At 34.6% G+C, this 60669-nt stretch overlaps 3 protein-coding genes across 7 annotated transcripts; all 3 read right to left on the reverse strand.

The window, feature by feature from the left end:
• Nucleotides 1-8715: 8715 nt before the first annotated feature.
• On the reverse strand, nt 8716-19172 carry LOC114257374 (BTB/POZ domain-containing protein At5g41330). Of its 4 annotated transcripts, XR_014344954.1 has the most exons (3): nt 19099-19172; nt 18719-18978; nt 14048-14835 (listed from the first exon to the last, which is right to left on the reverse strand). XR_014344954.1 is itself a non-coding variant. In XM_082896125.1 (2 exons), the coding sequence occupies exon 2, from the start codon at nt 10380-10382 to the stop codon at nt 8967-8969; it is 1416 nt and encodes a 471-aa protein (XP_082752251.1). In that variant the 5' UTR covers nt 10383-13269; nt 18719-19016; the 3' UTR covers nt 8716-8966. The 4 variants fall into 4 exon arrangements, 2 of the variants coding, with proteins under 2 accessions (XP_082752251.1, XP_082752252.1); XM_082896125.1 differs by lacking the exons at nt 14048-14835; nt 19099-19172 and adding an exon at nt 8716-13269 and having other exon boundaries at nt 18719-19016; XM_082896126.1 differs by lacking the exon at nt 19099-19172 and having other exon boundaries at nt 8716-15265; nt 18719-19016.
• Nucleotides 19173-22784: 3612 nt separating this feature from the next.
• On the reverse strand, nt 22785-27836 carry LOC114257375 (uncharacterized). Of its 2 annotated transcripts, XM_028197138.2 has the most exons (3): nt 27303-27674; nt 26623-26712; nt 22785-24474 (listed from the first exon to the last, which is right to left on the reverse strand). In XM_028197138.2, the coding sequence occupies exons 1-3, from the start codon at nt 27396-27398 to the stop codon at nt 23215-23217; spliced, it is 1446 nt and encodes a 481-aa protein (XP_028052939.2). In that variant the 5' UTR covers nt 27399-27674; the 3' UTR covers nt 22785-23214. The 2 variants fall into 2 exon arrangements, with proteins under 2 accessions (XP_028052939.2, XP_028052940.2); XM_028197139.2 differs by lacking the exon at nt 26623-26712 and having other exon boundaries at nt 27303-27836.
• Nucleotides 27837-36162: 8326 nt separating this feature from the next.
• LOC114257376 (puromycin-sensitive aminopeptidase) lies at nt 36163-47650 on the reverse strand. Its single transcript, XM_082896127.1, has 29 exons — nt 47563-47650; nt 47379-47454; nt 47062-47138; nt 46596-46709; nt 46437-46511; nt 46235-46342; nt 45930-46142; nt 45761-45822; nt 45608-45635; nt 42269-42355; nt 42143-42168; nt 41954-42017; nt 41774-41854; nt 41511-41558; nt 41374-41392; nt 41176-41180; nt 40885-40941; nt 40671-40780; nt 40502-40582; nt 40225-40408; nt 39569-39717; nt 39352-39490; nt 39110-39256; nt 38695-38776; nt 38396-38571; nt 37378-37488; nt 37178-37294; nt 37022-37093; nt 36163-36422 (listed from the first exon to the last, which is right to left on the reverse strand). The coding sequence occupies exons 1-29, from the start codon at nt 47623-47625 to the stop codon at nt 36342-36344; spliced, it is 2652 nt and encodes an 883-aa protein (XP_082752253.1). The 5' UTR covers nt 47626-47650; the 3' UTR covers nt 36163-36341.
• Between the last annotated feature and the right edge of the window lie 13019 nt (nt 47651-60669).

Here is a 60669-nt window from a genome sequence, read left to right on the forward strand (position 1 = left end):
GAAGCGGGACCCGTGATGGGCCTCATAAGCCCAAACAGCACCATCCAGTTCAAAATCTGGACTGAGGGGAACCCTCTGCCAAAAATTTATAAACCAAATCCACTGTGATCATATATGTATGTATTGGGAATTGGTTGATACATTTGTGAATTCATTCTAAATAATATAGGAGATGTATTGGTATTGAAAAAACAAAAACCCTTCCATTACATTGAAGCATAATATACTTGTGGCCGGACTAGAAACATCAGTGAATTTACAAATAAATAACTGCGGAAATTACTGGGTCTTTTGTATCGGCAAAATTAATGATTAGTTGTTATTTAAGCTACACACGACATGAGAGGCCAACTTACATTCTGAAGGAAACTTCGGAAGTAAAGATCAAATAATCATCTGGAATAATCAAAAAACTTCATATTCAACCCAAGAACTATTAATAAGTCTGAACTACAAGAGAATAGAGGTGCAGAAGATTCAGATTTCAATGACATTTTGCTGTTAAAAGGGCTAGAGATATATTCATGTTCACGATGATGACAATACATGCAAAAAAAAAGCCAAAAGGGCAGAGTCAACTATTAAGAAGCACAATTTCTCAAAAAAAAAAAAACAAAGAACCTATTAAGAAGCACAAACACGGATAAGATATACAAAATATCAAACACCAAGGAAATTTTCAAAAATATTAGGGGACACATGAAAATAACAACACCACACTGCCCTCTCTTTCTTCCCAGTCCGCCCCTTCAACTTGCCTCCCCTGCATCTCTGGGAATTCTCCCAGAGAGAGAGAGAGAGCTAATATGGGCAATGTGAGACTTTCTTGCTAATCGAACAAACCTTAAAAAGTAGATAAACGCTTAAGTAAAAGGTCTTAACATACTATATGCTAATCACAAGTTCAGGTTTTGCATTCTTTAATTGATTTGGGAGTAAACTTTCCAGGTGAGAAGAAAAAATTCCGATTTTCGTAACAAGTGTGGTGAACTCCTAACAATGTCGTCTTTTGCATAATCATACACCATCAAGATTATAGATTCAGACACAGTGCAGATACTCTGGAGGTTTGCCCGGTCGTTAACTTCAGGGCCCTCAGGATTAGTCCCATGTTTCGGCTGTGGGGATACCTGAATTATCAAAAAAAAAAAAAAGTTCTAATCACAATTGATGCTGATGAAAGCAGCAATCACCCAGATGGATCCTACTTTAGTTTGACAATTATGCCAATATGTTCGGAATTTGAAAGTACAATAAGGATGCTGCAAGATATCATAATTATTGAACAATTTAATGAGAACTTTACAATTTTAGGTAAATATTCTCAAAACATCCAGGTGTCATCTCTCAAAAGTAAACCTCGCATTTTCAGGCGAGTTTTCCAGCTGAATCTGTTGAAAATCCCAACAGAAAACAACCACGTGCTGTTGGGTATACCTCCTTATTGGAGTATGGGACTCAATTAATTTTGGAAAAAGAGTTTAATTTGGTTTAGTATTAATTATAATATATTTTATATATTATATTTGAGCAGACCCAATCCAATTTGAAAATAATTAGGGTTTGATTACAAAACCCTAGATTCACAATATAATTTTCTTGTTGGTGTATTGTTTTTCCCCAAGAGAAAAGTGCGGCTGCTATAACGTTTTTGGGGTTCGTGCCAATTAATCCATCTTTGGTGATTTTTTTGGTTCGAAGTCACAGTGCTTGAGTTCAAGTTAGTGGATTGGTTTCGGCAGCCATTGTGCGTTTGATTTGGGTCGTTATTTTGGGTCTGTTACAACTCTAGTCTGAAGATTTTGGTTCATCTATTTGGTGAGGTCTTTCTTCTTGTTTACTTGTGATTATTTGGAATTCACCTAATGGTGGTTTTGTGAGACCATTAGTGTCTCGTTTGTAATCGTTTGGAACTTATTTGGTTGATAGTGGAATCGGATTTCGATCCCGTGGACGTACCTCACATTAAGGGAACTACGTAAAAATTCTTGTGTTACCTTTGATTTAATTTTTCCGCATTAGTTTTTATTTCCATTGATTGATTTACTTGTGAGAAATCACCATATTTTCCCTAACAACTGGTATCAGAGCTTACGGTTTATTTGGGTTTATTTATTTGTGTAAATCAATGGAGGGGAATGTGGGTCGTATATCTAGCTTCAATAGAAGCAATTGGGTAACTTGGAAAACTAAAACGGAAGACCTATTATTTTGCAAAGATTTGAATGGACCAATTGAGGGTGATTTTAGCAAACCCGAGGGTATGAAAGATGATGAATGGAATAGGCTTAATCGAAAAGCCGTTGGTGTTATCCGTCAATGGATTGATGATAGTGTGTTTCATCATGTTGCTACTGAAACTTCAGCACATGATTTATAGAAAAAATTAGAGAGTCTTTATGAAAGAAAATCAGCCACAAATAAAGCTTTTCTGTTTCGTAAGTTGGTTAATTTAAAATATAAAGAGGACAGCCATATTCCAGAACATCTGAATGAAATAAAGAGTATTGTTAACCAACTTGCTTCTATGAAAATTGTTTTTGATGATGAGTTGCAGGCTTTGATGCTACTTAGTTCTGTGCCCAAAAGTTGGGAGACTTTGGTTGTGACCGTCAGTAATTCAGCGCCCGATGGAGTTGTCACAATGAGCCAAGTCACTAGTAGCCTGTTGAATGAAGAAACTAGAAGAAAATCAGCAGGTTCCTCTCATTCAGAGGCATTTGTTGTGAGAGGCCAAAGCAAAACAAGGGGGAGGAGTAAGGCTCCTCGTGGTCGTGATCAAAGCCGTGACAAATCAAAAGATGATTTTTTTTTCAAAGAAAAACATTGAGTGCCATTATTGCCATGAGAAAGGGCACATGAAGCGAGAATGCCGAAAGCTCAAGAACGAGGAGAAAAGGCGTGACAAAAGTGTGGATAAGAAGTAAGAAGACACAACGACAATTACTACCGATGATCTCATGGTCGTTTGTGAAGATGATTATATCAATTTTGTGGGCCAAGAAAGCAATTGGGTGATTGATTCCGGTTCTTCTTTTCATGTGACTTCTCGAGTTGATTTCTTCACTACCTACATCAAAGGAATTTTGTGGGCCAAGAAAGCAATTGGGTGATTGATTCCGGTACTTCTTTTCATGTGACTTCTCGAGTTGATTTCTTCACTACCTACATCAAAGGAGATTATGGTTCTGTTCGAATGGGTAATGAAGGTTTGTCCAAGATTATTGGCATAGGTGATGTTTGCTTGGAAACAAATTTGCGCTGCAAGTTGTTGCTTAAAGGTGTGAGGCATGTTCCCGACATGCGCCTCAATTTGATCTCTACTGGGAAGCTAGATGATGAAGGCTACAACAACAAATTTGGTGATGGAATATGGAAGCTCACAAAGGGTTCTTTGGTGGTGGCTAAGTGCAAGAAGACTCATACACTTTATTCGATGCAAGGAAAAATTTGTAAAGGTGTTGTCAATGCACTTCAAGATGATACTTCTACCGAATTGTGGCACAAGCGGCTTGGCCATATGAGTGAAAAGGGGCTGCAAGTTTTGTTCAAGAAAGACCTTCTACCCGGTTTGAAAGGTACACATCTCAAAACTTGTGTTCATTGTTTGGCGGGTAAACAACATAGAGTTTCTTTTCATAAAAATGTTGCTTCTAGAAAAGAAAATATTTTGGAGTTGACTCATTCGGATGTTTATGGTCCTTTGAAAGTTAGAACACATAGTGGTGCACTTTATTTTGTTACTTTCATTGATGATTATTCAAGGAAAGTTTGGGCTTTTCTACTAAAAACTAAAGGTCAAGTTCTAGAAGTATTTAAGTATTTTCAGGCCATGGTTGAAAGAGAAACAAGGCAGAAATTGAAGTGCATCCGATTAGACAATGGTAGTGAATACATTGGGCCATTTGATGAGTATTGTCGCAGCCCAGGTATTCGGCATCAAAAGACAGTTAAGAAGACTCCTCAACAAAATGGAGTTGCCGAGAGGATGAACCGCACCATTGTGGAAAGAACAAGGTGTTTGCTTTCACAAGCTAAATTGCCAAGATCCTTTTGGGGTGAGGCATTGAAGACAGCGGTTGACGTGATCAATTTGTCACCTTCCTATCCTTTGAATGGTGATGTTCCAGAAAGAGTTTGGACCGGTAAAGATGTGATTTATGAGCACTTGAGAGTGTTTGGTTGCCGAGCTTTTGTTCACATTCCAAAAGATGAGAGGTCCAAGCTTGATAGTAAGTCAAAACAATATATTTTTCTTGGTTATGGGCGTGATGAATTTGGGTATAGATTGTGGGATCCGGTCGACAAGAAAGTCATTCGAAACCGTGATGTTGTGTTTCTTGAAGACCAAACAATTGAAGACTTTGGCAAAGGTGATCAACCGGAACCAAAAACTAGTGATCTCATTGACATGGATCCATCTCCTTCATCTTCGGTGGATGATGAAAATGGGGAAGATGTGCAGCCACCTATTGAAGAAGTGGAGGATGATGTTAATCCTGATGAAGTTGAGCCAGAAATTAAGGAAGAGCATCCAACTCAAGAACCGCCACCACAACTTGAGTTAAGAAAATCTACAAGGGACCGACAACCTTCAAGAAAGTATCCTCCTAATGAATTTGTGTTGATTTCTGATCAAGGGGAGCCGGAGAGCTACCAAGAAGTAATTGAGCATGCAAAGAAAGATGATTGGAAAAAGGCAATGGAAGAGGAATTGAATTCCTTGCATGAAAATCACACTTATGATTTAGTGAAGTTGCCTAAGGGGAGGAAATTTTGAAAAATAAGTGGGTTTTCAAATTAAAGAATGATGGCAAGAATCTGAGGTATAAAGCACGTCTTGTTGTGAAAGACTTTGGGCAAAAGAAAGGCATTGACTTTGATGAGATTTTCTCACCGGTTGTGAAGATGTCTTCTATTCGGGTTGTACTTGGCATGGCTGCAAGTATGAACCTTGAAGTTGAGCAACTTGATGTGAAAACCGCATTTCTTCATGGTGATCTTGAAGAAGAAATTTATATGGAGCAACCGGAAGGTTTTGTAGAAAAAGGGAAAGAGAAATTTGTTTGCAGATTGAAGAAAAGTTTGTATGGCCTCAAGCAAGCCCCGCGACAATGGTACAAAAAAATTGACTCTTTCATGATGAATAATGGTTTTTCTAAAATCACTTCAGACCATTGTGTGTTTGTGAAAAAATTTCCGGATGGTAAATTTATTATTCTTTTTCTCTATATTGATGACATGTTAATTGTGGGTCAAGATTCTACCATGATTAACAAGTTGAAGTTAGAATTAAGTAAATCTTTTGCTATGAAAGATTTGGGGCCAGCAAAGCAAATTCTTGGTATGAAAATTGTTCGTGATCGCAAAGAGGGACTGATTTGGTTGTCTCAATAAAGCTATATTGAGAAAGTTCTTGAGAGGTTCAATATGGATAAAGTAAAGTCGGTTGGTTGTCCACTTGCGGGTCACTTCAAGCTTAGTTCGAATCAATGTCCTATAAGTGAGAAAGACAAAGAAGAGATGTTGAAAGTGCCTTATGCTTCAGCAGTTGGTTCTTTGATATACGCCATGGTTTGTACAAGGCCGGATATTGCTCACGTTGTTGGTGTGGTGAGTCGTTTTCTCTCTAATCCGGGTAAAGAACATTGGGCAGCGGTAAAATGGATTCTAAGGTATCTTCGAGGGACTTCGAAGGTGTGTTTGTGTTTTGGGGATGGTAAACCGATGCTTGATAGGTTCACAGATTCTGACATGGTTGGTGATGTTGATTCTAGGAAATCTACTTCGGGGTATTTGATGACTTTTGCAGGGGGAGCTGTGGCATGACAATCTAAATTACAAAAATGTGTTGCTCTCTCAACTACCGAAGCTGAATTTATTGTTATTACGGAAGCTTGCAAAGAAGAGTTATAGTTGAAGAAATTTTTGCAAGAGTTGTGTTTGAAGTAAGAAAAGTATGTACTTTTTTGTGATAGTCAAAGTGCTATTCACTTGAGCAAAAATTTTACTTTTCATTCGAGATCGAAACACATTGATGTGAGATACCATTGGATTCGTGATGTGTTAGATTCGAAATTGTTGCAACTCGAAAAGGTTCACACGGATGATAATATTTCGGATATGTTGACAAAGACTTTGTCGAGGGACAAACATTTGAAGTGTCGAACTTTGGCGGGTATGGTTGATATCTCCACCTAAGTCGGTAGGGGGAGAATTGTTGGGTATACCTCCTTATTGGAGTATGGGACCCAATTGATTTTGGAAAAAGAGTTTAATTTGGTTTAGTATTAATTATAATATATTTTTATATATTATATTTGAGGAGACCCAATCCAATTTGGAAACAATTAGGGTTTGATTACAAAACCCTAGATTCACAACATAATTTTCTTGTTGGTGTATTGTTTTTCCCCAAGAGAAAAGTGCGGCTGCTATAACGTTTTTGGGGTTCGTGCCAATTAATCCATCTTTGGTGATTTTTTTGGTTCGGAGCCACAGTGCTTGAGTTCAAGTCAGTGGATTGGTTTCGGCAGCCATTGTGCGTTTGATTTGGGTCGTTATTTTGGGTCTTCTACAACTCTAGTCTGAAGATTTTGGTTCATCTATTTGGTGAGGTCTTTCCTCTTGTTTATTTGTGATTATTTAGAATTCACCTAAAGATGGTTTTGTGAGACCATTAGTGTCTCGTTTGTAATCGTTTGGAACATATTTGGTTGATAGTGGAATCGGATTTCGATCCCGTGGACGTACCTCACATTGAGGGAACCACGTAAAAATTCTTGTGTTACCTTTGATTTAATTTTTCCGCATTAGTTTTTATTCCCATTGATTGATTTACTTGTGAAAAATCACCATATTTTCCCTAACACTTGCACCCTAGTTGAGCTTTTTAGGAGGGCAATTTATTCATTTTTCCTCGTTCCTTCTCTCAGATTATCTCAATTTCTCCTCCTAGAATCACTTGGAAGAGAGAGCCTCTCCCAGTCACCACTCAACTGTCTCTCTTCCCCTCCCATTCTCTCATATATTTATGCTTTGTATATGCATACATAAATACATATCAACTCTCCAGTATCAAATTTAAGCTGATATGATAAACCATTATGAACACAGTAATGAGAGACTATCTGTAAAGAACCTACACACGTAACACTGGGATTACATATCTAATATTTTTTTTGAGGAATGTTGAACTTCATTCAACATATCACCAAAAACAACTAGTTCAAGCCAGACCTCACAGAGAAGAATCTAAATTTCAAGTGATGTGGTAGCAAGGAAGGAAAAGAAAAGAACGACGAATTTAAAGTTTGATTGTGTTACCTTTCTTCTTTCTTCCCCCTCAATTAAATCTACTATTGCTCAAGAATTGGATGAATAATGTGGAAACTTGGTAAATCTAAATAAATAAGTAAAACAATTGAAAACTTCATGCGGTCCAAAGTTAGCAACAAACTACGTAATTCAAGGAAAGTTGAATCGACAGTTTATAAAAGACAAAGAAAGTTGAAGCTGGAAAAATACATGTATAGTGTCAACTGACGAATCATAAACCATGAGAAGAAGTCTGAATGCAATAGAGTCCATGAACTACAAAATTGGTATGCTTAATGAAAGCAGCAATGTTTCAGACAGGTAATTGGGAGTAGTGTACACACATCTGGAACACTTCCTCCGCTACTGCTCTACATAATTGCCAGTCAGAATGCTTATTGGAATACATATTCATATATGTTCCATTTTCAATGAGTTAAAATTTCAATATATTGTAAAATTTCACTGCCAAAAAGAGTTGGGTATAGCATTTCCTGCTGCTGTGTAAAGGCCCCAAATGGCTGCTTCTTTTGACTATTTGCTCTGCTCTGCCTTTTTTTTTTTTGGGTCGGCAACAAAAGAAATATCATTGATGAAAAGAGGACGTTAAAAAAAGTGGAGTACAAGGAGTCTGCTTTGTCTTTTCTTCTTCAACAACTCTAACTCGAGAGAGAGAGAGAGAGAATGGTAATGGCAATCATGATCTCATAGAAGTTGGTATCTCTATTTTTACTGTTTTGACAAAGAATTGTATTGGGTACAAAGGTTTTGAATTTTTCTTCAATTGGAGTTTGGAATTTGGCCAATGTAGCTCCTGCAATGCATGCTTTGGAAAAGCACAAGATTGGAGGAAAATGCCATTTCTTTTTTTTGCTTTCTCTATTCTGAAATATATATATATATATATATATATAACATATCTATGGTGGATTGATGGAGCTTCACTGCTTTGAGCAAAGCTCTTCAGTGGGTCTGGCTAAATGAGGTAGCCGGTTGGCTAAAGTTGAGGGGGTGGTGGTTTATGGTGGCCGGCAGTGGGTAGCTTTACTTTAGAGAGAAAAATGATGAAGAGCGAAAGTGTGCCAAAGAGAGAAAATGAGAATGAAAGGGAAAAAAGATGATGGCTACGGCATTGAATGAGAACCAGAGGAAGAGAGGAGGAGAAGCCGATGGATTATCAGATGAGTCTGTGGTCTCTTTTTGAAATAGGGTAAAATGATAACATTGCGCCCTAAACGCACATGATTGTTTTCTGCTAAAAGATAACAGGTCCAACCAGAAGGACCACATTGAAACTCGTTTAAAGAGTAAGGTTCAATTCGTTGATATATTGAAAGTTGAAACAATGAACTATGGGACAAAGTGAGAGTTTGCTCAAACTAAGGATTCCAAGTGTAATTTATCCACAGAAAAAGAGAACGAACATCGTTTCCATAATAATAATTTCATCTCCATACCTTACATTAAGCAACAAATCTGTAGATTCTTGAGAAAACACAAAGCATACGCAATTAAAAATAATAAAAACAACAACAATAGTATCTACAGTTGAATCACATTGAGAACTAATCTACAAAACAGAAAATTTACTAGTCTATAAAAATATAAATAAGATCATATTTACCAATCCCAACTACAAAGAATTGAGATCAAAATCCTCTTACTGAACTCTGCCAAACCTCGACAGATTGCTGATCCTTCCTCGTCACAAACATTTTGTTCCCTCCAAATCCCAAGCTGGTTATCCTACTTCCTCCCAAATCCTTCACTCTCCCCATTAAGTTCTTTCTGAACACCCTCTCCTCCAACCCATCTCTTCCTTTCCTCGAAGAACCAATCAGAACCTCTGACCACAGCTCCAAATCTCCTCCTCTGCTGCAAAATACTTGATTACCGCGACTTTCGATCTTACACCCAACGCCCTCCTTCTTCCCATTGATCACCTTTCTTGCATCACCAAGACAAACCCAAGAATTCGCATTCCCAATATTCCTCAAATCGGTGAAGAACACCTCCCCTGAATTCACACCAACCTTGAATATTGCTGAAAGATTATCAGAAACCGTGACATCCGCAAAGCAATCAACTTTCTCCTTCAATTCCCAGACTACAGTTCCAGACCTAATATCCCAAAACTTGATGTTTCCCAATACTCCAGAGGGTCCACTGTGAGACCCAGAAGCCATTAACAGATTATGACTTGAAACCCAACTCAATTTTGTTGCTGGAATTGCTGAATCAAGATTTGCACCAAAGATTTCAGAGTGACCAATCTCCGTGACGGGTCGAAAACTATCTTGAAGATCATAAACCATAATCGAATTCGAATTCCTTCGACCCGATTCGAAACTAGTGAAAAGGTATTGTGGGGATGACCCAATTGCCTGAACTGTTGAACTAGACCTAGTAACATTTTCCCAATTCAATGTCTCTCTAACAAAACCCTTATCAAGATCAATCACCTGTAACCCAGAATAGTCCGTGGCACCAGCGGCTGCGATTTTCGACGACAAAGCCAATAGGGAATCAACGGCCGTGAATTGAGTCAAAATTGTTGATTTTTTTCTCAGAGACCAATCAAAAGATGTGATTTTGCTTCCATGAGCTACGTGCAGTGACCCGAATTGTGTGGTGGAGATCGCCGATGGTGAATCACGACCGTTCAGAGGCAAAACCAACGATTTCTCGAGATTGAAAGCTTCGAATTGAGATGGGTTTGAGTGGGAATTGAGAAGGAGGTTTTCGATTCCGTAGAATTGGGCTTCGGAGATTAGGTCTTCGAGATCGAAAGCTTTGGCTTTTGATGGAAGATGACCAGTTCGGAGAAGAGAGAGAAGGATTGAGAAGAATTCAGGGTCTCTGTCAATGAAAGGTATAGCATATTGATGATCAGAAGAATGGGAAATTTTGGAGAAGAGGGATTTGGGGCCAGCTAGGGTTAGCGTTTGTTTGGTGGTTTGAAAGAGCTGACCACCAACATCAATGGAGACAATATTGGAACTTGGGTCTGGCTTGTTTTGATGTAATTCATTCAATGGAGGCCTTGAATCTGCAAAAGGTGGCATTTTTTATGACCCTAACACACAAAACTTCCCCAAATGAGAGGGAGGTGTATACAAGAAAGAAAATCAAGAACCCTTCAATTGGGTACCCAAAAAAGTGAAATTGCCAGAATAAAACAAGACCCAATCAAGCAAGGAAAGCAAGAAAGAATGAGAGACAATACCCTAGAGTTGAAATGAGCATAGGAGGAGGGTGGTGTAGGTGAAGTTGAGAGGAGACAGGAGGAGGTATAGGAAGAAGAGAGGGAGGAGGTGTTGGTTTTGATGGGGAAGGGGGAGAGGTTAGGTGGCAGTTCTAGAAGGTCAAACAGGTGTGTGGTCAAGAAAAGTTGGAGGGTATTTTTTTATTTTTCTCAATTTGAATATTGGGTAGTTTTTTAGCATAGGAAATGTCATTCAAGCAGTCCAACATGGACCAGAAATTTGGTGCATGGTGGGCTGTATTTGTTCTGCCTCATGGGACATCACTTCTGTTACTCGAACATGTTTTTAAAAAATTGAAAATAAAAAACTAATCTCTGTTGCCGTTTTTTTTTGTTTTGTTTTTTTCTTTTGTGGCGTTGAATGAGCATATCCTTTCATGTTTCATCCGTTTGTTTGTTTGTTTATTTATTTATTCTATTTTATTTTTTTTTAGGCTGAGATCCTTCTTTTTATTCAGAGTTAATGTGGATAAGAAATAAAAAGTTATTTGAGAATCATATTAGAGTGATGATAGAAAACATTTACTGTGTTTGGTTTGAGTTTTCTGGATTAAGTTTTTTGAAAATTGACTTTTTTGGTTTTTGTGTTTTTTTATTTTTAGTAAATATTTTTTAAATTTTAAACATTTTTTTTTTACTTTTTTAGATGCACCTTACTTAGATGTATCTAAAAAGTAAAAAATTTATGAAAAAATATTTTAAGAAATTAATAAATACATAAAAATACAAAAAATGTACTGAATTCTTGTATTTTTTTTTATATTTTTGGTATTTAATGAATTTTTAAAAGATTTTTTTACAATTTTTTTACTTTTTAGATGTATTTATGTTAAGTGTGTTTAAAAAGTAAAAAAATTACTTAAAATATTAAAAAAAATCAGTAAAAATAAAAAAATACGAAAAATAAGAGAGTATAATTTTCTGAAAAGTATTTTAAAAAACTAGAAACCAAGCAAGGTATTAGAATTGAAGTTCTAATATCAATCTTAATGATGTGACAATACATAAAAAATAAATAAATAAAATAAAATAAAAATAATGCAACATTACAAGCCAAATTATCAAATTATAAGGTGAGACTCACCTTTAGAGTTTCATCTAAAACTCCTCATCCAGAGGTCGCAAACATTTTTGATCATATTAATCAAACATTTACGAGTTGGTTTTGCTTTTGATAATACATTAATTTGATTCTAAATCTAAAAATAATAAACTCAGTTAGATTGATCTATGCTTAATTAGGAATTCCAAACTTGAATTTTTATATATTTTACGTAAAATCTTATTCTTATTGAGACAACTTCATATGATTGATAAAAAAACAAGTGGATATAAATACCATGACAATGCATTCTTTACGAACAAATAAAAAAAAAGAAAAAGATGAAGAAGAAGAAGAAAAAGAAGAGAGCTTAAAATACTTGCTTTGTATCTAAATTTAAGTTTCTATGGGCTCTATTATGCATATCTTATTCCTTGAACTTAAATAAATTTGTTTTTATTTATGTCCTATTACAATGTTTAAAATTTGTTTATTGTATTCATTTATTGTTGACTTATTTATTTGTTTTTCCTTATCTAAGATTGAAGGTGGGGGTTGTGATTTATAAAAGAATGACTAAAGTCTTCGTTTGATTTTTTTGTTGGGACTTTTTTAACTCAATTTTTTTAGCCTCGTTTGATTTGACTTTTTTAATTTTTGTAAGAAAAAAAAGTGTAGTAATTATAATTTAAATGTGATATTTATCTTATTAACTTATGTAGTCAATTTTATTTTTTTGTACTTTTTTAACCAAAAATTTAAAACCAAATGAAGCTTAACTCATGTTAGTCTGGTGAAATCACAGTTGTTATCTAAACTGACTTGAGTTATATTCGTTTGGAAAGTGGATTGATTTTTTGGCTTTTTTGACTATTTTAGCCTGGGCTAAAAAGTTTAGTTTGGGAAGGGCTTTTTGACCTTTTTAGCTTTTTTTTTAAGAGAAAAGTGTAATGATTATGGAATGGATGTAATGTTTTGTTTTTTGTGATTAAAATAGCCTATGTCATTTTTTGTGGCTAAAATAACTAAAAAAGCTCCAAATCCATCTTTCTAAACGGAGTCTGAGTCGGGTTAGTTTGATTTCAGTGAAAGATTAGTTTAGTCTTAATATTTATTTGAATATTTTATTCATTTATTACCTTTCAATGCATTAAAAAGGGAAAATTAGTCTAGGGTCCCTCTCTCACTTTTCATAAGGGAAGAGATCCATAAAATTATTTTTTAATGTCTAAGGTCCCTAAACATATATCAGAGAAATTTGACTTTTTGTCTCTACTCTACTCTCTCTCTCTCTCTCTCTCTCTCTCTTCTCCTCTCATCCATTGTCTTCCAGATCCAAGGCAACAAGCTCTGCTCCTCCACCCTCCTCTACGACTTCTTCCTCAACACCTTCTCCTCCAACCCCTCCCTCCGCTCTGCCACCGTCGCAGACCTCCGCGCCGCCCGGATCCGCGACTCGGCGAGTCCGATTCCAGCGATCCGAGAGCCACAGCTCTGTTTATGGTATCCTGTTTGGTTGCAGCTGTGGTGCTTTGGTTCACTCCCATCCAAGGGCTATGTGTTCTTTTGGTATTATATGTTTTGAGGCATCCAAGGTTTCGTGATAAGGTCCATTCATCGCCTTTTAACTTCTTCAGAAGGTTGCCTACAAAAGCAAATAACTTGTTGTGAGGTTCTGAGATGTTTTGGTAAAGTAGATTTATATGTTAATGATGAACCTGTTCTTTAGTCTCTTTCTTTTTCTTTCTTTGTTTTTTTTTTTTGTGTCAGTTTTTTTTTTTTTTTTTTTGCGATGATCCTAATGCTAAAATGCTCTTCACATTACTGAAATCCATGGCAATAGTGGCTTTTTTGAGGTGAAGTTTTAGACTTTTGACTGCAAACTTAAGACTCCTACGAATGCTCTATTCAGTGGAAAAAAATTTCGTAGAAAATATTTTTGATATTAAAACTAATGTGATAATGGTAAAAAGCCAGTCATCACAATTTGACATTGCTTCCTCTCCTCAGGGAAATGTGAAAATTTCTCTGATCTGTAACTCTTCTCAGCAATCTGGTTTTCGTATTCTAAGTTTAGATGCAGTTTTGAAATTGGTGGAGGAGAAATATATTATAACATATAGAATTACTGAACCTGGTTTCTCTGTGGTGAAGCTGATGAAAGATGTCTGTGAATCCTTCTTGGCAGAAGGCACCAATTGTACTGATGATGGACAAGTAAGATCCACAAATTTAACATCATCTCTTGCTATATCTAAGAAATTAAATCCAGAGAAAATTGGTCCAGAGAAATTCTAGAAATTTCTCTGGAATTCGGAATTTCTCTCCAGAGAAATTCTGGATTTATCTCCAGAGAAATTTTGAATTTCTCTGACTTCGGAATTTCTCTGACTTTGGAATGTGTTTTAACCAAATTCTCTGACTTCGGAATGAACTGATGTGGGTTTTATAGTTTTTTTTGCATAATGGACCTTACATAGATGGTTTTGTTTCTGTGTAGGAAATTGAGAATGAGAAACTAATGTTAGAACATGTTCATATTTTAGAGAAGAACAGTGGTTTACATATACAGAATAAAAAATTGTCTTAAGAAGCTTCTTATGCAAAAGAATTGGTCTCTGCTACTGCCGTTGAGTTGAAGAATTTGGCTAGTGAAGTCACAAAGCTCTCTCTATAGAATGCAAAACTAGAGAAAGAACTATTGGCTGCTTGAGAATTGACACATTCTTGAGGTGCTGGTTTACAGAAGCAGAAGACACTCCAACCCATCCAGAAAGTGAAGAACAAAATAGAAGCTGAAGAACAAAGCTGAATAACAAAACAGAACTTGCAGAAACTCCTACCCTTTCATCACCAATTCACCGAACTGCAGAAGGTAGATTTGTGGACGCCCAGCACACAGTCCCTCAGATCAGACCATGAAGCAAGCGAGTGAAAAGCATAAATTCGAGAGAGGGCATATCTGAATCAATTTTCTAATTTTCCCTTCCTTTCTCAAATCAAAATTTCTCTGGAAAGTCCAGAGAAATTCAGAATTTCTCTGAATCAAATTTCTCTGTGATGTGAATTTTCTCTGGACTAATTTTCTTTGGACCAATTTTCTCTGGACTAATTTTCTCTGGACCAATTTTCTCTGGATCAACTTGAGGGACCTTAGACATTATGAAAATATTTGATGTCCTTTATGCTATAAAATGTTAATACCAAGGACCTTAAAAAAAAAACCCCCATTAAAAATAACAAACATATCAAATTAATAAATAACCTTAAATTCTAAAAATATAATATCTAATATCCTTAATATATGACATTATTGTCATAAATTTATATTAAACTATGAAACTCTCCTTAGATTTTGTGTATTTTAATAATACTAGTGAGGGGCTGCATGCAAAGCACGCGAGCTGATGTCCATTAAAATGCCCATTAATGAAAGGAGATAATAATATAATTTTGTTAATAAATTTGGTTTTTTGAATGAATGGATGAACCATAGACGGAAAATATGAAATGGAATCAAATGAAAAACATTATGGACTATTAAATGTGACAACCAATGAGGGGCATCTTGCATTCATGTTGTTTATTTGCATATATCTGCAGATATGAAAGCTTGAGAAGGACTTAGCATGTTTTGAGGTCTGCACAAAATGAACATGTGGAAAGTTCAATAGCTTTTGAGATACAAGAAGAACTTTAACTTTGTGATCTATAAAAAAAAATGAGCACACATGCTATTTTTTTTTATTTTGACAATAATAATATTGGATAATTTACTTCCAAAAACAGTAAGATATGTTACGAAAGTAATATTGAGTTGTGTCTAGCACATTGTAGTTCCGAACAGGCAACAACAAAAATATTTTACAAACAAAACTACTTGAGCCACACCTAACCAAAAATATGTCACATTGTAGTAATTTGTTACAAAAATATTATAGTGTAGTGTTCTTTCTAGAGAGATTTTGTAGAGGGTACACTTGTTTCAGCAGAAATATCAAAAGCAGAAGTTGTACCAAAACTTTATTGGATGAGTTTGCGAAGCAAGTTTACCAACTGTTATATATCTAAATAAGCTGTTGATCCAAAAACAAAAAACAAAAAAAAAAATCTCTATATGAGTTAATGCTTTTAAAGTTTTACTTTTAATTGTGCTTGGACATTTTATAGATGAGGTTATTTGCACTTAGTATTCTGAGCAGGGAATGGTTTGAGGGCTTCGTTCAACTTATGTAGTCAGACTACATTTCCACAAAATTTGAATTTTTTTTTTCTTTCTTTTGTGCAAGTCTTTGTTGATAATGTTGATTTTCTCAAGGAATTAGAGTAACTAAATCATCATTATAGCTGTCACACTTTTTAACTAAATTTGTGGAGAGATTCATAACAATTTTGTCTATTGAAATCTCACCTTCTGTCAATGTGTTTCTAATTTAGTGTGAATTTAGTGTTTCATTGATCTAGAGGTTGTAGTTATACAAATGTTAGTATATAAACAAATTACAAGCTAAAAATAGTGAAATGAAATGAATCCTTCCCTGAACAGCTCTGCTCATGGGATTTATACAAGTCCCATGCAACAACTATCCTAGAGTTGTCAAAATTCAATTTAACCATAGTAAATTCTCATAATGGACAAAACCAAAAAAAAAAAACAAATCATCTATTATTCAAATATCTCCCTTGTATGCAAACTTAAAACCACTAATTCTGAGCTTCGTGAGTATTTTTATGATCTCAGCTCTCACACATATTCTCACAAGTCAAGAGTATTCACTTTTTATTTTCAATATTTTTATTTATTTATTTTTTACTGTCATTTGTTTTTCATGTAAATTATTAAATTCAAGAAATCTTATTATTTATTTCAAGATTTTAAGCTAAGCACCTTCCTATCTTTTACTTTTCCGAGGCTCAAAACCTACTTATCTTCCTATCTTTTACTCTCAATCTTTTTTCTCAATAAACTTTATTGGATGAGTTTGCAAAGCAAGTTTACCAACTGTTATATCTCTATATAAGTTGTTGATCCACACAAAAAAATAATAATAATAATAATAATCTCTATATGAGTTAATGCTTCTAAGGTTTAACTTTTAATTGTGCTTGGACATTTTATAGATTAGTATTCTGAGCAGGGAATGGTTTGAGGGCTTTGTTCAGCTTATGTAGTCAGACTACATTTCCACATAATTTGAAAAAAAAATTCTTTCTTTTGTGCAGCAGGTCTTTGTTGATAATGTTGATTTTCTCAAGGAATTAGAGTAACTAAAGCATCATTATAGCTGTCACACTTTTTGACTGAATTCGTGGAGAAATTCATAACAATTTTGTCTATTGAAATCTCATCTTCTGTCAATGATGTTTTCTAATTTAGTGTGAATTTAGTGTTTCATTGATCCAAAAGTTGTAGTTATACTAATGTTAGTATATAAACAAATTATAAGTTAAAAATAGTGAAATGAAATGAATCCTTCCCTGAACAGCTCTGCTCATGGGATTTATACAAGTCCCATGCAACAATTATAGCTGTCACACTTTTTGACTAAATTTGTGGAGAGATTCATAACAATTTTGTTTATTGAAATCTCACCTTCTGTCAATGATGTTTCTAATTTAGTGTGGATTTAGTGTTTCATTGATCCAAAGGTTGTAGTTATACTATGTTAGTATATAAACAAATTATAAGCTAAAAATAGTGAAATGAAATGAATCCTTTCCTAAACAGCTCTGCTCATGGGATTTATACAAGTCCCATGCAACAACTATCCTAGAATTGTCAAAATCCAATTTAACTATAGTAAATGCTCGTAATTGACAAAACCAAAAAAAAAAAAAAAACAAATCGTCTATTATTCAAATATCTTCCTTGTATGCAAACTTAAAAAGGAATGGAATAATCTTACCCAAAATTAAAATTATGATTTTTTGTAAGAAAAAAAAATCAATGAAACCCTCTTTCACCCAAAATCAATACCCACAAAATCAAACAAAGTGGCACAAAATATACACACAGGAAACAATAATAAAAAGAACAAAACCCTAAGAAATTAACAGAATCTGGGCCTTTGCCAGGCATCAACACCAAGATTACAGCCTGCTTGGACCCTGATGGTTGGAAATCGGTAAGGTTCTAAACCACTAATTTTGAGCTTCATGAGTATTATTATGATCTTAGCTCTCACACACATTCTCACAAGTCAAGAGTATTCACTTTTTATTTTCAATATTTTTATTTATTTATTTTTTACTGTCATTTGTTTTCCATGTAAATTATTAAATTCGAGAAATCTTATGATTTATTTCAAGATTTTAAGCTAAGCATCGTCCTATCTTTTACTTTTCTGAGGTTAGAAACCTACTTATGTTCCTATCTTCCTATCTTTTACTCTCAATCTTTTTTCTCAATAAACTTTATTGGATGAGTTTGCAAAGCAAGTTTACCAACTGTTATATCTTCTCTATATAAGTTGTCGATCAAAAAAAAAAAAAAATTCTCTATATGAGTTAATGCTTCTAAGGTTTAACTTTTAATTGTGCTTGGACATTTTATAGATTAGTATTCTGAGTAGGGAAAGGTTTGAGGGCTTTGTTCAGCTTATGTAGTCTGACTACATTTCCACATAATTTGAATTTTTTCTTTCTTTCTTTTCTGCAGGTCTTTGTTGATAATGTTGATTTTCTCAACGAGTTAGAGTAACTAAAGCATCATTATAGCTGTCACACTTTTTGACTGAATTCGTGGAGAGATTCATAACAATTTTGTCTATTGAAATCTTGCCTTTTGTCAATGATGTTTCTAATTTAGTGTGAATTTAGTGTTTCATTGATCCAGAGGTTGTAGTTATACCAATGTTAGTATATAAACAAATTATAAGCTAAACATAGTGAAATGAAATAAATCCTTCCCTGAACCCTCTTTTACCCAAAATCAAACAAAGCGGCACAAAATATACGCACAGGAAACAATAATAAAAGAACAAAACCCAAAGAAATTAACAGAACCGAAGAAAATTAAAACACTTTACAAACCCTAACTGCATCAAAAGGAACCCAAAATCGAAATACATAACATTCTTCATCTATGTCTTTACCTTAATAGAAGCTTCTGTCGTATTCTTCCATCCTTGGGCTCAATTTCCGTTTGATTCGCTGGTGAACACTATGAATACCCACAAAATCAAACAAATCGCCACCATAGAGGAGATGTCATCGGCGGTCGCCAAAGAAGAGAGGAGGGAGGGGATCGGTGAGAGGAGAGAGGAGGAAGGAGATCGGTGAGAGGAGAGAGGAGGTGGTCGAATATTGTGGTCAACGGAGGGAGATCACCGTTGGAAAAAGAAGGGAGGAACCGCTGTAAGCAAACAAATTTTGAAGTCAGTTTTTCATCAATACCCTCGCATCTAAAGGAGCAAAGCTATACAAAACAAGGGCAAAATCGACTATTCAACCATTCAAAAAACACTGTTCATACTTGACTGAAAATACTGTTCACTTTGCATCCATGCCTTATATATATTGCATAGAAATGTAACATACTGGATGAGATTGTCAACATTTGACTTCAAAATGTGAAGGTTTTGTGTTCAAAAGTTGGGTGATTATTCAGTACTGTCGGAGTATGGACACGTGATGCTCCATAAGGTTTTGATTGGTGGAGAGACACAAGGGCCCACGATTTATGTTGGAGATAGGGGGACAATATGGAGCAAACTAATTAGTGATTGGTTTGGAGTATGGACACGTGATACTCCGGAAGTATTGAATAATTTCCCTCAAAAGCCTATAGTTTCTTATGAATCGAAAAAAAAAAAAAAAAAAAAGTCTATAATTTCTAGAATTTAGTTTTATAATTATTAGGAGTAAAGCCTAAATGTCTAGCTAGAGTATGAATGCAAGGTGAAAATTGAGGCTTCATTTGAAATGTAGATTGACTTTTTAAAAGTCATTTTTCAATTTTTTTAATTTATTTTGAGTTAAATTATTTTTTTATATTTTGTACACGTTTTTTTTTTAAAGAAAGTTTAAAAAATTAAAAAGATAAAATGATTCGTTTGATTTTTATGAAAAATAAAATAAAATAATTATAATTTGAATGTGACGTTTTATTTTATTAATTTTTTAAGTATATTTTATCTTTTTGTAACTATTTTAGCTTGCTAGCTCCAAACCCAAAAACTTTTTTTAATGTTGTGTGAGTCTACATATATAATAAATTTAAGGGTTTGGTTTGGAATCTTAATTTGAGAGAATATTTGGGTTTGATAAGTTTCTTTTAGAACTAATTTCGATGATTCGAACCATTTACATTTAAGGACTCATTAAGTAAAATATTTCTATAAAAAATCATAATGATTGGATATTGGTAGTTATATGTTTGAATCATATATTTAAAAAATGGATGACAAATATAATTTTAAGAATAGTCATCTATTTTTTATAATACAAATTTAATTCAAGGGTAAATTACACTAATGGTTTCTATAGTTTGGGGCTTGTGTCATTTTGGTCATTGAATTTTCAATTGTGACACATTTAATTCTGAATTTTGAATCTTGTTCCAAATAAAGACAATTGAAGATATCATTGAATTTTTCAAGGACAAAATCGTCAATTTCATAAAATATAAACTAATTTCACAAAAATAAATGTCAAAAAAATATTTTTGAATTTTTAAAAATTATTTCTACCCACTAAAGATAACATTATGTAAAATTGATAAATCTTTTAGGCATTTATTTATTTATTTTTACCAAATTATTTTTTATTATATGTTTGAACGATAATCATGTAATAAGTGATTGTTTTTGTTTTCATTAAATCTATTTTTTCAAAAGTCAAATATGGTGACAACTTTAATATCATTATGAAACCAATCTATTAAATAAAAAAAAATCTAAAACTAAAAACATTTAATATATTAATTATATCAATTACACATTAAAAATTTAACAACTATCCATTACATGATCATCATCCAAACATAAAATAAAAATTAATTTGATAAAATAAATAAATAAATAAATAAATGTCTAAAAGATTTATCAATTTTATATAATTTTATCTTTGATAGATAGAAATAATTTTTAAAAATGTAAAAATATTTTTTTTGACATTTTTTTTGGTCAAATTAATTTATATTTTATCAGATTGATGATTTTGCCCTTGAAATTAAATAATAGTATCTTTAATTGTCTTTATTTGGAACAAGATTCAAAATTCAGGATCAAATATGTCACAATTGAAAAGTTAAAGACCAACGTGACACGAGACCCAAACTATAAGGACTGTTAGTGTAATTCACTCTTAATTCAAACGTACATATGTTTGAATCATATTTATTTTAAAAAATAAACGATAAATATAATTTTAATAATTATTTTGATTTTTTAAATAAATATTCTCCTCAATAAGTCTTTAAATATAAATAGTTTGGATTGTCGAAATCAATCATAAAATAATCATACTAAACCCAAATATTCTCCTAAATTAAAAAGTCAAGCCCTAAATTTAAACCATCAATTAATAATGAGTAAAAAATCTTACTAGCCTTCGTTTGGCATGTCGAATTTTTTAATTTTTTGACTATTTTAATCATAAAAAGATAAAATAAACTTTTTAATCTAATAAAATAAAATATCACATCAAAATCATAACTATTTTATTTTTTCTCTCATAAAAGTCAAAAAAATCAAAAAATTTACCTCAAACAAGACTTTTTAAACACAAACTAAAATAACTAAAAAATTAAAAAACTAACTCACATCACAAACAAACTCAGTGTGTCCCGAAAGGGAGATCTATGCTCTCTCCCATTTGTTATTGTAAAATAGAAAATGGACTTCATATTGATTAAGCTTTGTAATTTTTTCTTATAATTATTATTTTTTTTCTACTTTAACCTTTTATCATTTTTGTAATTTTTTTTTTTGATTTTACTATCATAACTAACTTCCGTTTAAATTTTGAAAAAATGCCATGTAAATAGCTATGCCTCCCAAAATTTTAATATAATGTAATTTATGCCACATGACAGTTAATGTGTTATTTCCTATATAAAATTGGACAAAAATTGATTTTAGGAACAAACTAGAAAAAATTAAAAAGAGTTATACTAGAGATTTCAAATAATCTACCAAATTTTCTACCAAATCTCTCACATGGGTGTGGGATCCACACACACATGGATTTGTGAAAATCACACATCCATGTGAGAGGTTTGGTGAAAAATTGATACATTATTTAGGGTCTACAACATTTTCCAATTAAAAATGATAAGGACCAAAGTGATGAGAAGAAAAAAATCGAAGGCCAAAGTGGGAAAAGTATGAAATTTAAGGGGGGCAAAATGTCATTTATCCTAATACATTGTTTAGGATCGATAGGAGGAGAATAGGAAAAGAAAAGTTACACTATCAACCATAAAACTCAAATACAACATTTAATAAGGGTGGGTTTGATCAATTAGATTATGATTGAGTGATTAGTTTTTAGCACACCCAAGAATAAAAATAAATAAATAAAGGAAAATTCACAACTAAGACACAAAGACTACAAGCTAAAATACAATGGAGGACCCAGCAAAAATAAAAAATAAAAAAATCACAATGGAGGAGTTTGGGTGCCAATTTTATTATTATTATTATATTTTGAATAGATAGGGATTGAATGGTAGTTTGGTAACAAGAAGCAATCCTTTATTTATAATGATCATGATGTGTAATATGGTCCAAAACATGTAAGTTAGCACCACTGGGTGGTTGACCTACAAACTGGGCCACAAATGGCATGATCATAGCCATTGAAATCCTACATGTTCGATCTTTATAAACTCATTCTATTTCTACATAAATAATAACAAGCCACCCACTTCAAATAATCAAAAACCTGAAAGGTGATTTTTTTTTAGCGTCATGATATAATAGTAGAATCCAAACCCCCAAAATAGCTATATATATATATATATGTATCTATGTAATTGGCAACATAGACGCTATGATCTTAAGCTCTTGAAGTTAGAGACTCCTTTCCTACAAATTTCACAAATATGAGGAACTCACAACCTCCAATTGTTGTGGCTAGAAATGAGATAACAGAACATGAAGCTTACGTGCACAGAAGATTTTTATAGAATGGGATAGACGTGAGACAAAAGGAACATACTTGATAAGTTCTAACAATGGCATTATTCAATTTGCAAAAAAGAGCCTCCAAAAGCTCATCATCATTGTCATCATCAGAGGCATTGTTGTTACCACCGTTTTTTCTAATCTATTATCTATTTTACAGACCCAAAAGGACAATGGCGAAAATTTAAGACTGCAATTAGTTTATATATCCTTCTGCCTAAAGAAAAGAAAAGAAAAGAAAAGAAAAGAAAGGAAAGGAAAAGAAGGTGCACTATGCATACTAACCCTAACAAAACATTTTCCCCCCATCTTTTTCCAGGTGATGAAGTGCTCTAAAACAGTCTTCATGTATACAATCCCAATTTCCACATAATTTTCGACTAAACAATTGTCAAGAAACATGCTTACCAGTTGGGATCGCAAAATCAAAACCAAGCCGCGAGACCCTTTTGTGATGCTGGTTAGCTGACACCTGGCAGCATAGGAAAGAAGGACCAGTTCTTACCACCCTCCTTGCCAAGTACTTTCTCAGTGGCCCACCAGTCAGAACCAATAGCGGGCCTATCAGATTTTCCTCCATCTGCGTTGTCAAAATTGAATTCCTTAATAGAACCGAGGGTAATGGACCGGTGTTTCTGAGGCCGCTGCCCATCCTCCCCATCTGCAGAAGATTTCTCTGTCATCGTCGTGTCGTCTGATATTTCACTGAGATGGCCATCAAGACTAGAGGCCGCCTCTGTTGATTTTTCATCCTTTTCAGCAAGAACTTCTGCGTTCTCTACAGATGGTGATACAATCTTGGCCAATGATGACTCCTTTGCAATGCATCTGACAACATCTTCAGCTGTAATCTCAAAAGATACTCTATGATTAATTGCAGCTTCGTCATTTCGGTATCCATTGAATGAATTTGTGAGTGGTGCAATGTCGGAATTTTGTCGATTTAGAAGAAAACTGTCTCGAGATCTAGGTCTCACAGCATCGGGGGTCAATGAACCAGATCCTTGCCGGGACCCCCATTCATGGGCAGACAACTTGTCAAGGTTCAAAAGCTTGGGAGGATTGCCAATTCGAAACTGAAGGAACTGGGGACCACCAGGAGTGAATTCACGATCAGGAAAAGGCGATGAGGTGCCTGAACCAGAGATACCTGAACTGGGTGAGATCAAGTGGCCAACAGGGCTTCCAGGATAAAGTTGATAAGAATGGAATTCATATTGGGAAAACGGGAATCTCTGACCAGATTCACCATTTTGGTGATTGGGGTCGAGAAGCCGAGCAAATGGCACTTCAGGTGAGGAAGGTGTAGTCAACTGGACAGACTCAGGAGGGGGAGTAAAAGGAGCAGTGGATGGTTCGGTGGTGAAGGTAGAGAAGACTGGGGGTGAGACTAACTGGGTCTCATGGGCATAAGGTCCAACAGCAAAAATGGAGGCGGGACCGGGGGAGTACATACTGGCAGATATAGAGGTGAGGGATAGTAAGCCAGCTGGTGATTGTGTACAAGAAGGAGGTTCAGACTGAAGGAAAGACGCAGGAGAGGAGGGAGGTGCAATGAAGGGAAGTACTATAGAAGGTGATGGGGTTGGATTTTCAGCGGCAGGAACCTCTGTTCGTGGGGCTGTTGTTTCAGGAACAAGAGAAGCGTGTCCAACCTGCTTCCTGTGCTTGTGAGATCCAAAACACCAGTATATGCTCCAGCAGCTTCCCCATCTTCTTTTCTGCATTGGACCAAAGATTATGAGAACTTATAATTTTACAATAGGAAGCAATTCTAGAATTCTTTGTCATAGCAGGAACTTAAAAGACTAATATTGCATCATAATATTACACAGTAAGCTTCTGGAATAAGTGCTTATCAGTTTTAGATTTATCACACATGGCATATGAGATGATAAAACAAACACTATCTCATAATAATCAAGTTAAATGTTATGCAACTACAAAGCCATGATTTAGCCATGCCGTTCTAGCTATTTTAATTACCAAAACAAGGTAAGCATTGCATTGTAGAAAAATCAAGGAATGGGACACATGCTATCAAACACTTGCAATGCCTCTATGGGCTCTACTATCAAATACACAAACAGCACTTCATACATGCCTCTGTACATTAGAAGTTAACTGAGGGCATGTGAGCAAATTATTCAATGATGATTGATATCACATACATGTTGTTTTAGCTTCTGCACTATACAGACCACAGACCTTTTTCAATTTAGAAAAAGAAACAATAATTCACCAGTTAAAAGGTCAGTTGGATGTGATCTAAGATCATCTGATAGGACAGTACAGGTTTGATTATTTATAGCAATGCTCTGTAATTCTTCCCATTTCAGAAACCAAGCATTCTCTGCAGACTGCCTGCAAGATTTCTAACTTTTTCTGTTCTTTTATGTATAAAGTTAATGTCCAATTACATTTTTAATAATGATTATTACTAAAAAAAAAAACTTATCACTAGGAGTTTCAGTGACAATTTCATGTCTATATTCTGGATATGCTAGTTTTTCAGCAGTGCATGCCATGTTGTAGAATTGTTCAGGACACTGCAGAATGTTGGAGCTGTCTGTATACATGTGTGTCTGTGTCTGCGCCTGTCTGTCCTCAGGGGTTCTTAATATTGGTGCTATTTCCCTCGGTTAAGTCACTCCTTTGTTTCTGGTTCCTTTTTTTGGTACTTTTTACCTTTTTAGTCAGTTCCTCCTCCTCATACACAACTTCTGCATGGATAGGTAGGGAAGAACAAGATACAAAAATCACAAAGTGACTTCTAGAATAGGAAGCCAGTTTGTTTAGGGTTTTATGGATACTGAGCAATAATAATGAGATACCATTTGTGTGAAAAAACATTGATTTTATCCAAACTGGATGTAGTTAGGGCAATTTTCATGTTTCTAAATTGTTTCTTTGACTTGGACAATGGTAAATAAAATTAAAGTAGGGAGGAATTAGTTAAAGTCAAAGACGCAGATATATGACATTTGATTTCTTTGAGTGGGTGTGCTGGTCAAATATACTCCTTTCTTTGTGAATGCTTAAACCCTAAACCCTGTTAAAAAAAAGGACGCAATTTTGCATCTTCTGGTCCAAAGATTCTTTTGACTTGAATACTTACGGTTGACACTAGTGCCATGCCCAATAACTTAGACCAAGCACCACATGCCTTATTTTAGTTTAATGCTGGGGGCTACACTAGCTCAATTTTGATAGTAATCAAGTCGACTTCTGTTTTGCACGCTCAGTTTGCTCTTGTTTCAGAGATATTGATCAAAGTCTCAAAGATATTAGCTTTAGTATGGTCCACGAATTAGTCCTCATAGAGTCAGATTGAGCAAAGTCATGATTTGTGTGCAACAAACCATTCCCCAAAAAAAAAAAGCGACAACCCATCTACTGGAGTGGTTGCCTATCAATTTGTGAACTAATGGTTGGTTAATCAGTCAAGCCTCTTAACAAATTACTCTAAAATATAGAGTTGATTACTAGATAGTAACTTTTGAATACTTGATTTGTGTTAATAAACTTTTCCTATGGTCCAAATGTTAAAGAACTTAATGGTAAATTTTTATCTAGGTCAGTTAAAGCTGATTTTTTGTTTTCATTTATTTTTAACCATCCCTATTAGAGAAAATGCCCACAAGTTTCCACACCTCCACAGCAAACAAAAAGAAAGGGGTAAGAAAATCAACCAAATGGCTATAACCTACAATTGCACAATATTGATCAAGATAATATCTAAATTACTAATATCAAATAAAAAAATAAATAAGGTTTGCACAAAAGCACATCCTATAAATGATGTGCAGAAAGCATAGAAGGGTTATAAACTTATAGTTAAACAATACATATACTGAATTCATGACAACCATGATCAACTCAAAAACTGATCTTCTTTTTCTTGGCAAAGTAATCCTCAAGCTCATCTTTCTCAATCTGAGTAAGGGCCAGTCCTCTTGCTAAGCCAGAACAAAGCCAAAAAAAAAAAAAAAAAAAAAACTGAATTTCAAATTTAATAACAGAATGATGTACCAGAAACAATCAACTCTACAAGATTGGAGCGAATCAATAAATCTTTCTATTGTAAAATAAACAAGATTTTCATACGAAATTTGGAAATTAAGCAGCTCGATCCATCATCATGAGAAACTACAACAGAAATCATAATAAAGATTCAATCTTCCATGAAGTAACACAATGGTAACCGCACAAAAACCTCAAAGAACTGCAACTTCAGATCCAACGCAAGCTAAAACCATGGACTTGCTCAGAATCACAGGTCAACTATCGATGACCGAATAGAACAATACAAAAACAACATCGCAGCGCAGCGAAAAAGACAAATAGAAAGCGTTAAAAGAATCATAATTTCCAAAAACTACAATCAAACAAAGTGAAATCGATCAACTGACAATGATCACATATAATCAGCAGATCTCGAATCCAATGAATCAGATTTCACAGAGCCAATCAAAATTCGAAACTCAATAGATTCAAAGTCCAATCAATACAAAACAAATAATTGAATGAGTCGAATTGAATTGTTTACCTGAATTGGAGCTTGAGGCACACGATTCTCAGCTGATGCGATCGCAGTCGCAGCAGCGCTTATAGTATCCAGAGTGTTGTTGCTCGCACCTCTCATCTCTCTGTTTTTCTCAGTCAAAAAAATTAACCTAATTTTCACTAACAATCGTTCTTTCGTTTCATTTCCGATCGAGAAAAGCCTGCAACTTTCTCGAGAAAATCGAAATCTCGAGTCGGAAAATGAAACAGAAAATCAGAGAAACCTCAATGCTCGTTTATTTATATATCATAAAAAATTCTTTTTATAAGATGATGTAACTATCGATTTTGAGGTCAAACACGGGAAGGACTTTGATTTCTCGATTATTATGATTTTTAGGCTATGGTTTTTGTAGGGGAATAAATATAAGTACTATGATTTTGTAATGAGGAGCGTGATAGGTGAAATTATTTGAATACCCTTGTGGTGAAATGAATGTTGGTAGTAGAGCAGGATAGTTATTTGGCCCACCTGAAACACTTGTACATTGAATGATTTACCTTCTTGTTTGTAAATGCTCACACCAAATGAGCATTCCATTTTTAATGTGGTTAGCTAGGTTGTGTAAGGTGGGTAGATATATTGAGATTTATGTTTTTAGATAAAATTATGCGTATTAATTTCTTCTCCAGTCTGATTAATAATAAGTTAATCACGCCGAAATTAAAGAATTCATAAGAAATTACTTTGTTACAACTTAAACTCAAAATCGAATCCTGATTTCATATTAATTTTGAAATCAAATTGGTTAGTTTTGTCTGTCTTATATATTTTTAATTGTGATTTCAATATGTCAATTTTTGTTCAAAAAAATATTATTGTAATTATTTTTTGTTTATTACGAAGTTCTTTCTTTTTCTTTTTTTAAATGATAGGACTTTTTTTCTGTCAATATTGTGTTTGTTGATATTGAATTTATGTATGTTGTTGAATCATCATAACTGTAGGTTTTATACTATAAATATGAGATATTCTATTCCTTGTTCTAAAAAACAAACATCAAAACTAAAGTGTGTTTTTTATAATAATAATTATTATTATTTTATTGAACTTTAATTCTCTCCAATCCATATAGGTAATGAGAATTTTCATTATATATATAATGAGTATGAAATATAAATATAAATTTATAATTAGTTCAAATTAAAAAAGATCATCACAATCCTATTTGATTAATGTAATAAACAACACAACAATTGATGACATTGAAATTGTATAATGCATGCAATAATTGCCCCGTTTATGATTCATTTGACAAAACTTATTTAACTTAAAATATAAAATTTTATGCATACTGCAAATATCATTTATTTTTTAAAATATAAATGTATTTAATTTTTTACTTTAAATTAAATAAAAAATGTGAAAAGAAAAATAGTTATAAATACTATAAAATATCATTATCATATAATTCTGATATTAAGTCTTCTATGAAAAATTATGAAGGAATATCAATTTTCATATATTATTAATTTGCTAAATCCAAAGGGTAGTTTTGTCCTAACAAGGGGACCACAACTGTTAAAATATATAATAATTGAATAGTATGATGGTTTAATGTAATTAATTTTGGGGGTGGGGTGGTGGGTGGTTAATTATTGTTTGGTTACCGAGAAAGCTCGATTAGTGTTGTGTGCACGTGTGGTCATCCACTTTCTCGATGGCTTTTCTTTCCCCACTGCGTAAATAAGGCTTTGGCCCCACCACCAACCCTTCAGAAAATTCTCCCTCTTTTTTAACCGCCCCCTTAAAACTAACTTGCATGGTTGCTTCATCATCTCTCTAAATCATTCCCTTTTTATTTTTTATTTTTTTAAAATTTAAAAAAAGAAAAGAAGTAACTCTCAATTTTTAACCCCTTTTTTATGAACTTTTTGTGAAAATAATGCATAAGAAACATGAAACCCCCCTCCCCCTCTTTGGCATGACTCTCTTTCTCAACTAATATTTTTTAGGATGTGGCTTTTATTTCATGAGAGAAAAATTCAATTCGGTTGAATTCAACTTTTATATTGTGAATAAATTTTCAATAAAAAAATATGTTAATTTGATAATCATAATTATATAATTTACTTAGAATTATTCATGTTGTTTTGAAAATAATTACACTATTTTAAAGATAAAATTAATAAAATTATATTATTACGAGATTAATCTCAAATCATTATAGAAGGGAGAAATTTTTTTAAATTTTATTATTGTATGTTTGTTGCACATCTTTCTCTATTCACATTGGGAGTAAATATTTTACTTTAGGATCTGGCTTGTGTTAGGGACTGTACCATGTTGTTAGTTTATTTGGACTCATGATACACTTGTATGAATTGGTTCTTTCACCTAGAAATAACAATGGGACGGGGCGGAGACTACACTCATGGCAATAGGGCATTGTCGGGGACGACACTTCTTGTTCCCGATTCCTGAAAGTGATAAATTCTTCGTCCCAGCCCTTGATCCCCAGCGAGGAGCCCATCGCCGCCCCCGTCCCCTAACGGGAATCGAGTATCTCCGACTCCGAAAAATCCCCAAATTACAGTAGCATATCGGATTTTTTTTTTTTTTTGATTCAAATGAAAGATTAGCAGTGATCTCTAAATATCTTCAAATTCAAATTCAAAAATAACATATCTTCAAATTCACAGTGATTTTGTAAATAATATATCTTTAAATTAAAAAATAGTATATTTGTCAATATATCCTATTTAAGCTCCATACAAAAGATATTCAAATAACATATTCAAGGTCTACTCAATAGCATATTTGTCAACATATTTTCAACATATTCAAATAGCATATCTGTCAACATAATTTCAACATATTCAAATAGCATATCTGTCAATAGGGATGGCAATCTGTCAATAACATATCTGTCAACATATTCAAATAGTATATTCCATCCAGCAGCCCACATAAAGGAAAATTGAGCAAGTTGCAAAGAGAATAATTAGTCCCAAGCACAGCCTGTAAGGGATAGGCTACCCAAAAAAAAAAAAAAAAAAAATCCATTACAAAATAAAAAACCAAACCCGTTGTGAAAAAAAAAAAATAATTTTGTTTCTCCGATACTCTGACATAACCGCACCACAACTTTCATCATCGCTTTCAACTTGAATTCTTGTTAAATAACAAAAGGAAAAAAATAAATAATCAATACTAATAATAAGATGTAAAAAATGTTAACAATTAAAACAAAAAAGATGACAACTAATACAAAAGTGACGTACGACTCATCCGAGTCGATCTCATCATCATCATATATAGTCGCATAGCCCACCGATTTCAATATTGAATTTCCTAAAAAGTAAAGAATATAAATTCAGTATTGAAATTCCATGGTAATATAAAAGTGAAATAATAATATGTAGATTTGATAAAATAATAATATAAGTGCCTTTCATCTCTGCACCCCACAACCAACTTTGTGCACACATTAATGCTTCTAATGTGTTTGGATGAACTCTACTATGATGTGGACTCACCAATCTTCCACTAAGTACTAAATGCTGACTCAAAAGCAACAATAGATACATGAATAGCTAAAATATCCCTACCTATTGCTTGTAAGCTCAGATACTTTGGTCCATTGACTTTCCACCAATTCAAAACATCAAAACCTGAAGTTCTTGGCAAAATACCATCTTCTAGATAATGGTCCAATTCTAATCTTACATTCTTCATTTTTTTACTTATTTTTCTACTAATAAACAAATAATATTCTGAAATGGTCTTTGTAACAATTTTTGGATAAATAAAAGAGTCACTAACAATATCGATCTCCATACCAACTTGGTGTTGATACTCTTGCAACAAATCTGACAAACCCTACCAACTTCATCTTCAACTTTGGCTCCATAACGTTTTTCAAAATAAAACTCCAATACACTCATCTTATACCTAGGATCAAGTACAACAACAACTCCAATAACATCATATTTCACTAACCAATATTTATCAAAATTTTCCACCATTTTTGATGCCATTATTCTAATCACTTCAATTTCACAAGAGAGCCATTGAGACATTGTCATCTTAATCTCACATAAAGCTGGGAAACAAACATTGGCTGTGAGATACTTAGTACCAGAAAATAACTTTGTGATAGAAAAAAAATATCTTAAACCTCCCACTAATCTCTCTGGCAAGCTTCCATTCTTCCTCACTTGGCACGGTCTTATATTGAGGCTCTCTATTTTTCAACAGAAAAAATACATCCTTATACAATGAGGCAGTCTGAAGCATCAAGTAGGTTGAATTCCACCTAGTTGCACAATCAAGTCCTAATTTCTTAGTATGTGGATTACGCAATTGATTGACTGTTTTTTCAAATTTTTCTTGTCTTTTTGGTGTTACTGTCCAATAAGCTACACTCTCCTAAATTTTCTCCACACCCACTCGTATGACATCCAGTCCATCTTTTACAATCAAATTCAAAATACAAACACAACAACACATATGAAAACAAAGTATCACCTAACAAAAGTGATGTATTACTCAACTTATCTATCAACATAGTAATCATGACATCATTTGTAGAGCAATTATCAATAGTAACAGTAGAGATCTTTCTATCAATCTTCCAGTCCATCATACACTCAAGCAAAGTATCACATAGAATTTCTTTTGTGTGTGGGCATGGAACATAAATAAACCTAAAATATAATATTCATGAACAAGTATTAATAACATGCAAATTGAACTGAATAAGGTTGAACTTTTAAATGATTTGCAAATTTGCAAATATATACCTCAAAATGTGACTTTGTAATGTCCATGAATCATTAATAAAGTGTGCGGTGACAGCCATGAATTTTTTCTTTTGATTGCTAGTAGTCTACATATCAGTTATGATTGCCACCTACTTTTATTATGCTCCATCAAACACAATGTCTTCACCCTTTTATAATCATAAATTTTTAAAATATCATTCTTCATCGTATTTCGAGGAGGTACTTTAAAAAATGGTTGAAGTGCTGTTGAATATTGTTTAAAACCAACATGATCTACAATAGAGAGGGGATATTCATGCAATATTATGGCATGTGACAACTTTTTCCTAGCAAACTCTTGATAAAAAAAATATAAGAATTCATTTTTGGACTCTTTCTATTAAAGTTATTAGTTAAAACTTTTTGCCTCATGTCCAACACACATCCATGCCCTAGATTATCAACACACATTTTGGGACTCAGTTTATGTGTATCCATGACAAAATAGGAAAAAAATAAAAAATAAAAATAAAGGTCGAATAGAGTAACAGAACTCAAATATATATATATATATATGTATGTATATACACTCAAATCGAAATCCCCAGATCTAGTTTCACGAGAGAGAGAGAGAGAGAGAGAGATACCCTTTCAAAATCAGTGGTGATGGAGGATCAGTGGTGAGCAATAGCCGTCGTGTGTGAGAGAGAGAGAGGGAGGCGAAAGCCTATACAGCAGCAGCGGTGAGGGAGCAGAGAGAACATCAGCGATGAGAGAGAGAGCAGCAGCAGCAGCCTTGTGTTTGTTTGTGTTGTGTGTGTGACATTATGTCAACCAAACCCTAAGCACACACATATATGTAAACAGGGACATAAGTATAATTTTACATAAACGGAACCGGCCCAGGTTTGGGGCTTAGATATGTATCACCATCTCTGGCCCAAATATCATTGGGGATTGATTTTTGAATACTATTCCCAATCCGCCGGGGATATTTTTCGGGAAAACCCTGCTCAATTTGGGGTTAGGGAGTCGGGTTCCTGTCGAATTAGGTTCAAATTGACATCCCTACTTTCATCTCTTTAATGTGTAAATTATTTTAAAAAATAGAATTGACTGATTTGATGATTCTACTCATTGTCATTAAACAAGCGCACAATAAATATAATTTTAAAAATATATTATTACATAATTATGACGAGAATATATAAAATATTTTTTTAATCAATAAATAGCTTTTAAATCATTAGTTTAGTATATATAGCTTTTAAACTATATTTTAGTATTACAGTATTACATGTACCATAAAGCTTAAATCATTAGTTAATTATTTAATTACTTTTTTTTTTTTTTTTTTTTTTTATTACATCCAAAAAAAGGCTAGCAAGTCATTGCAAATATTACTTTGTAGTTTATATGTATACTTTCATCTTTTATCTTTTAAGGAAAGGAGAGACTTTTTAAACTAACCTTTTTCTTTCTTTCTTTACCACTTGAGTGCATATCTTTCATTAAGATTAGCATTTGGGCATTTCCATGGGTATCAAAAAGGTTGAGTCATTACAACTTTAGCTTGTGGGTCCACCACAACATGCCACAACTAAATATTTATTTCACACATTGGAGGCCTAGACGGCTCTAATAATCTGTGGACCTACCCAACACAATACATATGTGTCCTTGTGGAGGGTGGTTGATTGATATGAAAAAATGATGCAATTTAAATAATAAAAAAAAGCAACATATAATGTGTATATTGATTAAGGCATCATCATGTTGAAAGAAATTTAAAACCTTGCTTTTGAGTTTAGTGTTGCATAGTCTTTGGAACCAAATCCATTTGAAAAGGGGAAAGAAAATAAAATGTTTCAAAAAGTAAATTATTGTTTTCGTGTTTGGAACTAATTATAATTTGAAGAAATTCATTTTTTCTTTTTTTACTCTTGGGTTTGATGAAGGATTTGTTTGGTGTAATGTTTTTGAAGGTGAAAGTTGATCATCAGATTATACTGTAGAAGTTAAAAGCACACCACTCCCAACTTCTAAATAATTAAATTTTTTTTTTCAACAAATAAGCTCATATTTTGTATACCTATTTATCTGTTTAATATTGGATTGAATTTTTTTACTCAAATTCAATATTGGGTTTGAAAGAAGAAAAAAAAATAAAAATAAAAACCTGGTATATAATTCCACCTGAGGGTTTAAAAAAAAAAAAAAAAATTGATGAAATTATAGAACTAAAACTATCATATTAAACTAATATATATATATATATATATATTTAACGTTAAAAAAAAACCTAATATTTTTTATGAATAATTTATGTACAAAAATTAATAAAAATAAACAAATCAAAGCATAAGAGTAGTACTCAAAATGAGTCCAGAAGCTCCGACTCGATGAGATAAACCTATATATATATATATATATATGCATATTTATGTCTTTGCGGTGTTGCCTTTTCAATCATACATGAGGAAAAATATAGAAATTTATATATCATTTGAAAAGAAGATTAGTTTTTTTTGTTTTGTTTTTGTTTTTGTTTTTAAGCAACAAAATCGTTAAATTTTAACTTGATATAACGTCAACTTTTTTTTTTTTTTTTTTGAATTGTTCTTGGCACTCCGATGCTTTTTATTTTTATTTTTATCATATATATATATATATATATATATAAAATCTTCATAGATTCCTGTTTATCTTTGATGATATAACTAGATTAGATATAATAATATAGATACACGCTATATATAGAGTGAAGTCCGGCAATGGTGTGGATGTCATGGATTTTTTATTCTAAAAATGCCTACTATAGTTTTAAAACAATTCACCATGAAAAAAATATTCAGATCATCAAAATTTTAACTGTTTATCTTCTATTTTTCTTAATCGCGTGTATTTACACGTACATCACGTGTGTACCAACGGTTAATATATATATATATATATATATAATGAAGAAGCAAGTGGAAGTGTGATTCTACGACTATGAGAGACATAATACGTATACATACACCAATATATCTCTATATATATACACGAGTAGCATTGACTGATGTGAGTACATATTTACGATATGAATGAATGTCAACATAAACAATATCATCAACACCATCGAACTATTTTTATTATATCTTCTTCTCCGTACTTGCCCTCTAATTATTGCTTTCATCGAATTTGTTTAATATTGTAATATCTTCCAAATCTGGTGTGGTCATGTGAACATAAATTTCTTGGTCAGCTGTTGTTGTAAATCGAATTTTTAAAGTAACCTATTGTTGTAAATCAAATTTTTAAAGTAAGATTTATTGAAGGAGTTTGCAGTCACCACATTAAGTAAAGAATACGACACACTATAAAAGAACGAGTTATAAGTTGAATTAAGATCAAATATAACCTACGCTAGTATGAGATTAAATCGACTACTGCTTTCTAGTTCAAACTATGAAAGCAAAGACCTATGGTTCTTTCTTTTCTTTTTTTTCCAGATCAATTAGTAAGAGATTATTTATATACACGAGGAGAATTATATCAAATTAAACATTCATAGTTCAACAATGCAAATCTATAAACATATAATAAGAAGAAATAAACTCAATCCCCTAACTTTATAATTAGAAACATACAAGTATAGAGAGGGGCTTCAAAAAATTTCAACATGGAAAAAAAAAATTCTTGATGTTGAGAGATACAGAGGTATTAGCTGTGTTCTAAGGTGGTTAAGATGTGATCCATTATTCCATGGCACAAATTTTAAGCTCAATAGTTATTAGTTATTAGTGTGTTTGGATTTTAAATGTTGAAGAAAAAAAAATCTTTATTTTAATTAGGTTAGGAAAATGAGATGAAAATAAATCGATATTACTGAAACAAACAAATCATTTTTATTGTTTAAATTATCCATAGAAATTAACTTAATTTCATTTTGTTTAACAAATCCAAGATTCAAAGAGTGTTGGGGAAAAAATGACAAAAAGACAAATTTCTCAAGCAATAGTCCATCACTTTGTTGAGAGCTAGACAAATTTATTTGCTCCCACAACAAATGTCATAATATAATCAAATTTCTATCATGATTTTAAATAACAGTATAGAAATAAAAATCAATATCAGCAATATGAACATATATATTGTGCAACATCAGCTGATATATCAATAATTATTAGTATTATAAGTCTAAAATCCCAAGATAAGCAAATATTTAAAACCTAACAACTAGTTTAGCTCCAACAAAAACAAACTACGTAGTTTATTGCCGCGCACACACAAAAATTAAAAAAAAATAAAAATAATAATAATAAAACCCCATTTAAGCAGCTAAGCTTTTTGAGGCAATCTCAAATACATTTTCTGAAAGTCCATTGTTGGAAATGATCATCTCCAACTGTGCCTGTCAAAAGCAAAGCAATTTTTTACTTTTTACAATGTTAAAAGAATCATAAGGAACTATATATCTCATCAAAAACTAAAAAAGTAAATTGGGGAACTATATATCTCATCAAAAACTAAAAAGGTAAATTGGGGAATATGGACAGTGTAATCATATATTCCTTTTTGGCATGTTTGGTTGAGTTTTCAAAACTTGTTTTTTAATTTTATTTTATTTTTTTGAAAAATTGAAAATTAGCTTGACAAAAATAAACACTAAATATATTTTTAAAAATTATTTCCCCAAAGAAGAGGAAACCATATAAAATAATTACTATTTTTTCAATTTTTTTTCCACCAAACTAATTTTTGAAAATTTTTCAGTAAAAAAATTGTGAAAACTCAACCAAACCCATAAATTTTCTCTCTCTTTGGTGCAACTTACTAGAACTGCTTAAGCTAAAAAAGTTGACTTGAAAACTAGGAGAATGATACTTTTAACTTCTTCATGATTATCACGCTTGAGAAAAGTTACACCAAACAAGCTCTATGTATCATCAATCAAAAACCAGTGCATTTATGCGTAAGGGATGCCTAGCAGTAAGGGCAACAGCTTCTTACCTTGGCAAGGCTTTGTCGGGTTTCATCATACCGCCTCCATCGAGAGAAGGCAGACACCATGCGGGAGGCCACCTGCAATCCGTGGACACATTTAATTATCTCCAGCACACAAGTAATCACAATAGCCGATGGTTAAAGAGAATTCTCAGATCAAACCTGAGGGTTCAGTTTGTCCAACTGCACCACGAGTTCTCCCAAGAGTTTGTACCCTGAGCCGTCTTTAGCATGGAAATTCACAGGAGACCCGCAAAATCCACCAATAAGCGAATATACCTGCCCCACAACCAACCCAACACTCAGTATTAACTTCTATGGAGAGAGAGAGAGAGAGAGAGAGAGAGAGAGAGAGCACCTACCTTGTTTGGATTACGCAGTTCAAAAGCAGGATGGTTTAGGAGGTTCTTAATTTTCTCAACATTCCCAGGAATGTCTGACATGGCTTGAAGGGCAAACCATTTATTCACAACCTGGGGAAATGGAATAAAATGAAATTGCACCACAGAAACCACAAAAACAGAACAACTTTTTTTTTTGGGGTGGATAATGTGAATCTCAACAAGGACAAAGAGTAAATCCTGTAACAAATTGTACACATATTCAATATATGCGCTTATTAATATTTAAGAAGTTTAAATGGTTATAAGTGTCAGAGAGGAGTTCATTAACAAAAGTTGCTAAAAGCAAATATTAGCATTACTAAATTTTATTTTGTGAGGCTTTCTTCATCTTATCTCAACCCACGCACCATATGAACAGAAAGAAGATTTGCTAGGTTAGGGTACTATTGAGTTTCAAAACATGGAACCCCTTCATCAATAGACTTTAATTCTAGGAGTTCAATCAAATAGTCGCACATTTCAGAATCACATGAAAATTAGTAAAACCCTAACCCAAGGGACGACATTTCAATTCAATTCAATTTACATAATTTATTAGGAATGATGATAAACTCAAGTGTCCTGTGAAAGTTTTCATGATATGGATCATGAAAAAAATTTCATTACAATTATGAATTTCCTGGGACATTTGATGAGTTAGAAATGCTAATTTACACTACAATTATAAAAGATAGATCATGTTTGTCTGGGCCTACTAGTTGCTATGGAGTTGATTATTGAACTGCTTGTGATTAAAAATTAGAAAACAAAATAATAGGGACAAACAGGGAATTAAGTCTGAAAAGCTAGTCCTCTTGTATAATAGGGAAAATTACTGGTCTTTGTAATTTATAATATGATAAATTAATAATGACAATAATTCTAATAATGACGCATCGTTTTAAAGATACGGAAACCAACTTAGCAGTTCACTAAGCACTGCAAGTACTCAATAAGGGAAGAATTTCCAATCAGAACTACTAAGAAATAGGCTTACCAAGAAGTCATGCTGCCACTTGCTATAGAAGTCAGCTAGAACATCGTCACGTGTTTTTCCAGGGTTTTGGGCAATGGCCGCAAGAGCTGCAAATTGTTCTGTCATATTTGTGGCAGTTCTATATTCATGGAATGCAAGCTCGGTCAGTTCTGGATCATCAAGTGACGCAAGATATCCTGCAAACAAGACAATACATAAATGTGATTAGTTACACAAATTTCTATGATAAATCAAAAATATCATTAGATAACAATTTTCTACTACAGCCATTTTGAAAAGAATGACTCTAAATAACACACCTAGGGCAATGTTCTTAAGAGCACGCCTCGCCATATTCGGATGGTTAAACTCATACTTCTCCGAGCTTCTGTTGTTTTTGACCTGCAAAAGCATGCAAGCCAAGTTGATTTGAAAACCAAGATAAAAGCAAGAAGTGAAAGAGAAATATAAGTAGTCTTATCTTCATACTAGAACTGTACGCACACTAACGTGTGGAAGAAATTGTGAGTGAGAGTGGAGAGAGACAGAGTTGTGTGTAGTGAATGGCAGTTGTTGGTTTAGTGATTTACTTTTTGGTCCTTACAGCAATTGCTAAATGTAGTACTGCTGTGGGTATTTTGGGAACCAAAATTGTGTGACGAAGTTGTCATACCAAGCAAATAGTGTGCTTTATATAATAGTATAGATAACAGATAACTCCTCAAAGATGCATACCATGCTCAGAAACTCTTCTTTCAGTTCAGAAGCAAGCTTCTTTTTGATGAAAGATCGGACGGCATGAACAGCATCGGGATCTGCAACTTCCATCATGTCCATGATCTCTCCTTCACCCGGTAGAGTTACTGCCTTAGCAATGAATTCCTGGATAATATCAGGAATTAGTTTGTGCTTGTGCAATCATTTTTGCCTCCTTGGAAAGTAACCCAAAAAGGAGGGGGGGAGGGGGTGAATAATACCTTGTCTAAGCTCGAGTCACAGAGTATGCATTTCAACCCGTGCACAAACTGTGGATTTAGAGCCAATGGTTTATTTTGTTGGAAATCAGCAGCTAGGCTGAGCATCAGCTTCCTTGCCAATATCTGTCCAGCTTCCCAACTAAAGTACGAACAACCAGTTATTAAATTCTTTCGATTATTTGCTCAACTAGAAGATAGAAGAGAAAAGTACTCTTACCGGTTGAACTCATCTGAATCATGAGCAAGAAGGAAAAACAGATCACTGTCATTGAGATCAGAGTCAAGTCGGATAGGAGCACTATAACCCCGCAAGAGAGACGGAATTGGCTGCTCAGATATATCAGAGAACACAAATTCTTCTTCTTTCTGCTTATCATCAACATGAGGTTCAATTATTATGGCAGACAAAGTAGAGACATATATTCCTCATGATTAGCATCTTTCACTAATTGGTAGCCCTAATTCTTAGATTCCACTTGATAAGTGTATGACGTAAGTGTCCGACATGTATAATTAATCGCAAATCAAGTGCCCGTGTCACACACTTGACACTTGATGTGTATGACATATGTGTCTGACCTGTCTAATTAATCACATAATATTTATTGTACCATATGAACAGCATAAAACTAATATTTTCCATAAAATGTTTTATGTTATTTTTTATAAAAGAAAAATATTGATAAATATGAAATCTAGCCATATCCCATTGCCCTTGGATATAGGAGTTGGAAGTATCCGACACTTGGTCCTACAACCAAGACCCATACATGAATCCATGTAGCATAAGATACAAGGTGCTGATACTAGTTCCTCATCACGACAAACATTAAGAGCTAAACAAGATGGAGCCCATAGAGGTGTTGAATTGACCTTAGTTATTTTAAGAACTGTAGTGTGGCCAGGCAGATCATAACGTGCGACAGACTCCAACTTTCCATCATGATACACAGAAGAAAAAGCCATGTCCTTGCCACTTGAGTCCAGCAAACCGACTGCCACGGGAATGAACATGGCTTCTTTCACTGCCTGCCCTGGGGTTGGTGGCACCTCTTGACTGCAAAAACCCAATAAAAAAACACTTTATTTATGATATAATGAACCTCAATACAGAGAGGCAGAACACGAATCAAATTCTCAGAATATATACCTAAACTTCAAAGAATAAGTACGAGCTTCAGCATTGTAGTATGAAGTAACCTTCACAATAGGTGTTCCAGCTTGGGAATACCTGTCATTTTTTGTTCCAATCAAAAGCATAAGCATCAGAGCAAACAGAAAGAAATTTAAAGCAAAAGAAAATCGATAAGACAACATACCACATCAGAAAATTAGCAAAATCTGCATCATTTGCATCTCGCATGGCAGCAAAGAAGTCTTCACACGTTACAGCTTGCCCGTCATGCCTCTTGAAATATAGATCCATGCCCTGAAATGGGAAAAATAAGTGTCTACCAAATTCACGCAGACAAAGCACCCTCACATGTAAAATAAAAAAATCATATATGACTCATTTTAAACTCATTTGTATACTTTTCTGAATCCTTGGCTCCCCAATAAGGTCTTGTACATCCTGACAACTTCAGCTCCCTGATACGTGAAATCCAAAAATACACCAGTGATGAGTTAAGTATTGTTGTGATCCATAGAGAGAGAGAGAGAGAGAGAGAGAGAGAGAGAGTACAGGTTAGATAGTTCAAACCTTTTCATACACCTGTAAACAAGAAAATGGGAAGACAAAAGAAAAAACAGTTAAGGGCCTTTCAAGAAAATGGAAAAGGAGAATGAAAATAAGAAAGTAAGACAAATTGCTAAAAACCTTACCGTCACTGCAAGTTGAAGCCAGTGGATGTCCCAAATTAGCCATCACATCCAATATAATAGCACAAGCGATGACCCAAATGTTCAAATATGCCAAATCATTAGCAAAGTACAATTCTTAAATCGCCAAGATAATTTAGGTATAAATTAAATTAAATAGCAAAAACCCCTTATCCAGAAGACATAAAACAGGAAACTTGCCTGTGTAGAAGTTGTCCATCTGTTAAGAGAAAAATAATAGAAACAACGTGAACACAGCTTACAAGAAAATAGTCAATAAATCTAGAGTAAGCTACAAGCTTTAGAAAGAGGAGTTATTTATGGAAAAAATTATAGACCTTAATGTAAGAATGTGGTCGTACAGGATGAGCCATGGGACCAGCATCCTAGCAAAACAAGACAAAGGTTAACACTTAAATGCAGCACAATATGTCACATTCGATAATAAGGAAAACAAAAGCACAATCAAATGAATTGAGTAAGATGCTTGAATGATTAACACTTCAGATATTCAACTGCATTATTAGCAGCCATATAAACAATTAATGTTACATAGCAAGACCAAAAGCGCCACTAGATGGTTGTTTGGTGGTGGGAATACCTGTGGGAACTGATAATTTCGAAGCTTTGAAACATCAGCAATCCTCTTTACTGTACGGCTCCCCATGTCAGATGAAAATTCCTGCCAAACGAACAGAAATTAGAGATTTGCAAACTCAACCAAACAAGAAATACTTTCAGTGTTTCAATAGTCGCTTGATAATTGAATGTGTGCCCAGACCTGATCGCGGAAAACCGTGAGACCTTCCTTCAGACTAAGCTGGAACCAGTCACGACATGTCACTCTGCAGTACAAAGGCATAAAGAGTTTTATACAAAAGAGAGAGACTCAAAATAAATAAAGAAATAAGTTATACAATAGCTTAACAAGTTATAATAATTCAAATAAAAAATGGCAATATAAGCCAACCTGTTGCCGGTCCAGTTGTGGAAATACTACAATATACACAAGAAATAAAAACCCGAATCACTACAAATCTAAATAAAAATAAATAAATATCCAAACTTTATGCTCCTTATGAAATAGATGACATACCTCATGGCCAATAACTCCTAAGATTGCAGCATAATCTGCATCTGTAGCAGTTTCTGGAGATGCTAGGACAAGCTTGGAATTGAATAGCTGTTGACAACAAAGTCAGAAAAACTTTGTAAAAATATTGAAGTATATTATTGATTGATGTATTACAAGATTAATTAATTACAATTCCTATACAATCTATATATAGAAGAAAATGTGGTAGTAGGTGTAATGGAGGTGATAGTGGGTTAGGTGAAGTGGAGTGTGTGGTGAAGTGGAGGTAGGTGAAGTGGAGTGTGTAGTGGAGTAGGTGAAGGTAAAGATGGGAAATTCTAACAGCCCCCCGCAAACTCAAGGAGGAGAGAAACTAACCAACTTGAGTTTGGAGAGAGTAACAAAACAAGAAAATACATAAAAATAAAAAAGGATAGGAGACACTGTATGGTCGTGTCAGACCGTTGGTGAAGACACTGTATGGGGTGTCATAACGTTGTAGAGGACACTGTATGGTGGTGTCAGACCGATGTAGAAGACAGTTTATGGGGTCATGTCGGACCGTTGTAGAAGACAGTTTATGGGGTCATGTCGGACCGTTGTAGAAGACAGTTTATGGGGTCATGTCGGACCGTTGTAGAAGACAATGTTGTGACAGTTTACGGAGTCTTGCTGGACCCTTGTAGAAACTAACCGGAATCAATGTCGGGACAGTTTACAGAGTCTTGTCGGACCCTTGTAGAAACTAACCGGAATCTATGTCGGGACAGTTTACAGAGTCTTGTCGGACCCATAAAGGAGCTAACCGGAATCAATGTCGGGACAGTTTACAGAGTCTTGTCGGACCCATAAATGAGCTAACCGGAATCAATGTCGGGACAGTTTACAGAGTCTTGTCGGATCCCTGAAAAAGTTGCACCCTCAAAAGGTGTGCCCAAAGTTGTCAAAAAGGCGTGCCATCAAAAGGCGTGCCCAATTCATCAAAAGGTGTGCCATCAAAAGGCGTGTCCATTTTATCAAAAGATGTGCCATGAAAAGGCGTGCCAGTGTGTCGGGCGGCAAGAGGCGCGCGATGCGCGTGGCTGCCTCGGCTATTTAACCATGACAGAGCCTGAGGCCGAGGCAGAAGCAAAAAAAAACTGCGAAATCCTCTGTAAAACTCTTCGTTGTGCTGAGAGAGAGAGGCTATAACACTGTTGTGCTGAGAGAGAAACTCTGTAATACGCTGTAACACTCTGTTGCCCAGAAAAAATGGCCTCGTCCTCGTCTTCCCGTGGACTGCTCACCCTCTTTCCCGACCTCAACGAGTCAACGAGAGAGAGAACTGGTGCGGTGGCACTGGAACCTCAACCAAACACCGCTAGGTATACTCCGTTGAACTTTCCGATGCGGTCTGTGGAGCAAAGAATGGCAGTGCTGTCGGATGTGGAGGCCAATCAGTATACTTTGAAGGTATGTGTGGAAAGCATGACGGCGGTCACAAACCTGTCGAACCGGCTGCAGAGTAGGACAAATGAGGTGCAGCAGTTAAACTCCTAACTGGCTCTGCTCCAACGCATGTATAAGGATGCGCGAGCAGAGATAAGTGTGCTGAAGGCGGAAAATAAGGAACTGAAGCGGAAGGCCACCGTGATGTTCCGATTTGGAGGACCGCCAGATGCTGCAGTGGAGGAGCAGACTGGAGGCAAAAAGAAGAGGCCGGCGGCAGAGTAGAGAAGAAAAATCCCACTGTGGGTGTGGATGTTTTGTGTTGGTTTGTTTTTTTTTTTTTTTTTTTTTTTTTTTTTTTGTAAAATGATGATCGGGATGAGCCCCAACATGAATAAAATGAGTGTGGTAGCAGTTCGTCTTCTTCCTTGGTTTTTGTTTTTTTATTTTTATTTTTATTTATTTATTTATTTTTTTTATTTTTTTTGAATAAAATAAATAAATAAAAAAAATAAAATAAAAGAAAAAAAAAAAGTTGAGTGGAATGGGAGGTGGTGGGAGAGTGGAGTGTGTGCCCATGTGCACGTCTGCCGAGAGGGAGAGAGAAAGAGCCCCTTTTTGTTTTTTTTTTTTTTTTTTTTTTTTTTTTTGTTTGTTTGTTTGTTTTTGTGTGGGGAAGTGAATGTGTGAAACCGTGTGAATGGTTCACATGGGCTATCTCCCGTGTGTGATAAAATAATAAAAAGAATGTTGTGAGTGTTGTGTAGCTCCAAAAAAAGGGCTGGCTGTCATCGCCTTCTGGGTATGATAGGAGAGAGAGAGAGAGAGTCCAAGACCAAGAAAGGGAAGGGAAGCATCTCTGGTAGTGGAAATTACTACATAATGGATTAAAAGGCTATGTTTCCGGCAGTGGAGAACAGTGGTCCACGCCGGTAGATTCTGTTTCTTGGCGACCGATCTGTCGAGTTTGAGGAGGTGTCGGTGGAGACGCCTGGCGGACGAGGGGGGGTGGCGCCGGCGCCGGAGGTGGCGAGGCAGACGCTGAGGAGGCCGGAGTGAATCAGCCGCAGTGATGGGCGATGTCGCCGTTGGTGACGCTGGGTTTTGATGTGGCAGCGAGGTCGATCTCGTCGTTTGTGTCGGCGTCGCAGCCGGTGGGTGGTGGGGTGGAAATTAGGCCCCTGTCGCCGGCGGTGTCGGGAGCGACATTTGGGACGAAGAAGTCGAGTATGGCTCCGGCGAGCAAAGACGACGACGATTTCTGCAGATCGTTGCTGCTACTGGGGCCTCCGGCGAACCATGCTTGGGCAGTTTTCTGCATATTTGTAGAATTTTGAAGGACGGAATGGAGAGAGACGACTGTGATGATCGAGAGTGAGAGACTGCCGAGAAAGACTGAGAAACAAGCTTTGATGTCTGATCTGTCTGATTGGCGAGGAAGAGGAGGAAGACGCTGGCGACTATACATGACGCTACGTTTGTACGGCTTCTGCTTCTTCGAGATCTCAGGTAATGAGGTTGAGGTTTGTGCACTGGTATGTGGGTGGAGGAAGGAGAGAGAAAATTTGAAAATTTGGGTTTGTCCGGCGGACGGCCAAGGTGAGGCTGCCGCCCGCCGGTGAAGCGGAATCACTAATTTCTTAACCTTGCTCTGATACCATGTAAAAATATTGAAGTATATTATTGATTGATGTATTACAAGATTAATTAATTACAATTCCTATACAATCTATATATAGAAGAAAATGTGGTAGTAGGTGTAGTGGAGGTGATAGTGGGTTAGGTGAAGTGGAGTGTGTGGTGAAGTGGAGGTAGGTGAAGTGGAGTGTGTAGTGGAGTAGGTGAAGGTAAAGATGGGAAATTCTAACAAACTTCAATAAAATGAAATGTTAGATGTACAACAAAGAGCTAAATACTTTTCAGGAAGCATACGTTCAAGCTCTTGTTTTCCATGGCTCCCCTGGCAGTCATCAATACATGAAACAGAATTAGTAATTTAAAACAAAAAACAAAGAAAAGAAAATCGCAAAGCACATAAAATATTAGGAAAAAAAGACATGAAATTACACAGTTGTTGTGACTTACATGTTAAAATCTGGAACAGCCACAATATTGAAAAGATCCAAGTCATACTCGAGACCAAAAACCTGTATGGAAATACGAAAAGATCAGAAAGCACACTTTAGCATCAAAATCAAGTAGATAGATCAAAGATTACACCAAGAGGACCATTTCAAAAAAAAAAAAAACTGACTTCCTCATCCCATTTCATAGCTGCCTTGAGAGAATACATGGCATGTACAGTCTTGGGTAGGTCGTGTGCCGGAGTCCAGATCCTAAGAGATACGTTACGACCTGAACGAGTCGTAAAGATGTCATCTCTGCTCTCCAACTGTCCAGCAACTAAAGCAAAGAGATAACAAGGTTTCTTGAAGGGATCCTCCCAAAGAGCATAATGTTTACCACCCTGTGAAGCAAAAATTAAACAGTTCTAAGAATATAATACTTCAACATGTCTAGATGAATTTAAAAAAAAAGAAAAGAAAAAAGAAAAATCACCTCAAGGCTTCCTTGCTCTATGAGATTTCCATTAGACAACAACACAGGGTATAATGACTTATCAGCTTCAATGCGACAAGTGTATTTTGCCATTATATCAGGACGATCCTGATATTGCAAATGGAAGTCATCAATTCAGTATAAAACAGATTAACATCTCGCTATACAAGTAACTAGAGATTATCAAAGCTCAATTATGAACCTGATAGAATGTAATTTTCCGGAAACCCTCTGCTTCACATTGCGTACAGAAATTTCCAGATGACTTGTAAAGCCCCTGCAGCAACAAGTATCAATGTTGGAATGGAAAAGAGTAACATACATGGGGGTTAAACTGGGGACATGGAAATTATTGCTTCACCTCTAATGATGTGTTCACTTGTGGATATATCTCATTAACAATTTCCAGTGTAAATTTACCACTTGGTGGTGATGAGAGTATCAAATGGCGAGAATCTAAGCAGAATTCTTGCTCCTGGAAAATATCAAAAATTTACAGTCAGAAAATGCAAGGCCAATTTAAAGAACAAACTTGTGAAAGAAAATTTTGAACCCAAACGTCGCATAAACTTTAGCAACTTACCTCTAATATTCACACACACATGCATGCATGCTTGTGTATATTCCAAATAAATTAAGGTATAAGTAAAAACAACAAATGATGAGGTAACAAAAATACGGTGAAAACATAAACTATAAAAAACATCTCTGGCCATAATTCAGAAGAAACAATGGAGAGCAATGAGTAAAGAAGCAACATTGATGAATTAATGCGTAAGAGAGCAATTGATACGATAAAATGGAAAACTTTAGCAAGAATTTCATACCTTCAGGTCCTTGCTGTTGACCTTAATTGAAACCAGCTTCAGATCTAGCCCATCCAAGACTAGCGGAGAAGAAGAACCTGTTCCTCAAGATAAGGCTATAATAAGAATCTATTTGAAGAATGGAAGTAGCAAAAAGAAAGAAAGAAAGACAATGGGGCTATTTAGTTCTTTCTACACAGAAGAGTGAGTATTACTATACCATTTTAAGTAATCCAACATTTTTATGCAGTTAATACAAATACTGCCCAGAAATATTAAAGAAACATAAACTCCTGTTTAAGACATTATACAATATGCAAGGCCAGATGAAATATTACCTTCAACTCTGGAGTAGACAGCTATTTTTGAACAGACAATAGTTTTCTCTTCACCCAGTGAAAATTTCAAATCCACCTGAGTATTCATAATGATGGGAAGAAACCAAAATGTCACCACTATCCAATATCGATTTAGATAAGTATTTATTTTTTGATAAAGTAATACGTTGATGAGTACACATACCGTATCAAAGTAATAATCAGGCAACTTGTAATCTTTTAGAAAAATTTCTTGGGGCATGTCCATTTTGGCTTCTTCAACTTGCTTTTGGTAAGGGTTCTGTTGCAACTGAACAAATTAGCTTACTGCTGAATAGCTTGGCTCTTTAAAAGAAGGTTGAAGTGAAGTGACCAAAAAAATTGGCATTAGACCAATTTATGAGATAAGTGATAAATTCAACAATAACAACTCATAGGTAATGAAGGACAAGGAAATCAATAACTCCTTTATGCTGTGTTTGGTTGGGGGATTTGGGGAGAGATTTGGAAAGGAAAAGAGAAAAGGTGTGTGAAACTAGATGAAATATAAGCATGTTTTATTCACATTTCACCTACCTTTTCCATTTCTCTTTCCAAATCCCTCCCCAAATCCCCCAACCAAACACAGCATTAATGTGCACTCTAGTAACACAGACAAATTTTTAGAATTGAGAAAACTATTATTAAAATCCCAAAGCTTGATGTGACTGATGAAAATGAAATAGTTTTTTTCAAAACACAATTTGAAGGAAATTCCAAATACATGAAACATAGTCGCTTAACAATTTTGCTCACCTTGTTTGTCGTGACCAGACATGTTTAGTATCAACTCATATAGAGACGAACAATGAGCTTAGTTAATCAGGGTATTGTGTCTTATGCCACTTGAGCAAGACGTTATTTTCTATACATCATACATACTCATTATCTAGACACCCATCATCATGATGTGCAAAATAATACAGGTCTCCCTGATAAGATCTTTATGACTTCAATGTATTTTAATTATTTAATGTAAGTTTGAATTAAACTAATGAATTTAAGTTTTTATAAATATTATTTATTAGAATACAAATTTTTTTAATTAAAATTTCAATTGAAAGACATTGGAATACAAATAATTAGGTATACACGATCACATCATATGGTAGAAATTAAATGGGTAAACTACACTAATCTCCCCTGAGGGTTGAGAAAAAATACAGTAAGTCCACAATTTTAACATAATTACACTAGCCTCCTTTTTAGTAAGATGAAATGGAACGGAACTAATACAGATGGTGTAAAAATACAAAGGCAAACAACATAAAATATGTATTTTTGTGTAAAAGAGATGACAAAATCATTTTTTTATCCCTATACTAACAAATTATTGATGAAAAAAAGGATGAAGTCTTAATGTAAATTAAAACTTTATCAGAACTCAATGTAATTATGTCAAAACTATTTGGTTTGGATTTTAGATTCATAAAATTTTTCTAAAAAACTAAAAATTAGTTTCGTGAAAATAATTAAAATATCAAAAGCACTTATCAATTTTATGTAGTTTTATCCTTTTGGAGGGCAAAAATAATTTTTAAAAATTCAAAATATATTTATTTATTTTTGTCAAACTAGTTTATATTTTTTCAAAAAAAATTTAACAAAAAAAAATTCAAAGAATGAAACCAAACATGGCTAATATCCAAACCTCAAGGAATGTCAGTGTAATTTACCCAAATTAAATTACATGGTCAGTAGGGAAGCTCGCGGTTCAGTTTTGGACGGTTCAGTTTGCAGTTTGGATCCGCCGGCATATGTGCGGTTTGGGAAAAATTGAACCCGCAGTACGGATTGCGATTTGTGCGGATAGGGTTCGCGAATGTGTGGGTGGGTTGCGGATTGGACTTTATTCTTTAAAAATTTATTTTTTGGTATTTTTTTCTCGTTTTGTAAATATTTATTTTGAGCCATTTTCCCCCCCCCATTTTCTAAAATGCTCAACATTAATAATTAATGAATTAAAACGTATAACATTAAAAACACCAACATAATCAATTCCTAAAACAAGCAAATTATTCAAAATCCTAAATTTACCTAAAATTAATTCTTCATTAACTTTCACATTCATCCAAAATGCAATAATAAAATAATAATAAATTGTTGTCAAATTTCATCCAATTCAAACTCATTAAATAAATAAAAAAACATTTGTAAACTCGCAAACTCCATCATAAAAAAAAAATTTAAAAAAAGAGTAAGTGCGGGCGGGTCTTGCGGGTGCGGGTGAAACCCGCAACCTGCAATAATGTCATGTTCTAAACCACATCCACCCGTTTTGTATTTGCAAAAACGCCCATTTGTATGCGAACCGGTTCGGATTGAGCGGGTTAAATAACCCCATGCCCAGCCCTAATGGTCAGTGAGTCTATGAAAATATCACATTAAGCTGAAGATGGTCCAACATATCACTTAATTTCCTCTTGCCTTCTTGAGAATTAACTAGAAGAATATAGAAAACTACATGAACAGTTGATAATAATTAATAAGCAGGATTGGGTAACCACATGAGCATATTATGATATCAAATCCAATAAACATGTCTAAGACCATCTCCAACGGTTAAGCAGATATATCACCAAATTTGAATTTAGTGAAAAAACACATCTTTTTTGGCTCCAACGGTTTGATCAAAATAGTACCAAATTGAGAACGGAGCAAAATTTTCACCAAACTGAAGAGCTGGGTCTGATTTCATCATTTCACTGTGCGTTTACGTTGGAGGAGGGTCCCACCGGACAACTGACCAGATGTTTAGCCAGTCGTCCGGTTTAGATAGAAAAAGCACAACGAATTGCTTCAAAAGTTGGCTTGTCCGTTTGAATGATTTCCCTTCAAGTGAAAGAAATCCCGATGGCAAGCCCTCTCTCTCTCTCTCGTTTTCTTTACGTCATCACTGTGCTTTTGAAGCTAATGCTGCTTTATTTGTGGCCACTCAAAAGCTTCCCCCTCTCTCTCTCTCTCTCTCTCTCTCTCTCTCTCTCTCTCTCTCTCTTCTCCTCACACACACACACTCTCTCTCTCCCTGCAACTTTCAATGGCGTCCGAAGAGGTCAGCAAACCTCCTTCAATCCGTCCTTACTCTGAGGTAAAAACACCCAACTCTTCTCTCAACGCCTAGATTTCCCTTTCCTTTCCCATTCCTTTTCCATATCAACACTCTCATCTCAAATTGATCAAAACTCTTCAAAATTTTCTGACTTTATTTTATTTTTTATTTCTTTAACATTTCAGATGAATTTTTGGTTTGTAAAAGGAACTATGCAACTGTGCTTTAAACTCTTGCAATACCAATGGTCAGAAAATGTCCACATATTGGTCAGGTGATTGAAAAGACACAGGGACCTCTTTTAATTTGCTAACAGTTTGATTCTCCTCTTTACTTGCAGATGCTAATCCCACTGTTGCAAAGTAATCTATCTCTATGTTGTGCAGTGCTGTGGAGGGGAAAAAAAATAACTTTCAGTCCCTTGACTGACTGACCGGCCTGTCGTCCGGTCAGTCCCAGCGGACGTCCCCAGTCTTTTGATGCAACCTACAGTGCAACCGTTGGAGCACCTTGTATTAGACTGAGGAAATCGCCTTTTTTTTCCTCAGATTTGATGAAAAAAATAGTTAGCCGTTGGAGATGCTCTAAGGTCAACCATAATTACAGAAATCTTAAATAACCTAAATATCAAAATTAGTGCAAACTCTCAAAAGGGTCTAAAATTTGATCAAAAAGAAAGACACCCAGATAATCAAAACCCAAATATATGCACGAGAAGATCAGAGAACCCACAAGAGCAACCATAGCAAAACGTTCATTAAGACATGGGTAAAATCCAAATTGTAAAAATAAAAAAAAAAAAAAAAAAATCAGATAAACGTAAAATATATGTGAGACTGAATATATAAATGTCACAAATGAAAATTGAGAGAAAATTTGTTGGTAGGCATTACCTTCGTTTGATGATCAGATGAGGAGGAAACTCGGGAATCTCAGAAAATTTAAGATGGAACGAAAGAGGGGTACCCTACATGAATACGACCTTTCTTGAAGTGATGATGGAAAAAAGATAAGATAAGGATTATACCTTTCTTGAAGTGATGATGGAAAAAAGAAGACATGGGTAAAATTTAAGATGGACCAAAGATAAATATAAATGAAAAATGCTTCGGACCCACACTGGGGTCGATCTCCAGTGAGTGAGGTCGCGCTCCGTAATTGGATAAAAAAAAATTATTTTATTTTATTTTATTTTTTTTTTTAGAGTTTCAGTCAATGGGAACTCGCCACCTTATTGGGGTTGCGACCCCACAAAGGGTATGCAGCAGTTCCGAAATATAAATGGAGCAAAATGGAATTTACTTAAAAATTTTAATAAATATTTAAAATATTTTGGGATGTTTAACTTTTTCCACAAAAGAATATATGCTCTGCTTATAATTCTTATATCCTCAAAGATAGGGATTATATAGAAAAGAACATATACTTTGCTTAGTAATTTTTTTTTATAGATTCAATTCAATGAGATGAATTAAAAATTAAAAAAAAATTAAAATGGTTAACATTTTCCACAAAAGAATATATGCTCTGCTTATAATTCTTATATCCTCAAAGATAGGGATTATATAGAAAAGAACATATACTTTGCTTAGTAATTTTTTTTTATAGATTCAATTCAATTCAATGAATTAAAAATAAAAAAAAATGAAAATGGTCCAAACAAGTCCAAAATAAACAACAACAACAACAATAATAATAATACTATACTTTTTTGGCGTATTTTAATTTTTTGAATTTTTTCTTTAAAAATTTATTTTTTAAATTCGTCTACACAAGATGGACCAAAAAAAGTAAATATTGACAAAATTTTGAAAAAAAAATCACTAAAGGCAAAAAAAAAATTCAAAAAAAATATGTGGCTTTTTTAGGTGTTTCTAAACACTGCTATTTTTTTTTTTAAATACATATATTCAATAGTTAAGTTTTTAACAATTATTAATTTTATTTTATTTTGGAAAAATAAAAAAAAATGAAAATATGAATTTTTTTTAATGGTGTGTTAAATATAAATATAGAAGAAGATTTTTTTGGCCAATGGTGGGCTTAGATACTTTTCCTGTTTAGATACTTTTCCTATAAATTAGCTCTTAATTTTTTTATTTTATTTATATATTTTGTGCTAAAATTTTCATCTTGCCCTTGGGCCAAAATTCTGGTCATTCCGTGGACTTTCGTACGGGCTGAATTTTGGGTTGTAAGCCCAAAGGCACAAAAAGGAAAATTATATATATATATAAAATATTACAAATTAGGGTTTTACCTACTTTTTAAAAAACAAATTTTTTATTTTAAACTTTGGCCTTGTAAATTGGTCCATCTCTATTTAAAGACATTTAGGTCAAGTTTGGCAATCTATAAAAAATTTAAAAAGTTAAAAAATTATCACTATTCATCAATTAAAAATATAAAAATATTAATTTACACAATATTACCATACAAAGACGTGACTGGTGGTACCCGTGGTGACAGTGCACTTTATTGGGCTGTCAATGGGGTAAAAAAAACAAAAAAGTATATCTATTCATTAAATTGGAGGATAATATTGGGCCAGTGGAGGCCATCACAGATCTCTTTTTGATAATCTGAACCATGCAATGTATAGAAATCGTCAAGTACTATATGCCTATGAAAAATCACGTTAATCGGATATTGCTAACTATATGATCAAATTAGTTTAGTATAAAAAATGGATGGTGTTATATTTAACAGTTAACAAAAAACTAACACAATCAGATAGTTATCGATATCCAATCACCATGATTTTTTACAAACACATAGTACTCGACGAGTTCTACACATTTAACGATTCCGATTAGCAAAACGTGACCTGTGGTGGGCCCCCAAGGGCTGGACAACACCGCCAATTTAAGCCCGAGAAGTAGGCAATAATTTCTTATCTCCTAATCTGCCACTGCTCTGCCAGACTGCTGGACGGGCTATCAATAACTTCTCTTGTACATTTTTTTATACAATTTTTTAATATACATTTTTTCGTAAAAAGTCAAAAAGTTAACCTAAACATTCATATTTTTTTCCTCAACTTTTTAGTCTAAAAAGACAAAAAGTACACTTATTTTGGACACCCCAAACAACCCCTTAATTAAGAAGATTGAAATTGTTGGTAATACAAATGAAAAATGTCATAATAGATGTGGTCTCATCCCATCCACTTTTTCAACTTAAAAGTGACAATTGGTAGATTTACAATTTATATTAATGTAAGTTCTATTGAGGTCATGTTAGGTTATACTTGAATTTGTGGGGAAAAAAAAATTATAAAAGAAAAAAAAATAGACAAAATAATGTTTGGGAAAAAAAAGTTTTCCATTAAATTAATTTCTCTTTTCCTTTTATTTTTAAATAAATTATAAAAACATGGAATAAGATTGGTAGATTAGTGAATTAATTTTTCAAAACTGTCCCACAGAGTTGGAGCCAAGGATTAGTAAAATAACCTTAAAATAGAGGACCTTCCTGATTATGGGCCTCAAATTCTTGAGTAACAAAAACTGTGCTGTCTGTGTACTAGTTGTGACCTTCACTGCTCACTTTCCAGCTTGGTTCCAGTGCTCTCTCTCTCTCTCTCTCTCTCTCTCTCAACATATTATATGCAAAGTTGAAAATCCTAAGGTAAAGTCCCTCACATTGTGCATTTTGGTGTTTACCCAAGAAAACTAGTTGGTTTTCATGTTGGCTTGTAACCCGACATATACTTTAAAGTTCTAATTTTTGATAACAAAAACACCAAAATCTTTATGCATCTAATCTAACAACATATATGAACATGTTTCTCAAAAGTGGACACGTGTAGGGGTGGTGTTAGGATTTTTCCGATGGGAGGTTAGATTGTCAAAGAAAAAAAAAGTATAAGGCAAATCTCATCAGACCATTAATATATCAAGTCGAGTTTTATTTGATTAAATTATATTAAAGATTATGTAATAGAGGCATTTGGACTAATAAAAAATTGTAACTGATTAGTTTCAATTTAAACATTATTTGTACAATTTTTTATTGTTGCATGGATCAAAATGTATGCATTTATAGATAGAAGTAAGGTGGCATTTGCTAATAATTGAAAATATCTTAATGTAATTAATCTACATTCTATTCAACTTTTTAAACTAATTTTTATAACTTTAGTTTAAATATTACACAATATCTTAAGTCCATAAAGTTCACATTTTTTTTTTTTTTTTGGTTACATGAGAAAGAAAAACACAAACCAAGGGCTAAGCCCGTTCAGTAGATAGTCCCTCACTAGCAAGTTCCTAATTTCAGCTGGTGGTTCATTCACCGCCAACATATCTTCAGGTTGTTCTGCTTCAAGTTTGGCTAGCGCGTCCGCACATAGGTTGCCTTCTTTCCAAATATGTTGGATTGTGCATTCACATCCTTTTAACAGAATTTTTGCATCATCCACTAGATTTCTGAAGGGGCAATTGACCACGGTTTCTTCCTTTATTAGCTTCACAACTTGTGTTGCGTCCGTTTCTATCAGTACATTGTATAAGTCCTTTTGTAAAATAACAGTGAGGCCTTTATACAATGCCCACAGTTTCGCTTCAAGACTAGTTCCTATTTGCAGTCTGCCATAGTAGCTGCAAACCCAAGCTCCTCTTTCATCCCAAAGTAGTCCTCCAAAGCCACCTTCTCCTCCATCTTTCCTGCATCCATCTATATTTAATTTGATTCGACCTGCAAGAGGTAAGCACCAATGAATAAGTTTGTAAGAAGGTCTAGGATTAAGGATTAAGTTGAGGAAAGCCTGGTGGATCTTTGTAGAGTAGTCTAAAATGAACTTGACACTCTCTTGGTAATAAGTAGATTTACCATCAAAAATAAAAGAATTTCTATTTTTCCAAATTTTCCATAATGCCACAATAAAAACGATGTACCAAGAGATGTCTTTTCTAAAATGATTTTTGTTCCTAGCATTACTCATTAGCCAATCCCTCCAAGGTTTCCCAAACATATTAATACCACTTTTCTGCCAAAAGTAGCAATCCACACTTCCTTAGCTTTATAGCAATCCCTGAACAGGTGGCTAATGTCCTCAGACCCACTGCAATAGAGGCATGTAGGATCATTGGTAAGGCCCCTCTTCATTCTCATATGGTTAGTGAGCAACTTGCCATGGAGTATAGTCCATAAGAAAGCTTTAAGTTTTTGTGGGAGCCTAAGCTTCCACGCCCATGTCCAATCTCCAGCCATATCAGGATGCCTTTGAATAAGTTCATAGGCAGATGAAACCGTAAACACCCCATCAAGGGCACCTTTCCACATAAGAGAATCCAAAATGGAACTATCAAAAGGGACATTTTGTAGAATTAGATAAGCAATGGGAGATGGAAGGATGCTATCAACATATTGTTCATCCCAAGTTCCATCATCTCCCATTAATTTTCTAATCTTAACATACCTGTAATCATCAGTGGAACTGGTAAGATTAGGGCTGGAAACGGAGTCTTCAAAAGATCTATCACCATACCACCAATCTTTCCGCACATCAACAGACTGGCCATCACCCACAGACCATTTAATTCCTTTTCTGAAAGTGTTTTTAATACACATGATGCCTCTCCAAATATGAGATGCTTGCCTCCTCTTAGGCTATTCCTGCAAAGAAGTATTTTTAAGATATTTGTTTCTAAGAACCTCACACCACAAGCCTTCCTATCTGCTGACCATATTCTAGCCCAACTTAGAAGTAGGGCCAGATTTTGGTCTCTAGCTTTTTTGATACCAAGTCCCTTATTCCTTTTCATTCTGCACACTACATCCCAATTAACAAGATGAATTTTTTTTCCTTTCCAAGGTATCACTCCAAAGGAAATTACGATTCAACTTATCAATAACATTGCTCACCTTTTTAGAAACAAACATTGTTTGCATAGTGTAAGAAGGAATAGCAGAGCTCACTGATTGAATCAGTGTGGCTCTGCCAACCAAAGATAATACATTAGCCTTCCACCTAACCAATCTTCTTTGCATTTTTCCAAGGATATCATTAAAATGTCTCATGTAACCCTCCCATGAATTAGAGGAACACCCAAATATTTCCCTAATTTAGTAGTAAGAGGAATGCCACATTTATTGCTCAATTCTCTGGCTTTCCTTCTATCTATGTTAGGAGAAACATACAACTTGGACTTGTGGGAATTAATTTTCAACCCAGAGATGTTACAAAATTCATCCACAACCTTCATTATAGTGTTGCAATTTGACATAGTAGCATGCCCAAATAACATGAGATCATCAACAAAGAATAAGTGTGTGATTGAAGGACCACCCCTAGTGACCTCAACCCCTTTCCAAAGCTTGTTCTCAGCTTGGAAGCTAATCATATTGGATAGCCTCTCCACACATAACACAAAGAGATAAGGAGAGAGAGAATCTCCTTGCTACAATCCTCTTTTAGGTTTAAATTCTTGTAGAGTTTCACCATCCCAAATAATAGCAGTGCTAACACTAGTGACACAACACATGATGAGATCAATGAGGTTAACATCAAAATCAAATTCAAAAAGGGTTTGTTTAAGGAAATCCCAAAAAATGTTAGCATAAGCTTTTTCCAAATCAATTTTTAAAACCATACCCCCCTTCTGGCCCTTTTTGTGATTCAAAGTGTGGATGATCTCTTGGGAAATGATTATGTTGTCACTATTACTTCTGTTAGGGATAAAGCTACATTGGTTAGGCCTAAAAATGTTATTCAAAAAAGGTCTAATCCTGCTCACAATTATTTTGGAAATAATTTTCTAAGACACATTGCAAAGACTGATGGGCCTAAATCGTTGAATGCTCTCAGGGTTGTCAATTTTGGGAATCAAACAATAAGAGTTTTGTTAATATCAAAAGGGATATGGTTCTTAACAAAATATTCTTTCACAAAGTCACAGACAGAGGGTCCAATGATGGACCAGTAGGGATGATAAAAAATAGCTTGAAAACCATCCCTCCCAAGGGCCTTAAAAGCATGAATACTCTTCACAGCCTGCCAAACCTCCTCATTAGTAATACTTTTAGTAAGCTTGGAGTTGTTTTCCTGAGTCACCTTGCAAACCACCAAATTATTCCAGTGATCAAGAGAGGTGTTGGGGGAATGATTAAAAAGATTAACAAAATAATTGGTAATTAGGTTCTTGAGTTAGTCAGGCTGATCACACCAAGCCCCACTATCATTTCTCAATATTTCAATCTTTCTCTTTTTCCTTTTGGTAATAGTGGTAAGCCAGAAAAATTTTGTGTTCCTCTCACCTTGAGTAATCCATTTAGATCTAGATTTTTGAAACCACAGTAGGTCTTCCTGATAAAGCACTTTATTATATTGATCTATAAGATCTAATTCAAGAGTATGAAGTTTGTGAGAATAGTTGTTCGCCTGAGATTTTTGAATGCCTTCTATCCTCCCAAGTAACCATCTCTTCCTTCTAAAGATATTGCCAAAGACCTCTTTGTTCCAAACACTAGTTGTTTGAGCTAGTTTCTGGAGGTTATAACTCAAGGAGACATGGTTCTTGGTCCAACTATTATCAATAACATTTATGAAGTCCTCATAAGTTATCCAAGCTGCCATAAATTTAAAGGGTTTACAAGTGGGTTTAAAGGGAGACTTACCTTGAGTAAACATCATCATTGGGGAGTGGTCTGAGTAGGTGCGAGGTAGATTCCGAACTACTCCATCTAGGAAACTGGTTCTCTATTCCATATTGCACATAGCTTTATCCAACCTTACCATAGTATTTTCCAAGCCTTTTCTGTTGTTAGACCAAGTCAACCTAGGACCTGAACACCCCAGATCCATAAGTTTGCAATTATCAACCCATTCATTGAATTTCCTTCCCCTTCTCTGATCTTGACTCAGGTTCTGTATCTGGTTACCTTGTAAACTTTGTTTTTTCATTAGGTGTGGTGAAGTCATTGAAGTCACCAGTAACTAACCGAGGTTCAGACATATTTCAAGCAATGTCCTCCAAATGATCCCATAAATCTTCTCTCAGGTTGCTGTTTGGACTTGTATAAACAGCTGAAAACAACCAATCTGGGTAGTCCTGCCTAGAGATTATAGCAATGATTAGCTAGGAACTGGCTTCTACCATTCTAACATTTACTATGTTTGGGTTCCAAATTATCCACATACCCCCACTACGACCTATTGGGTCTACATGAGCTGAGGCTGTAAAACCCATACCATTGAAGAACAATCTCATAGCCTTGAACTGAACTTTAGTTTCCATGAGGACAACCAATTCTGGTTTATGGATCTGTACTTCTTCCCTCATATTCTGTTTAAACTTTTTGTTCCCTGCTCCTCTACAATTCCAGATTAGCAAATCTATAGATGGTATATCTTGTTATGGTAGAGGTGCTTGGCTATCTAATGCTAAGTAGCCTCTGATGGCTCAAAATTATCTTCCATCGACTTCAGTGGTGTCATTGAGAGGCAATGCATATCTTGGTTTGCATCCACCTGCCTCCATAGTTGAAGCCTCAACTTTACTTCCTCGTTCCACCATTCTGAGGTGATGAAGTGAAACACTTATTTCCCTGGGGATAGACACACCAATACTTTGTTCTGATGCAACATGTGCTTCTCCGTAGGGTAGTTCTCTCATTTCGCCTCCATATTTATCTGGGGGAACCTTGAATTTGGGTCTGGAGTTTATTCGAGTAGAAGAAATTATGGAATGTGGGCTAGGGTTGGTTGGTTGGTTGGGTGGGTGGGTGGGTGGGTGGGTTGTGGTGGTAGAGAAATGGTGGTTATTACTCTGTGGATTTGATGTCTCACACTTCCCTATTACTGCTTCTTGATCTCGTATCTTTATGTCAGTGCCACCTATATTGCCCATTCGAACTCCCTCAACTTTCTTTTCAGTAGCCATGCAAAGGCTAATTATATCAGTCTTTTTTTTGTTTCTTCTGATGTTCTGTCTTTGTACCGAAATCCCTCATATACGTATGTTTTTCCTTTTCCTTTTTCCTTGCTTACTTGGGCTTTGGGACCTGGTTGGTCCTCTTCCTCTCAGAGGATCTCAAATCGATTTTTCTGTGGATATTAGCACCTCTATGAACAGTTGGGCCTCTTGATTTTCTTCTTTGGTGTGGGACAGTTATCCATGGCCCATAATTCATTGGGCCTACCTCATCTTTATGCTCTTTCCCACTTAGGTTTGGCCCAGAACTGACTGGGTATTCATTGCTTTGGCTTTCATCTACATTCAGTGTCTGGCTTTCTAGCACCATCACCAGAGTAGGTTAGTCATTGCATGCCTCTCTCCGGTGACCAATCCTACCACAAGAAAAACATATTGAGTGTAAATGTTCATATTCAACTCCATAAGTGTGTTTACCTATAGAAAAGTGAGAAATTAGAGGCTTTCTGAGGTCCATTTCTATACAAACTCGAGCATACCTCTCACAGCCATGGCTGTGTTGATGTCGATCTTGAACGGAACTCTAATAACTTTTGCGATGTGGTAGAGGATTTTCTCATTATAGTACTCAATGGAAAGATTAGGAAATCTCACCCATATCGCGGTAGTATCCTCTTTCGTTTCGTCCGATAAGAAGTCTTGTTTCCATTTTCTCACTATTACATAGTGATCCATTACTATCTATGGTCTTCCAGTGTATACTTTGGTGTAGTCATCGGCCATGTCAAACTTAACAATGAAGAACCCGTTACCGATGTCTAGGGTTTCAAAGTTTGCTTGTAGCCCCTAAATCTTTGTCATATTGGTCATGAACAATTTATACCCTATGGTTTTCCCTAATAGCCTCACGATCAAACACTTTTTCCATGGCTCACACACTTTCTTCAGGAGGCCTGGTGGTATCTTTGCTTTGGGTATCCCGTCTCTGGTCTCCTCCATAAACCTCATCCTCTTTCTCCAACCTTTGATCAGTATTTTCATCCTCCTCATCTAAAGAGAGCTCCTCCACATTGCAATCGAAATTTTTTTCATTTCAATTTTTGTTGAATCTCGCACGGAAGAGTGCTTGCTTGAAGGATCTAGTTGATTCGTTGTTTACCTCCATGATTTCCATCTAGACTGTGGGTAAATCTTCACTTGGTGGTTTAGATGAGCCTTCCTTCGACTATTGCGCACAGTGAATGGGGTTTTGTACATCCTCTGAACCTTCCTCCACCTATTGACTGTCAGCCATGGTATCATCAACGGCTTGCTCTATTGTACTTTTAATCTTCTTCTTGCTGCGGTT

This window comes from Camellia sinensis, chromosome 11, assembly GCF_055761805.1.
Source record: "Camellia sinensis isolate YWXY chromosome 11, ASM5576180v1, whole genome shotgun sequence".
Classification (NCBI taxonomy): domain Eukaryota; kingdom Viridiplantae; phylum Streptophyta; class Magnoliopsida; order Ericales; family Theaceae; genus Camellia; species Camellia sinensis.

Excerpts from the sequence above, each read along its gene's own strand:
- LOC114257374 (XM_082896125.1), bottom strand. The coding sequence starts at position 10,382 with ATGCCACCTTTTGCAGATTCAAGGCCTCCATTGAATGAATTACATCAA.
- LOC114257375 (XM_028197138.2), bottom strand. The coding sequence starts at position 27,398 with ATGAGAGGTGCGAGCAACAACACTCTGGATACTATAAGCGCTGCTGCG. Across the intron at positions 26,713-27,302 it reads TGCCTCAAGCTCCAATTCAG|CAAGAGGACTGGCCCTTACT; the intron begins GTAAACAATTCA and ends GTTCTGGCTTAG. Across the intron at positions 24,475-26,622 it reads CAGTTTTTGAGTTGATCATG|AAAAGAAGATGGGGAAGCTG; the intron begins GTTGTCATGAAT and ends GGTCCAATGCAG.
- LOC114257376 (XM_082896127.1), bottom strand. The coding sequence starts at position 47,625 with ATGGACATGCCCCAAGAAATTTTTCTAAAAGATTACAAGTTGCCTGAT. Across the intron at positions 41,855-41,953 it reads TCACGGTTTTCCGCGATCAG|GAATTTTCATCTGACATGGG; the intron begins GTCTGGGCACAC and ends TTCGTTTGGCAG. Across the intron at positions 37,295-37,377 it reads AACTGCGTAATCCAAACAAG|GTATATTCGCTTATTGGTGG; the intron begins GTAGGTGCTCTC and ends GTTGTGGGGCAG.